The sequence below is a fragment of the Purpureocillium lilacinum genome (assembly GCF_023168085.1).
Source record: "Purpureocillium lilacinum CBS 284.36 DNA, scaffold_1, whole genome shotgun sequence".
Classification (NCBI taxonomy): Eukaryota; Fungi; Ascomycota; class Sordariomycetes; order Hypocreales; family Ophiocordycipitaceae; genus Purpureocillium; species Purpureocillium lilacinum.
The window spans coordinates 196,698-268,035 of NW_027072111.1; the positions used below are offsets into that span (position 1 = coordinate 196,698).

General features: G+C 54.1%; 6 protein-coding genes across 6 annotated transcripts; all 6 read left to right on the top strand.

The window, feature by feature from the left end:
- Positions 1–781: 781 nt before the first annotated feature.
- Positions 782–941, top strand: PLICBS_000027 (uncharacterized protein; the record flags this gene model as incomplete). The annotated part of the gene is made up of 1 exon (XM_018328627.2): positions 782–941. A coding segment is annotated over one exon (160 nt), but the record flags the coding sequence as incomplete, so codon positions are not given.
- A 207-nt stretch (positions 942–1,148) lies between these two features.
- Positions 1,149–1,381, top strand: PLICBS_000028 (uncharacterized protein; the record flags this gene model as incomplete). Its single annotated transcript, XM_065599467.1, has 1 exon — positions 1,149–1,381. A coding segment is annotated over one exon (233 nt), but the record flags the coding sequence as incomplete, so codon positions are not given.
- A 10,297-nt stretch (positions 1,382–11,678) lies between these two features.
- PLICBS_000029 (uncharacterized protein) lies at positions 11,679–12,652 on the top strand (the record flags this gene model as incomplete). The annotated part of the gene is made up of 2 exons (XM_065599468.1): positions 11,679–12,281; positions 12,647–12,652. 2 exons carry the CDS (start codon positions 11,679–11,681, stop codon positions 12,650–12,652), a joined length of 609 nt encoding a protein of 202 aa, XP_065455540.1.
- A 9,424-nt stretch (positions 12,653–22,076) lies between these two features.
- Positions 22,077–22,890, top strand: PLICBS_000030 (uncharacterized protein; the record flags this gene model as incomplete). Its single annotated transcript, XM_065599469.1, has 2 exons — positions 22,077–22,085; positions 22,330–22,890. The coding sequence occupies 2 exons, from the start codon at positions 22,077–22,079 to the stop codon at positions 22,888–22,890; spliced, it is 570 nt and encodes a 189-aa protein (XP_065455541.1).
- A 41,695-nt stretch (positions 22,891–64,585) lies between these two features.
- PLICBS_000031 (uncharacterized protein) lies at positions 64,586–66,750 on the top strand (the record flags this gene model as incomplete). Its single annotated transcript, XM_065599470.1, has 3 exons — positions 64,586–64,794; positions 64,872–66,029; positions 66,087–66,750. 3 exons carry the CDS (start codon positions 64,586–64,588, stop codon positions 66,748–66,750), a joined length of 2,031 nt encoding a protein of 676 aa, XP_065455542.1.
- Positions 66,751–70,280: 3,530 nt separating this feature from the next.
- On the top strand, positions 70,281–71,115 carry PLICBS_000032 (uncharacterized protein; the record flags this gene model as incomplete). The annotated part of the gene is made up of 2 exons (XM_065599471.1): positions 70,281–70,994; positions 71,062–71,115. The coding sequence occupies 2 exons, from the start codon at positions 70,281–70,283 to the stop codon at positions 71,113–71,115; spliced, it is 768 nt and encodes a 255-aa protein (XP_065455543.1).
- Between the last annotated feature and the right edge of the window lie 223 nt (positions 71,116–71,338).

Here is a 71,338-nt window from a genome sequence, read left to right on the forward strand (position 1 = left end):
ACAGATGGTACGGTGTCGCAAAAAGCAACGAGGGCTTGGACCATGAAATCTACGGCGAGGTGCATGTACATTACACACCTGCTGCCCTCATGCCACGCCCCAGCCCGATGTCGTAGCCTCAATGCAACGCGGCCACCAGGGCGGCAGTACCTGTTCACCGTTCATTGGTCAATTCTGTGACGGTTTTCTTGTGCCACCTTGTCCGCGGCTTATATTACCACCAACCTCGCTGGTATCCACTCTCTCCGCTCACCTCTGTATTTCGTCCCCGGCGCCTCAAACATCCGGTGGCGCCAGCACTTCACCACCACCTCTTCAGTTCCTTGATTCCGCGTCCATCTCGCCGGTGACATTTATCTTCTAAAGACCTCACCGTCACGTGAGGTCAGACGCTTCGCTCAAGCCCCGAGTAGTCTCCCTTCGGCGCAACATGTCTGTTGACTTGGTTGAGAGGATTGGCCGTGACTTGGACAAGATTGCAGGAGAACTTTGGAACTTTGACGGCCCAGACAACGTTATTAACGAGGTGGCGCGGAAGCTCTCGTTGATGAAGTCCCAAATCGACATCCAGAAATCGTTGCAGGCTACTGCGAATTTGTTACGACAGCAGCCAAATGACAAAGCTCTGCCTAGGCAACAAGCTACGAAAGTGAAGCATTTGGTTCGCTTCATATTTCGGAAAGAGAGTCGTGGAGGAGGCAGGCACAAGCGACTGCGTGACTTGGATTGCAATGCTTTGAAGTTTTTTGGACTCTCTTACACGGCCGAAGAAATCGTCAAAATGGAAGACGATACATTCAAGATCCTTCTGGAACGTGGAGTGGAGTTCTTCCAGCGTCGCGAGCTTTCTCGCTTCCTGCATCGGCCTGATGTAGACAAAGCAGTTGATGCCAAGTTTGAGGACCCCGATGACGACGGGCGATACGAGAAATTTATTCAAGGTATTCAATATGATATATTAACTCGGAGTGTGGCTGACCGTGCTAGATCACACTAAATTCCGGTTACGGATGCGCAAACGGAAACATGACGAGATCGAGAGTAGCGACATGTCTGCGAACATTCAAGTCACAGGGTGCGACGAGGCAGAGCCAGGTCGGCGTGCGTTGCGCCTCTTCACTAAATGGCAGCGAGCTGACCTAGACAAGCATCGGCAAACGGAAATACAAACGCGGAACCCGTAAAATACGGAGACGTCTTCACTCTTGGTATTGAAGACGCGCGATACGCTCTGTCCTCTGGCGAAAATGTCACCGAGATATTCCTCACGAATCCTTGGCCCGCAAACCAGCTTGGAAGAAAGCCCTCATTTCTGACGGCTTGGCTCTCAAAGGACCTGGGCGAATTGTTAAGCAAGCGGGGCCGACCGATAGATTACTGATATCATCTTCAAGACGCAAGCAGACATCAAAGTTCTCATCAAACATCCTTTAAGTACTGGATAACTTAACGTAAATCCTCTGTCAAATATTCACGCCAAGCTATAGAATGCCAGCTTCTGCAAGTGCATACTTGAGATCCTGAAACGTTTCTAGCCTTGGGTGAGCGTCTCCTTTATTGTAAACCTCATGCCCTGTGCGTGTCTGACCGTGGGTCTCGTTGGCCTGACATACGCGTGGCTGACCGTTCTTTGTCTCAAACTTCCAGCCAGTCTGCCTAGTTGAGACACATCCATTCAGATCGGAAGCTTCTAACATGACGGTTCCCTGGGGAAGGACGAGCTCCAACATTCGTGAGGGATGTGGGTCGATGACTTGCAGCCCTACAAGCATCGCCAGATTGTTGTTGTGTAGAAACTGCGCGAGCTCTGGAAGGAAGGTGCTGTCTACTTGAGACAGATCGGGTACAGGACCTGTTTGATACTCGTATGGATGGAAACCATGGTCGGTCAGAACGAATATATGTCCGTGCACGTTGCTAAGATCCATTGTTTGAGTCGTCGTGGCCGTTGCCCAGCGGCATCGAGGTATATCGTGGTTGATTCCGAGTAAGACAGTGCTTTCAGGAATTGTGAAGTGAGCATGGACCAAGTGGATTCCCAAAACTCCTTGAGCGTGATTTCGAACGAAGAGTGCCGCAAGATCGTTTATATGAGACTCGAGGAGTTCGGGTTGTCGTGAATCATCCGGTAATCGGTTATAACTGTATGAGTTAGTTACTGCTGCTACAACTGGAGACCCAGAAATGGTACATTTTTCGGCTTTCCACCAAGTCCTCCTCCTCTAGGCCTTTGTTGAGGCCGGGAACAGCCATTCCAACAGCCATGGGTAGTTTGTGAAATAGTTTGTAGGGGGGGATGGAATGATGAACACGGCTGGTGCAGGTCGCTTTAGATTGCTTCTTCCAGTGAATGATTACCAAGCGGTGGTTGATCACATGATTTGCATTTGGCCTGTTGGGACTGATATGGTTGTCTGTCACCAGTACGGGCGGTCTGACCTCCGCATTTCGGTTTCAGAACATGATGGATTGCTGGGTATTTGAGGGGATTTAAATGGAGAAGGCCGAAGTGGGGTCCGGCAGGGACATGTGATGCCAAACTTCACCAAACTAGCCAATCGAAGCTAGGCAACGATCCCCCGTACCGCTTGCGCGTATCCGTGCCCCAGTGCTGGGACGTTGCCGACCCGTAAAGGTCCATCACATGACACACAACAAGCCGCCCAGAGCCAAGTAACCGTTAAATGGGCATGATTAAGCTGCCAGCCACGTGATAGGATGCCTAAGGCAAAGTGTCTCCTAGGCGGATTCAGTCTCCAACTGGGCTGTACTGAATCGCGTGCGCTTAGTGCGAGAACAACTTGGCGACAAATGAATCTCTCAACTCAGGAGGTACTCGGTAGATCAGCTGCAAAGTTGCTTGAAGCGATGGACCAGACGCCCATTAACGCCCTGCCGAGATGAAAAAACTTACATCGGCGGCGGCTGGTGGCGACCCGTGCGACCATTCCCCGCACGAGGTCACCAATGGCCTGCGCATTGTGGCCTGTGGCGCTGGGGTTCGTGCCGGGCAAGGTGGAGAGAGCGGGAGCGGCGCGGGAAGGGGGAAGGAACCATGCAAGCCATGATTGCCATCCTGAGTGGCTTGTCAGTTTTGGCTAGCCCCGTCCCGCTTGTGTGGCAGAACGTAGCCAGTGGCGGTTGGGCTACAGTTTCACATTACGTGCGCGTCCACCTTGCTTAACCCTTGTTTTTTTTTTCCCGCTCAATTTCTCTACACCACCTGATAGCGTGCCCTGCATTCCCGCCAACCTCGCCGGTGACGCCGATTAGGCACTCCTTTATCAGCGCCTTGATTTCCTATCCACCGCGCCAGTGACAACAGAATTACTAGCGTAGCAACTATGCGCGGGCCAGCTGTTTCGATGTCGCGGATGAGAGCGGCGACCATGTTCACTGCCGACCTTTACGGAGTGTGCCGATCTGCTGAGGGTGCAGAACAAAGACATTGGTCGCCACGCATGAGTCCGTGAGTGATGTTGTTTGCTCCGGGATTACCACATAGCTATGAAGTCTTGGTTACACCAAGGGGCTCTTCGAGGCTGCCGCTGAGATTTTTCTACAGAGTGATGCCCGGACAGAGCAGACCATCGCCGCCTGGGGATGACAGCCCGATACGAAATCAGAGGTCCAGCTGGGACGGTGTCCGCTTTCAGGATGCCTGATGGCTTGTCCCTGCAGAGCAAGCCCTGTATCGTTCACTAGTGGTCGGTCTCCTTACCGGCGTCTCATATTGCCGCCCACCTCGCTGGTGACCCTTTTTCGGTCACTCAATGTTCCCGCCACCTCGCCAGCGGCCTGCAACCCCCGGTCACCTCGCCAGTGACATCTAATTCTCAGTCACTCAGAACAGAGACAACCCCAACTGTAGCAAATCTCGCTTACACGGGCTGCCATTGAACGCCTCAGTCATTGGCAGTGCACGGATGTCTTTTGGCGTTGATCTACCTGGGTTGACGGCTGTGCATGGAGGGGCAACACGTCTCTAACATTACTCACGACTTATCAGCCTGGGAAAAGAGTCTATATATATACCCCCTTCACCCTGCCGCCTTCTCTCTAGCTTGAACTCACCACCGTGACCAGTCTCTTGACAGACACGAGACGGTAAAATCCAGCCGTCGGCTCGCACCATCCTGAGACATGGATTCAAACGAGTCAAATATGTATCCTCGCATGGCTTCGTCAAATCCACCGGAAACGATTCCCAACGGTCGCCCTGGATCGTCTGACAGGTAAGCTCCGGCGAGTTACGCGGTGATAAGGAGTGCACCGGGGCAACGAGACCAAACAGTACCAATTGAGCCCCGGCTAAAGATGAGATAGATTTACTCCTGTGCCGCTTCACGGATATGACCGTCGCTCGAACGCTACCCTGACATCTGTGCCATTTGGCGCAAACGAAACTGCCAACTTGTCGGCGCCGCAACCCGGTGATGGCAATACTCCGGCCGAGGCAACTGCTGGTACTTCCGCAATTTTAAACGGCGACTGCTCTGAGACGCAAAGCAATACAGGCAACGAATTCGCCCAGAGGGACGCCACTTTCCTCTCCGATATTCCAGCGAGCGATTTCAGTACAGAATACCTCAGAAATTTGCTCGTGCATGATCCAGTCTTGCCGACGTCCACCAATACCTCAACCTCACAGACCCAAAGACAGTGGCCGACCAGAGCCCGTGTTCACAACTATGCGATGGGAGCTGTCCGTGATCTGGCCAGATCAGCACCCATTGAAACGTCATCCTCAGGCGACCAAGTACAATCGCCGGCTGAAGTATCTGTTAACAGCTATGAGTTTGGGGCGGTCGGAACTCCAGACCCAGATGCTCAACACAAGTTCAATGAGCTGCTTGCCAGACTTCAAGATGCTGGGGCATCATTGGCTGCAGATACTTCCAATGCTGTCATGTCGGAGCAGGTGCGTTCTACAATTTCCATTCAAGGTCGTGAACGGTCTCCAGGTCCGCCACTGGGCGCTCAAGATGCCGCCGCAGCAGCCAGCTTGCTGCCGCTTAGTGGGAATGAGTTAAGCAACGGAGAAGTCTACATCTCAGGGCACCAAACAAGCTGCGAAGAAGGCGAAGAATATCTCCGAGAACATCTGGAAGACTCAACCAAGTACTGCCAAGTTGCCAACGAGCACTCCGGTAACAGTCATGGCCATGCCACCTATATGGATCAGATACCGGTGGACGAGGATCTAACGAAACGCTTCCGGGAATTTTTTCAGGATGCTCAGGCCACTTCGGCTCAGCTGCCTCCGTATTGACGCACTTCCATAATGCGGCCGAGCGCAATCGCCAATCATGTTTGATGATTCTTACGGGCGCGCTTGTCGAGCCAGACTGTACCGAGGCGGCTCGGATGGGAAGATTATCGATGCCCTTGTGGTCGCGGACCGAACTCTTGGGGCCAGAGGAGAACGGCCCGCCGCCGCCGCAAGGCAGGATAGGATCATGGGTGGGAAGAGAAGGCAGACCATCATTCGCCATGTGACCCTAGGCCCAATCGCCTTCTCCGCAGTGTTGAAAGCTGTCCTTGAAGTCCGTGTCATCCATTTCTTATGAGCAGGACGTGGCTGGCCCCGATCGGGAGTGGACGACCGCTGCAGATACACATGGTTAAAAGAGGTTGGCTCGATGAGTGATATAATCCTCAACGCGTCTAGGTACTGCTCTCCTGTCTACCATTTATGCCATTATGACCTCTCGTACCACATCGAAGACACTATCTGGCGCCTCAACTAGCCCGATGCGCACCAGGAACTCAGTCGATGAGGTTTAGACGCCACCGCTTGCCCAGTAACGCTGACCAGGCGGCCGTCACTCAGTTGACACGGAAGAAATCGAGATGATCAAGAGTCAATTGCCACAGCCGCAACTAACTATTTCGACCTCCACCTATCGTCGCGGACGGTGACCAACGAACTGTCCTGGCCACGTGTTCGTCGGGGCGTCATCATGGATTCGAAGGACCATTTAGAGGTTTTTGGCCGTAGACCGTATAGCTGAGATAAATTAACGTCCGCTAAACCTGAGCATTGCACGGATTGAGATGCCCTGCAAAACTCACAAGGGCCAGTAGGCATGTATACCCAAGTTGCGTATATCTCGCCTTAAGTCCGCCAGAAAGACGGTGATCTTCTCCTCCGACCAGCCAAGACCTTTTTGAAAAAGCCTCATCACCATGCCCTCTAGGTTGTTGAGCAGATTGTGCTGTTCCCAGGCCCCAATGACTTTCAAGCGCCTGTCTTTCGGCCAGGGGCTACACGGCATTTTGAACACTTGCTCCGTAACCCCTGTAAAGCCACGCGATTCGAACCACTCCTTCCAATGCGTTGGATCATCCACCGGTGTGCCAAAAGCTGCGCAGGCAACTTTGAGTGTATTCGAAAACTGGCGGAATGCGCTATTTGCTGGTATTGTGTCATCATCCGACATCAGCACGCCGGTCACACAATGGAATTCCAGCCAGCCGCCGGGCTTGAGATGCCTAGATAACTGTTAGGTCAAGGGCAATCAACTTGAAGAACATGGCAAGGCAACTAGCTTGTAGCACTGGCCAATGAGCGCCGGAAAGTCCCGAATGGATAAGATGAGGTCGCGGGAGAAGATGAAGTCAGCGGTCTCGTCCCGCCAGGTCCATGTCTGCTCTATATCATCCAGTTCAAAACTGCAATTTGGCGGGACCCTGTGTTGCTCCTTAGTATCCGTTGGTGGTGATAGCAAAGAGTCGGCCACAATACCATAGGGGCTGAGTTGGGGCTTTGTCGACTCCGACAACCTGGGCGAGAGTGAGCGTTAATTCCGCAAGTGGGACGCGGTTCTGCGAACCTCTGCACTTGGGTAAAGATCTGCTACGTCAATGCACCAAATGCCTGGCGCAAAGTCAATCATTGGTCAATCAGATGCACCAGGGAGCAAAGGCTCAATACCCGTTCCGCAGCCCAAGTCCAGAATACGTTGAGGATGCGGCCCAACCGGTGACAAAAAATGGCGCTTGTCTAGAAGAGCGGAGTACTTGGTGTGGCAAATGTCCATACGCTCCAGCTCCTGATCGTCCATTGGGAAGCCATACTCTACGTGCAGGATATTTCAGCTTCGCGGTCGAGGATTTGGGATAGCGTTCGCCCACCTTCTTTGCCGTACACCGCGTATGTCCGGCGTCCCTCACCAACTTCTCCCTGCAGAATGTCTGTGGCGATCGACGTCAATGAGGACGCGATACTACCGAGGTCGCTCGGCAGTGCCTGGCTGGCCTATCAGCGGCTAGCAGAGGCGACTGAGTCGCGTTTCAGGTACCTCATCCTGCTTATTCTGTTAGCCATCCGAAAGTTATATAGATATAGCCACAGCCGAGTCAGAGACGGGTTACCTCATCCGGCGTAATTGTCGCATTGTTGGCGTCGCTCATGATCGATGCTTCAGCAGAAGCTCGGCTGGGAGGGGACAACAGCCGAGGAAAGATGCGCTAATGATACAAGGGCCGCTGTGCTTTTGTAGGGGTGCCACTAGGCGGCTAGTAGCCACTGATTGGCCGTCGAGCTTGTGGAGAAAATTGACTTCAATTCGGCGAATCGGATATCAGGTTTCCCGCCCGCGGTACAATATGATCTATCACATCTGAATTCTTGACGGTTGAACGGCCACATGTCTCGAGCGAACAGGCATCTTTAGGAGCCATCCGGTTTCCCCTCTTTCCTTCGGTCCTGCACGTCTCGGGCAGAATCTCTCCAAGGGCAATTCAAGCAAGCATTCACGACTAATGGACGAGAACGCCGTCGCCAAGGCTCTTACTGAAGCGAGAGCTCTGGTAGCATGCCTCGAGGACATACAACAGCGTGGAGAGAAATCCGTCGAATCTTCAAAGCATCTCGTGCTACTGGAGCATGTCCATAAATGCCGCGCAGCCCTAGAGGAGCCCTACGACATCGGAACACGATGGTTGGAAAACATGAGCGAAGCATCTGCGCTCTTCCTCCTTCTCCGAATAGGTGCCTTTGAACGTGTACCGACGGAGAGAAGCATCGCCGCCACAAGCCTCGCCTCGACATGTAATGTCGATGTATCTGTCATCACGAGAGCCATGCGCATCCTTGTTGCCCGAGGTATATTCACAGAAACTAATGATGATGAGTACAAACACAGCTCCACGTCCCGCGCATTCGCGCCTGAAGAGCTTGGGGGCTTTGTCTGCGTTTCCATCGGCATTATGAAGTCATGGATTGCGATGCCAGACTACGTCAAAACTCACAAGCCTGACGAACTTTTCGACCCGAGAAAAAGCCCGTTCGCGTTTGCCGAGGGGCACGAAGGCAAGACGTATTACGAGGTGCTGGACTTGGACCCGAGAGAGAGGCAGCTTTGGAACCGTACACTCCAGAACATGAGCAAGAACTTTCCTGTCTTGGGGATGTTTCCTTTTCGAGAAATGGGAGACAAAGTGCGAGCGGAACCCGAGCGGCCGTTTATTGTTGACATCGGCGGTGGTCGAGGGCAAGCTCTCCTCCAAATACGAACAGAATGCGACGGCGACGGGTTTGGCGGAAGGCTGGTACTCCAGGATCTGCCACTCGTCATAGAGTCGCTACAGCCGGACGATGTTCCTGGCGTCGAGACCATGAGCCACGACATTTTCACACAACAACCTATCAAGAGTGAGTTTTGTCGCCTCTCGTTCGGCAAAGGAATACAGGTGCTGACCGACCGCGTCAAAGATGCCCACATTTACTACATGCGGCGCCTTCTGCACGACTTTTACGACCCCAAAGTCATTGACATCTTGCGAAACACTGCTTCCGCCATGGGACCAAGCTCCCGGCTCGTTATATGCGACATGCTTGTGCCCGATAGGGTCCAAGTTGGAGGGCCGATGACGTTATACTGGCTAGACTTTGCGCTAATGGCCATTGGGGGCAAAGAAAGGTCCTTGAATGACTTTCGAAGGGTGCTGAGCGAGGCGGGCTTGGAGCTCGTCAAAGTTTATAACGCGCCCGGAAGCAACGTAGCCAACTTAGAGACCTGTCTATTGCGTTAATCAGTCGATACTGGCAAGCTAGGAGGCACACTTTACAACCGCCGAAACATTTGCGACTGAACATGTTATCCGGCTACCGTGTCATCGGCTCTGAGGAGGCCGCTTGGCAAGGCGTTCACAGTTCAGCTACGCATGACTCTAATCTACTGGCATCGTTTCATAACGTCTCATAGCCTTCATTCAGCGCCACTGTGCCGACCGCACCGAAGTTTGAACGCGTCCGACACGGCACTTCCGGTACTTTTGGGGCACGGGTAGCTCGTTATTGCAGTCTTCCCGTCTTGTAAGCTGTAGAAATGGTTGCCAGGTGTTGACGCCAAGGCTCGGCTGTCGTGAAAAGTATACTCTCATAATGGGATTCGGCCCAGGCTGTGAGGTGGGTAACCCAGGCGCCAGGGAAACAGAGCAAGTGTGATGAAACCCAGGGCATGGACTGCGAAAATGGAAAACACTGCTGCCTGCCAGGGAGGGCCACCGTAACCCCACATGCCCCGTTGCGCCCCCAACCGTCAGGGACAGGGCCTTCGGAGGTGTGGTTCCACTGGCTGGGCGAGGCAGATTGCATGACCTTTTAACTTAAAGTGCGGCACACTACCCCTCCCGCTGGGCAAGCGCTGCAACCCTGCTCCCACTAAGCTTTCCCCTCAGGCCCCTGCCACCTCCAGGTACTCCTGTCACCTTCAACAGCCCCTCCGTCCGTCCCGCATGCCCCGGGATTTGCGGACTCAGCCGGCCGCACCGATGCTGCAGAACAGCCAGAGCTAACTGCTCGGCAGGGATTTAGCCACCGGAGAGGTATCTGTTCACTCTTCCCGCTGTGTGGACCCGCTGGTGAGAGAGAAGAAGTGGCGCGCGTGCTTGAGTGATAGCTCAGCTAGCTCTTGGACTGTCCAGCCTGCCTGTGCCGTCCTGTGGGCCAAAATGGCACGAGCAATACAACCTAATGCAACCTGCCTCGTTTGGATTACTAGTGCAGCCCAGTCTGGCGCCGTTGGCGCGTCCTCTGAGCGCGATGCCCAGACCGGGAGTACTTCCTCTCGGTGTTGTGGGTGCCTCCGTCCTGACGTTGGCTTTCAGGGACATTGCACGAGAATGCGGGGAGACGGCAAAGACCTTTCCGCCTCAGACCAGCACGAGAGGCAAAATGCTGTTCCGCCTGAGCGAACCTGGCGCATCTCTCCTGCCAATAACAAAGAATGATTAACATCTGCTGCTGGGCATGTCATGTCGTTTCACCTCGTCGCCGCTTACGAAACAAAAGCCAATTCGGATGGGAACAGGGGACCCTGTTGAGTCTGTCGATTGAACGGAGCATGGATTTGGGTGCCTCATGATGTGCTCTCACAAGGGCGCTAACAAGCGCATGTTGATTGGACGGCGGAGTGGGCCTTATGTGACAAGCCACACTCAGGCACCAATCCTTCTGACGATTGGTGCCGCCGCGACCCGCCCTGGACCCACAAAGCTGAGGCTTGCCGCCTCGTTGAAGTTCGCGGAGAATGGCAAGGCGGCCCGTACCGCAGGCCCATGCGGGGCAAGTTCGCTCAGCGACTCATCGCCGTCGCAGCTAAGCTGGGGCAAAATGCCGATCATGTCCCTTGTGGCTATTTTCAGGCCCTTTTCACCCATCGCGGGGAAAGGCCGATGCGCTCAAGATTGCCTGGCTCCCTAGGCTTAAGCCCGCAACTTGGCGTGGCGAGGGGGCTGTCCCCAAGCACAGAGGATTTGTCTCATGTTGGAAGCTCTTAGTTATTCCTCACCCGGCAGCATCTGATACTTACCCCGGGCTGCCAGGTCGCCTGACCAGTCACCTGATGGCAACTTTTCGAGGGGTTAAAACTCCTGCGCCGCAGTTTTGTGGCCTTACGAACGTCTTGCCTCATACACCCTTTGCAAGTCACTGCTGCACTTATCTCTGTCGTCATACATGCAGACTTACTAGCGGCAAGAGCCCCTGGAGAGATTCCTCGCGTTCGTCGGAGACCGACAACCCTGCTCTGCTAGTCACTCGGTAATTCTAACAACACTCTCTTGGTCAAGCTCCAAATTGGCACTGACTATGTTACCACGCCTGTTACCATACAGAGAGACTAGTTCCCATGGATGAGCAATTCCCGCCGGCGGCGAGCTCGTTGCCCAACTGTCCTCAGCCGCACAAAGTTGGCCCTTCGGACGACCCGACTCCCAAACGCCCACGAACGGATGACCATACGCTGGCCGGATACGCTCCTTCCAGCAACATGAGTGCACAGGAGCAGAACCCCCCACCTACTCGAATCCACGAGGGGGTGATGAAAATAGACGGACGGGATCTAAAGGTGAAGCTGGTTTTTATCCTCCACACGGAAGATACGTTTCGGGAGGAGGTGTGTGATCAGAGCCAGGCAGTGCTACCTATGCATCGAACCTTTCCGAGAGACAGCGTCCCTTTCAAACACCTTCGGAATTTGGGTCGTGGCCGCAGCAGCGTCGTCTCTGAGTCTATGGCTACCGGCGGACAATTCTACCTTCCCGGAAAAGCGTATGCACACAAGACGGTCACTCTTGAGACTCGTCAGTGGGTTCGGTTCGCTGCAAATGAACTTGCGTTGCTCGACAAGGCTCGATCACTCCATCACCCACATCTACAGCGAGTTGTCATGACGTACGAGGAGGAAATCAGTTCCCATGCCCTGAAATACGGCATCGTTATGCATCCCGTGGCCAAGTACACACTCTCGTTGTTTTATGAGTCCCTAGACTCCGCAGAAGATTCGCGGCACACGCTAGTGGACTCCATCGAGAAGTGGGTTGGCTGTCTTGGGAGCGCGCTGAGCTACGTGCATGCCCACGGCTTGCTTCACCGCAACATCAAGGCTTCTGGGATTCTACTCCACAAGGAACAGGTGTTTTTCACCGAGTTCGCTGTCTCCAATTACCACCGGGACACCGGCATGCTTGTGGAAACCGAGCCCACTTCGGAGCCCACCGTGATCGACATTTACACAGCCCCGGAAGTCTGCATGCAGCAGCCATTCGGACCCAAGGCCGACATATTTTCCCTAGGCTACATATACTTGGAGATGCTAGCCATGGCCGCAGGTATCCCCTACGAATCTTTCGCTCTACTTTTCAAAGAGGAGGGTCTGCTCTCCCATACTCAGCGCCTAGCGACATTTCAATCTCTCCTTGCCGAGATTAGCACGCCGGGTCGCTTGCCGTCGAAGTCTCTTCAAGACTTGATTAAGTGCTGCCAGAGCATGGTATCTCTAGAACCTGACGTCCGTCCGTCCGCATTTCGCGTCACAGAAGGCATATACAATTCAATGTTGCGGCACAAGCCTCCATCGTCGGACGACAAAGGGCGACCTGCGGTCCCCTGTGAATGTTGGGAACCATGGATGGGCAATCAGGAAGAGGGTTGCCAGATGCTTCTGTAATTGTGACCCTCACCGCAAACAGCCTGCAAGTTCTGACTATGATGGTTTTCAGCTCGGTGCCCAGACCCGAGAACGAATCCGTGTTACATACCCGAGGCCCAGGACGATTTTTAGTGCCATTGTATGGTCGACCCAGTGTCCCTGCGTCCGCGCCTCGTTCGGGAATTTAATTACTGACTAGAGAGCAGATCTAGCATTCCCAACGGCAACAACAAGACGTGTCCGCATTGTTCCAAACCATTCCAGGGGTTTACGGACTTTCTTTTCCACATGGTGGAGTCTCACCCCGATGTATCGCCCAAAGACACAAATCTGTCATGCACCCAATCATCTTGTACTCATCTCCCTCCGTTTCGAAACATGGAAGAACGCCTGAGTCACGAACGGGTGGCCCATGGCATGGGTTTCTAGCCTAGTTCAAGTGCAAATATCTCTTGGGAAATGGAAGTGTTTCCTTCGCCTTCCGTAGCTGCGCAGCATCAATGTCCCAACGCGGCAGGATGCAAAACGATATGTCGAGCAATGTAGCTTCCGTTTGCGGGGATGCTCCCGTTCCGCGTTCGCTGTCACCTAGTTTTCCCGGCCTGTGGGATGGCATTGACATCGCCAAGTACACAAGCGCAATATGCGTCTCTGGAGTGCCGGCCAAGTGTGCATCGCGGCGTTGTGCAATTGCTCGTCCTCGACTGCGCCTCTTTATCTCTCCCTGTCCAATATCCTAACCCTAACTCTCCCTGTCCAATATCCCCGTACGCTTCAGCATCTTGTCCGACGAGCATCATAGTGTGCGAAGAGTTGTTTTCATCAGTCACGTAATAGGGCGTGAACTTTGAACTTTGATCTGGAACTTTGCCACACGCGCCGCTACCCAAAGATGGGTGCGGGCTGCAGCGAATCTTGTCCACTGGGATAGTAGAACCACACCGGGTAAAGCTGGTGCCTGAGAGTACAGCTAGCACGTTTGTGGCCCTTTTTAGAGTCCAATGAGCCAGCGAACTCTTCTTTATGTGGTCAACGACGTGCCGTAGCTCATAACTGGTCGGATAGAAATGGAGTTGCTACACGAGCTGGTGGCAAGGTTGCGGGGGGGCTTCTCTCGGTGCTCTTCGGACGTCGTCGTCGCTCGGTGGTTCAATCGTGACCGGCCGTCCACAATCTTGATGGCAAGCTCGTGAGGGTATCTGGAGACTGCGGATGGTGCTTTCCCTAGCTAAGTACGAACCGTCAGTGCTTACGTTGAAAGTCATGGCGAATGGCAAGCTTAACACTTCAATCGGCAGCTTGGTCGGTATTCTGCCTGCAATATTGCGCCGGGCTTTAAAGAATTGATGAAGGGTACAATTCGGACGGCGCTTTGTTCAGAATATGACGGTACCAGACAGATCGCAATGTCTTGATGCAAGACGATACGAACAACGAGTGTTGGTGGTAGATGCTCTCGTGACTGGCCAATTACTTACTGTTCAACGTTGCTTCTTCGCAGACTGAGAGCGAAGTACAGTGGAGGTGTGCGACGGGAGAAGGTGAGAGAACAGACTGACAGAGAGGGTCTGGGGCGTCGGTCCTAGACCCTTCCGTGGCCGTCTCTACCTAATTCTCACGTGAGGCAAGATTCGGCTCCTCAACACACTGCAGCGGTTTCTACGATGGAAGAGTGGACGGCCAAGATGCGGATTGACTCCCGCCGACTCAGAAAAGCCATTGTCGGCGCTCAGACGAGGGTGTCAGCGTTGTAGCAAGCGTCAACATGGATGTCCGGTGCGATGGTGTGGAGAACCGGGGGGTGAAGGTTGATGGTGTGAAGCAAAGTAGCGGGTGGTGGGCTGAATGACAGGGGACACGGATCCTTGTCTGCACCCATGTGCCCACCTTTGTTTTACCCTTGGTCCTGGGCAATGTGTAACAAGTCGGCGTTCACGGCGATCCAGAAGCGGCTGCAATCCTTCTTTGCCTCCTTCGCATTCCTCTGCCCCCATTCGCATCCCGTGCTTCACACCACACAGCCTGTGAGCTTCACACCACTCGACCTGTAAGCCGATTTTGTTTCACACCACTCGTCCTGCAAGCGTACATGCTTCACACCACTCGTTCCACGAGCTTCACACCACACATCCTGCAAGCCTGCAGGCTTCACACCACACGTCCTGAGAGCTTCACACCACACATCCTGCAAGCCTGCAGGCTTCACTCCACACGTCCTGTAAGCCGAATTTGCTTCACACCACATGTCCTGCAAGTCCACAAGCTTCACACCACTTGTCCTGCGAGATTCACACCACACGTCCTGCTAGCCGATTTTGCTTCACACCACTCGTCCTGCGAGCTTCACACCACACATCCTGCAAGCCTGCAGGCTTCACACCACACGTCCTGTAATCCCACAAGCTTAACACCACACATCCTGCGAACTTCACACCACACGGCTGGGAGCTTCACACCACACTTCCCGGACGCCGATTTTGCTTCACACCACATGTCCTGCAAGCCCACAAGCTTCACACCACATGTCCTGCGAGCCTGCATGCTTCACACCACGCGTCCTGTGAGCTTCACACCACATATTCTGGAAGCCGATTTAGCTTCACACCACGCGTCATGCAAGCCTGCATGCTTCACACCACTCATCCTGCGAGCTTCACACCACATGTCCTGAAGCCGATTTCGCTTCACACCACTCATCCTGCGAGCTTCACACCACATGTCCTGAAGCCGATTTCGCTTCACACCACTCGTGCTGCGAGCTTCACACCACACATCCTGCAAGCCTACATGCTTCACACCACTCGTCCTGCGAGCTTCACACCACACATCCTGCAAGCCTACATGCCGCACACCACACGTCCTGTGAGCTTCACACCACACGTCCTGGAAGCCGATTTTGCTTCACACCACTCGTCCTCCAAGCCTGCATGCTTCACACCACACGTCCTGCGAGCTTCACACCACACATCCTGCAAGCCTACATGCTTCACACCACTCGTCCTGCGAGCTTCACACCACTCGTTCTGGAAGCCGATTTCGCTTCACACCACACTTCCTGAAAGCCTGCATGCTTCACACCACACGTCCTGCGAGCTTCACACCACATATTTGCGAGCCTGCATGCTTCACACCACACGTCCTGCAAGCTTCACACCACTCGTTCTGGAAGATGATTTTGCTTCACACCACTCGTCCTGGAAGCCTGCAGGCGTTACACCACACGTCCTGCGAGCTTCACACCACACATCCTGCAAGCCTACATGCTTCACACCACACGTCCTGTGAGCTTCACACCACACGTCCTGGAAGCCGATTTTGCTTCACACCACTCGTTCTCCAAGCCTGCATGCTTCACACCACACGTCCTGCGAGCTTCACACCACACAATCTGTAAGCCTGCATGCTTCACACCACACTTCCTGCAAGCCGAGTTCCTTCACACCACTCATCCTGTGAGCTTCACACCACATGTCCTGGAAGCCGATTTTGCTTCACACCACATGCCCTGGAAGCTGTACACCACCCGTCCTGCAAGCCCACATGCTTCACACCATACATCCTGCGAGCTTCACACCACACATTCTGGAAGCCGATTTTGCTTCACACCAGACGTCCTGTGAGCTGTACACCACCCATCCTGCAAGCCCACATGCTTCACACCATACATCCTGCGAGCTTCACACCACACATTCTGGAAGCCGATTTTGCTTCACACCACACGTTCTGGCAGCATACATGCTTCACACCACTCATCCTGTGAGACTTAGACCACACGACTTGCAAGCCCACTGGCTTCACACCACACATCCTGCAGCCTGGCCAGTGGACGAGAAGAGGGTGTCGTTCAGTTACTGATCGCCACGCCAATACACAAGAGAGTGATCCAGAAATGGCTTCAGTGCTCTGCAGTCGCTGCCCAATTCCTCCAGGCCCTCTCTGGACGCCTTGTTGCTCCAGTTCCGGGCCACAGGGGTACCCGGTAGCCCGGCGTCATAGCATCGACGACGTCTCAGCCCGGGCGGAGACTCCTCCCACTGCGACAAAGGTTTCCATCTAGGCCAGCATCTGCAACTGCTAGTGCCCACTAATCAGACATCTTCAACTTCACTACATCCGCTACGACCGGCACCAATGGTGAAGCACTTTGCACAATGTGATGCGAGGGAAAACATCGCGCCATCTCGAGGTGCCGGAGCCGCGAGAGCTCGTCCGTGCGACGCAGTTTGGTTTGGTTTGGTTTTGTATTTTGCGTCCAGCGACCTTTAGGTCGCTCAGGTCCCCGAGACGGGGCACAGGACGTGCTGAGCTGCTGGGAGCCTACTATCGGCTTATCGATACAGGCGAGTGGGGCGGCCCACACAACGCGAAACGAAATGAGCGCCAACCCGCGTCATCTGCCCCTTCCACCAAACGTAAACAATCCACCATCCAGCATTTCATCGGCTCAAAGGCGCTCCTTTGCTCATCAACTTGTTGCCCGTCAGCGGGACGTCCAAGTATGTCGGTGCCGTCTTTCAATGTGCCTCATGGGCCACGAGAATGAGATACAGCGCTGCGAAGCAGCAAGATTGACCCGGGCGGGCAAAGGGTGTTGCAGCACCCTCCGCCTGGCTGAGTCGAGAGAGAGTACACACAAAGGAAAAGAGAAGGAGGGAAGAGGGTGCAGCCGCCTAATGGCGCGGGCAGATCGTCCCGAAGAACGAGCTTGCCTTCGCCATCTTGACGAACTGGTCGAAATCTTTGCCAATTGCTCGGTTGACCGACGCGCTCGGTGAGGGGGCCATCCTCATCCGATGTCGCGGTGGGACCTTCCGGCAATAGAAGAGATGCTTCGGTTCTTTTCGTCGGCCACACGAGCACGTCAACCGTGCATCGTCGTGGTTGAGCCTTTCGTGGTAGTCAGCAAAATCCCCATGATGGGTCCTCGCTGCGAGCAGGTGGTGGAGAAGAGGTCGGTTGATAGTAAGTTCTGGTGGGCAACCAGTTGTGGCGTCGAGCTTGAGGTCTCTATACTGTTTAGGTGCAGACACTTCCCACCAGGCTTTAAACGCGTCTTTTGGTCGCCGCCGAGCGACCCTACGCAGATATGCCAGCGTCGGGAGAGCGTCTACAGGTTCGGGTTGAGAGGTACCGGCCTTTGCTAAGGCGTCGGCCTGCTCGTTGCCTGGGATGTTGGTGTGTCCGGGGACCCAACGGATCTCGGTGGCACCGTGTGCTGCAGCTAGGGCCTGGAATTCCAGGAACTCACGCTGAGAGGAGTCTGCAGGCATGCCTCGAAGACACGTCGCGACTGCGAGGTTATCGAGGCACACGACTATTCGCGCCGGTGATGGGAGGCAAAGAGCGGCACGCAACCCTTCGAGAGCGCCTTTGGCTTCAGCATCGAAGACTTCAGCGGGCCCGAGGCGCCCATTCCCGCTCAGGACGGTGAGTCCATCCATATGTATGACATACCCGTACCCCGCAGCTCCTTCCGCGGAGAGGGACCCGTCAGAGTAGACGACGGCTGTCTGAGGAGCGACTGACTGCAGCCAGTCGCAGAACTCTGATGCAGTTTCATCTTTCGAAGCAGTTTGCAGGGGCGTGCGCTGGGTGCTAAATCTCCGAGGGAGCAGATCTGGCCTCGCGCATCCCGGCAGAAGCTCGTCGGTGCGACGTAGCCTGGTCCGGAAAGGCTGGCGATGCAGCTGATACTTGAGCTTGATGGCCCTGTTGATGGCGGGAGCCCGAAAGGGCTTCGTGCGCGTCACGAGTGGATGTCTTTCGTCAAGAGATTTGAGGCGCGCTGCAAAGCGCGTTCGACAAGCCTCGAGCAGCTGGGAAACCGGCGGGATGCCCGCCTCCCTGTGTCTGGCAGCCAGCGGCGTTGTCTTCCACACCGGGAGGACGGCCCGCATGGCCGTATGGAGGGACTTGTCCATTCGTCGGATGAGATGCCGTATCCTTGACGGCCCTTCTTTTGTCGGCTGGTGCCATCGCGGACAGGTCATGCCGGGGTACCATGCTTCTGTTCCAAAGAACAGTTGGGGTCGTGCACCAGTGCGGCGACGAGATCGATGGCGGATCGTTTCGGCAATGCCCCAGCTTGTTGAGAGTGCAAAATGCCGTAGTGAACTGAGGCCCACGCTAAGCGGCGTGCAATGAGCCGCTCGAGGCCTTTGCCGAGGCAGGAGAGAAGCGAGATGGGACGCCATGCACGGGGTTCAGACAAGTTCCGTCGCCCTGGCTTGGTGATCATTACCACTTCCGCTTCTCTGAAAGGTTTGGGATGGTGGCCGATGTCCAGACAGCCCTGATACAGCCTATGGACAAGGCCCCCAATGGCGTGCCAGACAGCTCGGAGCATCTTGACCGTAATGTTGTCTGACCCTGGAGAGGTGTTGCCGGTGCGCAAGGTTGCATCACGAACCTCTTCAGGAGAAATGTGCTGAGCAAAAGGAATTGATTTCGTTGGATCCACGGGGGCCCACGGGTCCGTTATGTCGTCCTGCGACGTGCGACGTTCCAGAGTTGCACGTCGGAGGGCATTGGCCTTGTCCATTTGGGTTTCATAGACTGTGTCGCCCACTTGCAGAGGCGGTGGTTGGAAGGGACCGGGTGATCGCAGCCAACGGACCGCCTTGAAGACTGACGCACTGTCTTTGAAGCTGTCAATCAGGTCACGCCAGTAGCGGCGCTTGACCCGACGCAGGACCCTCTGGAGAGCTCGTTTGGCGAGCTGCACTTCTTTGCTGTGACCGAGGGGGTGGATTCTCCTCATCGCACGGTACTCCACCGCGGCCAAGGCACATTCCTCCGTCCACCACGGTGCGCTGCGCGCGCCTTTGCGGGCCGGCCTGCCTGCGGCGTTGGCGGCGGACTGAAGTAGGCCAGTCAGTGTTGAGGCAAGTGCATCTAAGTCTTGAGGGGAGTCGGTTGCCGGCTGGATGGCCGCGGCACCCGTTTCCACCATCTCGACAAAGCGCTTCATTTCCTCTTCGGAGGTGAGCCGGATCTTTCCGGCGGGTGGAGGTGCCGCAATCAGCTCAGGCAGGCTGATGCTGAGCGTGAAATGATCGGAGCTGGTGGCGAGATGATCTTCCACTACGGCGTCGGCTAGGGCGATATTGGAGAAAGCAAGGTCAATCGTGTTGCCGTGGGGGTTCGTCGGGACGTCGGCCTGGTTGAGCAGGCTTAGACCATTGGCTGATGCCCACTCGGCTACGGCTTCGCCGCGGCCGTCCATGCGGCCGGATTGCCAGCTGTGGTGTTTAGCGTTGAAGTCGCCGGCTACCAGACACTTGTCCGGGGCCGGCCATTGGAATAGTATATCGAGTGCCGCGTCGTAGAACGGTTGGCGGTAAACATTGACGATAGTTATGTTGTTGATCGTGAGCCAGAGGATGTCCCGGGTTGTTGCAGGCCTATTCTGGTCTACCATCAGTCTAGAGCTGCGGCGAACGTAGGTCATGACTCTAGGTCGGGTGCTATTATCTTCCCAGCTGTCGACCGGGGAGAAGGTGTCGTAGGCAGGATGCGTCTTGGTAAGGCATCGGTCGCCCTCTGTCGTTGTCCATGGCTCCTGGAGGAGGACCACGTCGTATTTTTCAGAATCGGCGAGGGCAAGAGCGCAGTCGTGTGCGGGCGGTATCTTGCCCACATTCGCCTGGAAGACTCGCAGGGTCTTAGTGCCGGGTTGAGTTGTGCGGTGGTACCTCGTCATGCAGACGGGGAATCCAGAGCAAGGCGACGCTTCTTCGCAGGAGAAGCAGATCTGAGTCGGTGGCCTATGGCTTGGGGATTGGGGGGCGGCGCCATGGCGAATGGCGGCGGGGTGACAGTTCTGGTGGGACTGAGGGTCGAGGTAATGCTGCCACGACGTGGCGTGCTGTCCTGGACCCGGCCGGGCCGGTCCCCGCTTGAGGGTGCTCGCACGCTCGTGGGCCGGCTTGCGTCTGTTTCAAGGTGGCGTACGTTGCTCTGTTCGGGTGTCGCGGCCGCTTCGTTGGCACCCGCTGTTGAAGAGCCTGTCTGCGTTCCGGGTTGATCTGACCGTTCTACGCTCTCGTACTGTGCTTTTCGCTGCGCAGAGAGCTGCGCGCCTAGCTCTCGGACACGGGATCTCTCCTCTCTCGTCAGTCGACGAAGGGTGCCGTGCGATCGCCTGGGACGCGCAGGGCATTTTGCGAAATCTGCGGCGTGCGGCCCGAGGCAGTTCGCGCACTGCTCAAGGGCCACGCAGGTCTCGGCGGCATGACCGCGCCGGCCGCATCGCTTACAAGACGATTGTCTATCGCATGTGTGCCGGGAGTGAAAGTCCCAGCACTTGTCGCACTGATTAGGCGTGCTAGATCTTTCAATGTACCGGGCAAGACGACTGGTTCCGAAGAGCCTCCAGGGCCTCTGCGTCGGCTCGAGAAACGACACAATCAACGTCCCAGTGCGAGGTGCGTCTGGGATTTTCTTAACGTGTCGCACACTTACGGGCGTAAGACCAGTCTGGAAGACGATCTCGTCCTTGATGGCGGCCTCACTGTCCACTTCGCGCCCTTGCAGGTCGGTGAGAATGACAGGACACAACGCCACGAGGTACGTGTACCACCTCTGGCTGATCTCTACATTTGTCGCACCTAGGTCCTCGGACCATTCCGACTGTCGTTGGACGATTAGGTCTCGGATGGTTGCGTTGGTCGGACGGATGGCCCATCCGGAGTTCACTTTGAAGGCGGCAGGTATTTGGTGGAGGTCAACGCGGACTTTGGCGGCGATGTGGGCCCGAATGGCGTAGCTATTCTGGTCCCTCGCCGGCGCTTCGGCGGGAAGTCGGACGAAGACCCGGAGGTCTTCTTTTGGTGGGGCGGGGCCAGGTCGTCCCTGGAAACGGGAAATTGGCTGTTGTGATTCTTGTTGTGGCGGGGTCGCGGCAGCCGTGGGAGCGTGCCCCCCAAGCTGCACTCGTGCGGTACCGCCAGCAACGACGCTGCTATACGTCGGCGTAGATGCGGGTTCGAGGCCGGAGAGTGTCGCCGTCCAGAAGTCGAGGAACCTGTTAGAAAAGTATTGCGCAAACTTGTGTTCAAGTCCAGATGTGAATTGCTTCGCAGTCTGCTCGAAGGATTCGCCGAATGCTCGAAACACCGCCATCTTGGCCTGGTGAGAATCTCTTTCCTCCGCGACGAATCTATTGACAGCTGCCATGACGGATGCCGGTGGTAGCGTCTCAGACTCGGCGGTGCCGGACCGGTTCGAGATGGGTCCGCGCCGCCCCTCCTCCGTAGCGGCGGCGTTGGAGAGCCTGACTAGAGGCGACGACGGCGTTGCCGCCGGTCGCCGGGGGGTTGATGTGAGGCCAATCGGCCGGGTCACAATAGAAGAGCATCCTTGGAGCTGAGTTGCACGAGCCAAGCGAGCAAGGTTAGGCGGAGTGTGAACACCCAGATCAAAGGGATCTGAGCTGGCATGCGAGCTCGTGGCAGATGCCATGGCCGCAGCCGGAGCCAGCGCAGAGCGCTGCTGCGAAATTGACGTGCAAATGTTAAGCGAATATGTTAGAATAGCGCCACTTTCTTAACAGCTGCATGCCAAGAAAGTGTGATGACAGAGGAAGAGGTCCCTGCGACGCAGTCACAATGTGAATATAGGCTGCAGGGTGGTGGAATGGTCAAGGTCATACTGTTTAGGCTATAGAGCAATTTTTCCGAAGTGTTTTCAAGTATTGCGATCGAGCTGGCCAAACGAGGAGCCAAGGTAGAATGCTAGCACCTATACCACATCTGAGCCTAAGTCCAAGCTCATGCGAGATAGGTCGTCGCGACGTACGTGTCGCCGAGTAGCAAAGTTGCGGTGCAGGGTCTTGTTGAACAAGTCAAGAGGATGGGAGGGTCGTCAGACTGTTGCGGTGTGCGCGCAGACCTTGGCGACTCATCAGGTGCGAAGACAATCGTCGACGAAACAGGCGTTGCGTTTCGGACCACACATCGACATTGTCGTCAACAATGCGGGCATTGAGGTAGTGAAGCTGCTGTCTGAGATTGAGGTTTCAGACTTCAACTATGTCTACTACGTCAACGTTCTCGCCCCGATCCTGCTCATGCGGCAGGTCAAGCCACGACTGAGGAGGCCGGGTCGAATCATCAACATCGGATTCGTCGGCGCGCGGTCCGGGTTCAAAGATCTGTCTCTGTACTGCTCTTCCAAAGCAGCACTGGGAGGCTTGACGCGCTGCTGGGCAGCAGAGCTCGGATCAGATGGGCATAGCGTCAACGTCGTAAACCCGGCGCCCGTGCAAAGCAACATGCTAGACAACATTCCACAGGACATCATTTCGATGCAAGAGGCTACGACACCGTTGCAGAATCGCCTAAGGGCGTTTGACGACGTCGCGCAAATTGTCGCGTGGCTGGCAAGTGAAGAAAGTCGGTGGGTAACGGGGCAAGCCATCTCGGCGAGCGGCGGATGGGCCATGTACTAACGTTAGAAACCCGAATTGCCAACTCGCGTACGCACCGCATTGACTGCCGCGCGCCGGGCCATCCGCCATCCACAATAGTTGCATGCGATGCATGCTGACATGCATGGCGCTGGATATGAAGTCTACCCAGGAGTTGCCTGTGCTGGGCAGAGGGCCGTCTCGGCTCCTTGTATTCCTTGAAGCGGAAGCAAAGTTACTCTGAGACGGCACAACGGTTCAGTGCTGGTAGTGTTTGGGGTTAATTGACCAGAGAGGCACGCACGCTTTGGGGGGTGAAACCCGGTCGTGCTCGGGTGCTGAGGAACACGTGCGAAGTACATTTTACAAAGAGTTCAACAAGACGAGCTGTCCAGTTGAAAGCCAGGCTGTAGATCGTGAATTCGACGGATAGTGGCGATGGACAGCGGCAACTGAAACGCCTTCGCCTCGCACAAGAGGCCGGCAACGCCTCCGGCCGATGCAGCAAGACATCGGCTGGGTGGAGCTGACAATAGTTGCTCGTCCCCGACTGCGGCTGTTGCCTCTGCTTCAGCATGCGGTTCGAGTCGGTCAACAGTTGCTGCTCCTTTTCTGTTGCCCAACGAATACGCTGCAGTGCTCTAACATGAACCCGCCTGACGAGCATCATGGTGTACTAAGACAAGTTTTCGAGAGTCACGTGATATGGTCTGGAACTTTGAACTCTGATCTAAACTTTGACTCCAGTGTCGCCGCCCAGAGATGAGATGAGTGCAGGCCGCAGCAACGAATCCAGTCCACCAGGATACTGAAGTAGAGCTTCAAAGGCCAAATACGGTGCTATTGAATTGGTGCAGTGCGGCTAGGAAGTTCGGGTTCTTCGTCCTAGTTCAAAGGACCAACGTACTGTTCTTTGTACCGGCAGCGGCGAGCCGCAGCATACAGCACGTCGCGTGGAGGTGTAGTAGCTTCGCGAGTCGAAGGCAAGGTTGCGGCAAGCCCTCCCTGGGTAGCCTTTGTATGTCATCGTCGCTCGGTGGTTCAATCGTGACCGGCCGTCCACGATCTTGGTGGCAAGCTCGTGAGGGTATCTGGGGACTGCGTCCTTTCCCTAGCTAAGTACGAACCGTCAGTGCTTCGGCTAAATGCCATACGTTGAGAGTCATGGCGAATGGCAACCTTAACACTTCAATAGGCAGCTTGGTCGGCATTCTGCATGCAATACTGCGCCAGGATTTAAGAATTGATGGAGGGCACAACTCGGACGGCGCTTTGTTCAGAATGTGACGATACCGGACAGATCGCACTGTCTTGATGCAGGACGATGCGAACAGCGAATGTTGGTGGTAGATGCTGTCTTGCCTGGCCTATTAATTACTGCTCAACGTTGCTTCTTCGCAGACCGAGAGTGAAGTACCGTGTAGGTGGGCGACGGGAGAAGATGAGAGAAGGACTGGACATAGAGGGTCTGGGGCGTCGGTCCTAGACCCTTCCGTAGCCGTTTCTACCTAATTCTCATGTGACGCAAGTTTCGGCTCCTCGATACACTGCAGCGCCTTCTACTGTACGATGGAGGATGGAGGGCCAAGTTGCGGATTGACTCTCCCGCCGACTCCAGGACCTCCCGACCTCCCCCAGAATGAGCCATTGTCGGCGCTCAGATGAGGCTCCCAGCGTTGCAGGGAAGCGTGAACAGGGGTGTCAAGTGCGATGGTGTGGAGAATCGCGAGGTGAAGGTTGATGGTGTGAAGCAAAGACGCTGGTGGTGGGCTGAATGACAGGGGACACGGATCCCTGTCGGCACCCCTGTACTACCCTTGTCTTACCCCCTGTCCTGGGCAATGTGCCACAAATCGCCGTTATAGCGATCCAGAAACGGCTGCAATCCTTCTTTGCCTCCTGCCGCAGTCCATTCCAGGGCGGAAGGGGAAGCCAGGATGAGGCCCGCCGACGATCACTGCAACTCACCACATTTCCTGCAAGCCGATTTTGCTACCACTCGTCCTGCGAGCTTCACACCACACATCCTGCAAGCCTGCAGGCTTCACACCACACTTTCCGGACGCCGATTTTGCTTCACACCACATGTCCTGCGAGCTTCACACCACACATCCGACTTTGCTCCACACCACTTGTCCTGGAAGCCGATTTCTCTTCAAACCACAAGTCCTGCAAGCCTGCAAGCCTCACACCACACGTTCTGCGAGCTTCACACCACATGCCCTGCAAGGTCAGCATAGAGGGCGAGAGTCAGTTCTGGATATCTTGTCACATGGTAAGGTGTCCTCGCGCCACGGTGCATTACACGACCATCTGCCAACACCCTCTACCGTCCCCTGCCGAAACCACTTTTTGATGACGGCGCCCTCCTTTGAGGCACTGGCAACACCCAACTTTTTTGACAACACCCTCTTCTCATTCCCTGCAGACACAACCTTTCGAGCAACACTCGCGTCCAGGCTGCAGACGACACCGCCTTCTCCTGGTGACACCACCTTGTGATGGCACCGTCTTTGCGTCCCTTGGCGACACCATCTTTCACAACACCCTCTTCTGGTCCTTGGAGACACTACCCTTTCCCTTTCCCTGGCGACACCTCTGGTGACACCCACTTCTGGCGACACCTTCTTCTCGCCGCCTCCCGACACACTTCGATGTCCCCTGTTGACACATACTCCTGGCGACACCCTCTTTTGTCCCCTGGCGACACCACCTCTCGACAACACCACCTTCTCGGACCCTGGCAACACCCTCTTCCCACGACACCCTCTTCCCACGACACCCTCTTCCCACGACACCCTCTTCCCACGACACCCTCTTCCCACTACACCCTCGTCGCACAAGTTGCACACCACTTTGCTGAGCACACCACTTCGCTGCACACCACTTCGCTGCACACCACTTCGCTGCACACCACTTCGCTGCACACCAATTTGGTCAGCCTCCACGCGCTGCTTGCACAGCCAAATCCAGCATCGCGACGGATTTGACACCAGGCCCCGGAGAGTGTGATGGCCTTCTACTTCGATGGCGCCCCGCGGCAAAGCCGTAGCCACTGTTTAGACCCGCCTCACCTTGCGTGGCACAAAGCCAGAGTCTGACGAACTATAGCACTGTCGCTGGCCTTCCGTTGAGGCGTCGTGGCGCGGCCACATCCATTGGAGGCCCTCGGCCCCGTCTGGCGGGCAGTTTCGCCAGGATCCGGCACTCGGCATCGCTCAGTGGCACTGCCCTCGGCACGAAGGTGAAAGATAGAGAACTACTGTACTCTACCAACCGAGCATCACGAAACGGCTCACAATCTGCCTAGCAGTTGGAAAAGCGGCCGAAGTGCCCGCTTTGATTGGCACGCTGCAGAATTCGATGATTGTCGACGAATTTTTTTTTCACTCTCGAGCGGTCCTGGTCATACGGCACAAGACAGACTAGCCGCCTCGTCCCCCAACCTGCTGTAATGTTAGTGTTATGTACAGTACGCCTGATCAAGGTTTAACATGTCATTGTCTCGACAAAGCAATGAAGATCGCCGGCGTCTACGGGACGAATGTCGTGTGGAGTTAGCCAAACACATACGTGAGGCCTTATAGCCAAAGATTTCGAACCGACAACTAACGAACTCAGGAGATAAATTGGGCTTCGAAGTGCAGCCAACGGAAGTACGACTGAACCCCAGACCGAAAGACCCATATTTTTGGAAAGTCCTTCCTGGAAATGAAGGACTCTATGCATCTATCCTTTCAAAAAATTTGAGCGAGCATTCTATTGGGACATATCGCCTTCTTTCCAGCGAGGTAGGAAAGGGTTTTGAAGCTGTGGCAAGGGAACCCCCCAATCAGCCCAGCGCCCCGGTCTCGGTACGTACCGCCTGGTGTGTCAATAGCAAGCCTCTTAACGCGATGCAGCTATCTAGTGCGAATGAGAACTTCAACGCTATAATTCAGCAACTTCGAGAGGAGAATGAATGCCTGTCGATTCAACTTAATCAGACAAGAGACGCCTTGCATGCACAGTCGCAACGTGTGCAGTTTCTCGAAGCTGAAAACGAGCGTTTGAGCAGCGCCCAAGTATTGTTGGAGGAGAAGGTCAAAGATCATTCAAATGCGGTGAGATACTATGAAGACGTTGTTCGTAAGTGCCTCGCCGAACTAGACAGATCCTTGCCGGCATTGGAAGCCATCCGCACCTTGGTAGCGACCAGATCGTAACGAATGCTATGCAATTGTACAAGGCTCGGTGGTTCATTTTAATGCGACCATGCGCCACGTGCCGTATGCTCTGCAGCTACGAACTTGGCCACTCCCTCCCCTTCTGCACATGCTTGTTGACTGGTGACACATTATCGCACGGGTACTCAGCGGTGAGTCTACCACTATTGCTTCGGAGGACGCAGCTTTTCCAGAAAAGTGTGCCTGTACTAAGCCCGAAGTGTGTCAGGTTGGTACTCGTATCGTAAACACTGGACATCGGTGAAGCCGCCCTGACGTGGGTTCTCGCGGCCTAGAGAGCCAGACCAATCAGCGCCTAACATACGTATGCAGGAGGTTCATAGGCCGGAACGTACATGACTGATAATTTTGTATCATGATGTAAGTACAATTTGCCTCAGGTCCTTCAGGAGTTTCGTCCTGTTGAGCCTTTTGAGCTCTTCTCAAGGTGCAGTTTGGTATCCAACTGATGGTGTACCGGTAAAATCTGTTATATCCGCTCCAATAGGATATTTGTACACTATCCGTTTCATTATCCAGTTGTTGATGCTCGTGCTGTTTACAGAAGCGGACGGCATATGCCTCTTGCGCGTTCTTTTCGGTGGGCAGGGAACCTGTCCGGCGACATTTCAATCCTTGAAAGGGTTTTGCACCTGCCGAAGGTACGGGGCATGCTTGTGCCCCCTGGTACGTTTCACTCGATAAACCGGTCTGAAACGAGGCTTGAATTGTCGTGTTTGACGCCAAAGTCGAATTTGGGATGTGATATGGGAAGTTTGGCGCATATGAGCCAGAGCGAGGCCCCGAAGGTGTTGGATCACGCCGGAGGGTCTCGTCCATAGAAGAGACGATCGCTTCTGTACTTGTCACGGAGTCATAATTGGTGACGTGAGCAGGGGTTGTAGCCTGTTTCGTCAAGTATCCTCGCAGCTCAAGAATGGGAGTGCAACCGCTCGACGAAGTCCAAGCTGCCGGGGACTTAGCAGGAACATTGGGTACTGTGTAAAGATCCCCGGCTGTCACGTCACTTGGCGACTCAAGGGCCGGATTTCGTTCCACAAGTTTCCCAATTGGTAGGTCTAGGGCGCCCGCCACAAGTTCGAGACACTCTCCTTCTGCTACCTTCCAAAGACCAATGCTAGGATTCCAATCACAAGCATCCGCTAGGAGTGCAAATGTCAAGATGTAACGAGCCGACATTTTTGACTATAATCTGCAGACGCCTTGTACGAATATGAAACCATGATGTACGAAAATTATCCCGTGCGAGATGAATGATGGAGCAATTCGAGAACTTCAGCCAAATACCGCCTCTTATGTGTTGGTGCCAGCACCGCAGCAGTAAACCGGCAGCACGTTACCACTGTACAACACTACGCGCAGATGGAAACGGTATAGTACAATATCGTATCATAACGGATATGTCCAAATTTAAATAGTCGGTCAACAAATACCACAGCATGCGCGACATACTCTTCAATCCTCAGCGGCAAACATGCAGACCAGCGTGGCAAGTATATGGCTACCAGTCGCACTACTCAGTAGCCTCGCGACAGCTTCCATGAACAACATCCGCAATGGCGGCGGTTATGTTAACGCGGTCTACTTTGTAAACTGGTTGGTCAGTCCAAGGTTGCACTGTTTTTGTTGGTTAACAGGCGCAGGGGCATTTACCAACGGCAATTTCAACCTCTTTCGCTTCCTGCCTCCAAGATAACCCATGTCTACTACGCTTTTCTGAACCTGAATGCTAATGGAACGGTGTAAGGCAAAAGCGAACAAGAGCTGAAAGCAAATCTGACTTATGCCAAGATTTTCCGGAGATACCTACGCCGATCTAGAGAAGCATTATCCTGACGATAGTGAGTGTCTCTTCGCCCGAATTTGATCGAGTATAAACCTCAACACATGCCTAGGTTGGAATGATGCCGGACACAACGCATATGGCTGTGTCAAGCAGCTTTTCAAACTGAAGAAACGAAATCGCCATATGAAAGTATTGCTGTCAATCGGCGGCTACACGTGGTCAACAAATTTTCCGTCCGTCGCAAGGTCCACCACAGCCCGAAGCACCTTTGCGAAGAGTGCCGTCGGACTGTTAAAGGATTGGGGGTTTGACGGGATTGACGTCGACTGGGAATACCCAGCAGATGCGGTACAAGCGGCAGACATGATACTGCTCCTTCAAGAACTTCGGAGGGAACTAGACACCTATGCCGCTGCGCACGCCGACGGTCGCCACTTTTTGCTAACGATTGCCGCTCCAGCCGGCCCGGAAAACTTCAACAAGCTGCGCTTAGCAGAAATTGGTAGTATTGTCGACTATGTCAATTTGATGGCTTATGATTACTCTGGAAGTTGGAGTCGCGTGAGCGGCCATGCCTCGAACCTTTTTTCCAGCAGTGAGCATCCTGCTGCCGCTCCATTCAACACAAATGACGCTATTAAAGCATATACCAGAAGTATTCCACCAGGGAAGATGGTTCTCGGCATTCCGGTGTATGGGCGCTCGTTTGCAAAAACTGCTGGTATAGGGCAATCATTTTCCGGAGTGGGATCCGGAAGCTGGGAGCCAGGGGCCTTGGACTACAAGGCCTTGCCCAAACTCGGGGCCACGGTGCAAACTGACGACACTGCAAACGCGTCGTTCAGTTACGATATGGCTACGCAGGAGCTTGTCTCCTACGATACTCCGGAGATTGTGCGCACCAAGGCTGCATATGTCAAGCGGTTGGCCTTAGGTGGGAGCATGTTCTGGGAAGCCTCTGCGGATAAGAACGGAACAGATTCCCTAATTGGCACCAGCTTTCAGTCATTGGGTTCCCTGGATTCGTCTCAAAATTATCTGCATTACCCAGACTCGCAGTACGATAATATCAGAAAAGGCTTGCCCTGAGGAGCAGTAGACCCCTTCTAGGAAGGGGTGACAAGGAATCTTGGATGTCAATCCCGCTACAGTTCAACTCTTTCAACACACACTCTAGTTTTGAACGGATACGGAACATTTCTGCTTACATGGGCAAAACCGAGATGGTTTCATGGTCTAAGAAGTTATTACACGGATTATCCTCTTCTGTGCTACCATAGTATTTGTTGGACACACGTACTCTTGTGTTGCTTACGGCGTTCCCTTTGCTTATCCAACGCGCGGCGCGTCTGTCACGTCTCAGGAGGGCTTAGTATGGTCGAATATTGAGTACTGCATTACTACTGTATCCTGGCTATTCAGTTGTACTCTCGTAGCTTTAGTTCTTTGGCGGCTGAGTGCATCAGCTCTACGATAGAGCAACAGCTGTACGAGGTTTTGCTTTTCTTGATTCTTAAACTATAAAGAAGCTCTGAGGAGTCTGGCAACTATTATTTCACCTCCACCACCCCACAGCACCGATGCAAGCACCCTGGACCCCAAGCCCATCCAGCCGAGTGGAAGCCGAGGATATTGTATTGGCAGTGTGACACGTGAGGCTTTGGGACTGCGCGTATGCCTACACATACGTGGCGGGGAAATGTGAGAGAGTCAGTGAAGCGTGAGAATATTACAGCATTACGTCGACCGTTACTCGTTCATTATACCGCGCGTAGCATCGACATCGCGGCCACGGTGCTGCCGAAGATGTTTGTTCTTCTTGGCTTGTCCGTCTTGCTCCAATGATGGCAAGTCACAGTAGCGATGTCTTTGGGTCGAAGTATCCACGCTATGCCGTCCTGTACGTACAGTACGATACATTGGAGGCAGGAGAGGCGATTGAGCGAGCAGGATACGAGGCTGGAGCCTTTTTTTGATCATCTTCTCAGGTATCAGACCTCGCGACACCATCTTCCCGCGACACCATCTCGCGACACCATCTTCTCACCACACCATCTTCTCATGACACCATCTTCTCGCGACACCACCATTTTGAGTACACCATCTTCTCGCCACACCATCTTCTCGCCACACCATCTTCTCGCCACACCATCTTCTCGCCACACTACCCTTTCTGAATACACCATCTTCTCACGACACCACTTTCTCATGACAACATCTCTCTCACGACACCATCTTCTTGCCACACCATCTTCTCGCGACGCCATCTTCTCACGATACCATCTTCTCACGACACCATCTTCTCACGACACCATCTTCTCGCCACACCACCATTTTGAGTACACCATCTTCTCGCCACACCATCTTCTCGCCACACCACCCTTTCTGAATACACCATCTTCTCACGACACCACTTTCTCATGACACCATCTCTCTCACGACACCATCTTCTTGCCACACCATCTTCTCGCGACGCCATCTTCTCACGACATCATCTTCTCACGACACCATCTTCTTGCCACACCATCCTCTCACGGCACCATCTTCTCACGACACCATCTTTGCTTCGCTTCCACAGGCCATCCATGGAGCCAGATGCAGCTTCCCTGCAGATGCTGCCTCGCCCCCAAACAGCGCGATTCTCGTCTTATCGCCATTATGTTACAGAAGAACATTGCTCTGTGCAGCCACTTGGAGCCATCAGCTAGATCCACGTACGAGGACATGTTGCAGTTCACATGGCCGGAAGCCAAAATCTGACACAGGATAGTGTGATGTTGCATAACGGCATCAGCGTTCCACGTTCACCCCCACTCCGCCGCATTATGCTGCTCCACTTTGCGTCGTAAAGCAGCAAAGTCGCCACCACACTTGCATTGGCATTATCGTTCTATCCGCCATAGCATGGAGAGCTTCTCGCACAGGGGCCGCCTGCAGAACGTAGCTGGCACTAGTGTATGTATGGCAAGACACTAGAAACGCACCTCTTTAGCAGTCTCGAAAGGAAGGCAGTGCAATTGCCTCCTAAGGCCTAAGTCCGCCCGTGCTATATAGTGTGAGTGGTGGCCTCGCCAGCGTAACCTGTAAAGGCCGCGAGAAGCTCCCAAGAGCCAAAATGGCCAGGTCGATGAAAGGCCAGCGTCAGCCCTCGTCAACTCACACCAAAGCTCGCTCCCGACGCAAGCTGGGTCACGTTGGTCAATTCGCCGTGTCTGACAGAATCAGTACACCAGGTAGGGGCAACGCACGAGCCCTTGCCAAGAATGAGTAAGACCGTCGGTTGCACCATCATTCGTGCAATTAACTGGTTTCAAGGTACATAGTTGAAGCAATTACGAATCACGAAATCGCGGGCAATGCACGTCCAGATGTCTTAAGCTTTCCATCTGAATTTTGCTGACGATATCAAGGGTTCTTTGATGTTTCACGTCAAATGGAAGGGCTTTGAAAAGCAGTCGGATATGACCTGGGAGCCTGAGAAACATTTACAGTATGACGCCATCACGACACAATAACCATGGACTAACCCACCACTACAGGACCTGTGTTCTCTTACGGCAGTACTTCGACAGACTTGGTGGCCGCGATAGATTAGTCCAGGACTTGGAGGATGCAGGGCGCAAGGTCTCAGGCAAATTAGCCCGTCACGAAGCTTTGACGCTGACAGAAACCCGACAACGGGCCCATATGTCTTCAACGGTGACATCGGTTCGTCCTACAGCTTCATGGGAGAAGGATATTTCATCTATCGATGGTTGCGAAGACAAGGGCGGTGGGAACCTAGTAGTATACGTGTCCTGGAAGAACGGGTCCAAGACGAGACATAGTACGTCCGCCATGTACGAACACTGCCCGCAAATGGTGAGTCAGTCACAATTTTTAAGAGTCACACCAGGAGGATCCTAACTACGTCAGATGCTCCGATTTTACGAACATCACGTGAAGCTCACGTAGCGATGGTGGGTGGCGGCAGAGGAGCGGCTGTGAGGGCTTGGCCCAGCAATCGTAATTACTGTAATTTTATCTTTGTATGTCCAATTCAGTTACTTTTGATGGCCAAGATACTGAAGCTATTGAATGTATGCTGACCAATACTCTGGCAGCGACCCGGGGACATCAAAATAACGTTGATTTTGATGGACTGTTGCCGACAATGTTTGGGCCCACCATCTATGACTAGGCTGAGAGTACGCCCTGGGCGCTCCTGTGCTCAGCCTTGTTGACAAGCATTTAACGCTCCGCAAACCGTTGTCACTGTGGTCCGTTTGCTAACGGTCGGACTGCCTGGTGACGCCTTTTACAATATCTGTCCAAGGTTCAGTAACCGGCATCAATTAACCAAGGCGAATATGAAATTCGTCTAGCGATATGGCAATGCAAACTGAAATTGGCCTATGTCGCGCTGTACGACGGCAGGTGAGAGTACAGAGTGAAATCCGCAAACTTTGAACTTTGATTTTGAACTTTGACTCTGAACTTTTGAATCTGAACTTGGAAGTGCCGAGACTACTGTACTGTATCCCTAAATTGCCATACCTTGCCTCTGTTCGTTCTCCCCAGTCGATACTCACTGTTCTGAGGTCTGCATGTCAGTAAATAGATTTTGGGCACTTATCTGCGAGGAATGTGGTTGTTTCCCCTCCACTTTCAGCTATTTCCAGACAAGGGCAACAAAGCCCGTTCTGTCTCTTTCCGGAGCCTCACATTCGCCACTCTTGCTCAATGAGATTTATTATACAATGATTTCATTGGAGCCAACCGCGACAGCATTTTTTTCATGCAGAAATATTTTTTTTCCATGATGCGCCTGTTCATTGCATTGCTTCTTGCGGTACTCGAGGCGCATGCCTCCGTTGTCGGGCCACGAGCTCCACCCGAACCCACTCCCAGCTTTGATTCATCCCCAGCACTCGAGGAAGGCACTAGAAACAACACGATAACACCACAATAATGGGACTCAGCCAGCGGTGTTCATATGGCTAGACAACTCTGAGCTCGGATTTTTCCGACGGAGATCACCTCGCCAGGAAAGTGTACAAGTGTTGGAATGGCGAGGGCGGGGACGTCTGGATATGTCTTTCGACAGTTCAGAGATGAACATAATATAATAAATGACCATTGCGGCGTAAAATATCACCCCTGTGACTTGAAATATTAAGAACGATGGCATGTCTTCGCGTCTATTCCGCTAGCCCTCAATACTCTATCATTCAGCGGCGCCACTAACGGTGAAGTAATTCAGTAGCTGCCTTCATGCAAACTTGGCCAATCTGCTATCGTGGCGTTCCTTCTGCTTCAAGCTGCACAATGAAAGACGCTATTGTACTTAGACCAAGCAGAATTACCACAACTTTACGTGGGATGAAGAGTACTTTGGGATTTTTTCACCCTTTCAATATAACTCTATGTATTCCCAGCTCGCCACACCCACTCACCCGCTCTACCAACAACTGCAAGCGTGACTGGTGTGACTAATATCTGACTTTCAGATAGAAGTCAAGTCGCAGTTGACGCCATGACTGGCATCAGATGGTGTCTTCGAAAGAGAATACACAATTTGCTTGCCCCGTCAAATTCCCGTAAGCAACCTGACCAGTGTGACATGAACAACACCCTGTGTCCTACACTAGGCGATGCCTCTTGAACAACGGCAACCGCTTCAGCTCATGCACTAGCTCATAAAACGAGATCCTCAGTCGTGCTCTTGTGAATGACACTGGAAAGGTCGAGCCTGTCGGCCAAATTAGTTGTTTCTCTCAGGAAACAATCTCACCGTGGAGAGTCGGGTAGCTTGTAATTGGCTCTTCAACCTCTTTTTGGTTCATCATAGCGTCAGCGGAAGTGTCAGCCCTTGTAGATGTGTGCATAAATATGTGAACTGATCTGAGATGTGAAGATGCTGAGGGTTTAAACAAAGCCAAAACCTGTTGGGTTTCTGGGGGATAATTTGTGGCGTCCTAAAACACGTCTTCCCCTAGCGGCGAAGGGCCATGTAACGCATAGGATATAATGACGGCAGAAGATGCTTTCGAATTCGCGCAATTACTCGCTTGATGGTCACCCACTGCTGGGGATACGTCGCACGGGCGCTGAAGACGACCTGCTGGAGCCCGATGTTGATTGCATTGCGCGAAACTGTTCTGCCGGTCATTTTCAGATACCATGTCTGGGACCATGAAGAGCGGAGAAAGACCAGGCCGCGCAATCATCATCCAGCGCGCTACTAATGTCCGGCCACAGAACGCAGCCAAATGCTACCCCGATGTATCGCTCAGTACCAGCCGCTTCAGGACCTATTGTAATCTCAAGCAGGTTAAGCCCCCGATTTAAATACTGGACGGTTTATAAGACGGAACTTTGTCGCAGATTGTACTGTACTCTAGCAGCTTCCCCTAAATACCTAGCCTGTGTCGCTGGACCCGCCAGACAACAAAGTTCCCAACTACAATGGACATGTTTCAGAAGCCATACAAGGACCTAACTGACTGGGAGATGCCTTTTACGCGCGTCTTTAAGAATGGCGAGTGGCTAGAATGGGTGTCACAAAAGGGGCTCTTCCCTATTCTTCTCGGCAGCGACATGACCTGGCGTGAAGCAATAGAGGAAGATTTCAAGAGAGACCCTCAAGGGGGAGAAGGCTGGCAGTTTGGTCTTGTTCTTGGGCAAAACAAAGGGGTTTCCGGAAGCATTCAACAAATATTAGGCGCTGAACACTATAAGAAGTTTCTCCAGTCGCTTCATGACGATTATCAGTCCTGCCCTTCCGAGATCAATGGGAAACTGGTCTATGATACCATTACAATTAAAAGTACACATACGAGACTATACACGGCACTCAGAGAACACCGTCTGTCCGTGGAGTCTATAGAGGGCATGGAAGAAGCTCTTGTGTCGGGGATGGACAACAACAGCTCGGCGTGCGTTTTCTACAAGGATCTAGACCGAAAAGTGCGAGTTGTATCTGTCATGGAGACACCCAGTCGTACGATACTTCGATTTCCAAAAATCGCCGGGAACAACCGTTCCGTCTGGATATTTGACCGACAAAGCGGCAAACAAGATACTGCCACAGAGGGGGAAGACACAAATTCAGACGGAGTAGCAGACAAATGATAGCTTCGGTCGTCTGGGGTAAGGTGCCCCATGCTGGTCGAATAGAAAGACTTATCGTAGGCTTAAAACCTCTTCCTGCGTTTCTGCAACTCAATTTATTTCTCTCTGCTTGACAAGAAGAAGAATTCTAGTTACGGTACTGATTCTAGCAACTAGGGTTTGAACCATGGTGATTGTCAAAAGAGTGATGTAACACGCCACGAGAAACAAATTATTGGAGAGAACATATCTGTAGTGCCAGCATAAATGGTGCAGGGCCAGCTTTGAACCCAACCCATTTTCCCGTACAGTCCCCGTTTTCCATGGCTGACAGATCCATCAATCACCTAGGCCTAGAAAAGGAGTCCAAGGAGAAGTCGACCGGACGCTCCGACTACTGCTAGAGTTGCATGTCGAAAATGACACTGAGAAGGCAGGTACTCTTCAGGCAAAGGACAAATGCGATTTCCGTCCTTCAAAACCCATCCAGTGTCGAAGTCACAGCCCCATCCACTAAGGGCAACATCGTCAAAAAATACGTCGGTTGACTGAGCGTCAAGCAAGAACTGCGGGTCAACGTTCAGAACTCCAAGATTGGTGTCGAGGCTATGAGCAGCGGAAGGGTTGAAGGCGAGAAACGTTGGCTGGGTTCTGGTATAGAACGCTCGCGTTAATACGGCACCTGCTTCCAAGTCCCATACCTTGATTGATTTGTCGCAAGAACTCGTTGCAAGTCGCCGTCCATCGGCAGACAAGGCGATGGCCAAGACGGAGTCATGGTGACCCTCAAAAGTTCGCAGACAAATGCCTTGTACCAGATCCCAAATCTTAAGTTCTCCATGCAACATCGAACCAGATATGAGCCTCATCTTGCTCGCTGAAAGAGCTAATGCGCTGATCCCAGTCCTGTGGCCTTCCAGCGAATGAAGAGGGAATCCAGACACGGCATCCCAAAGCTTGATGGTCTTATCGTAGGACCCAGTGGCGATGTATCGATCATCTTCGGAGAACGAGACAGTGGAGATCGATTCGGCATGGCCTCCGAGGGAATGTATGCAAACACAATGTACCACGTTCCAAACTTTGACTATGCGATCGTACGACCAGGAAGCAAGCATTTGGCCATGTGTCGAAAATTGTGTTGATAGAACCATATTAGCATGCCCTTTGAATCTCCAGATGCATGTTCCGGCGGTTGTCCATATTTCGATAAATCCACTCGACATTGATCCGGTTGCAATAAGCCGACCGTCATTGGAGATAGAAATGGAACTTATGGCATTATCGGGGATCGTGCCATCGTCTTGAGGCTGGGCGCAAACTCTGCTCAGGCAGACCCAACGGGCAACATGCGAAGTGTAGGGGGACTGAGAAATTGCTGCGTATGAACTAGCAGTCAGACCAAGCCAAGCAAACCTCTCCGGAGGTCGGTGAAATCCGGCAGACACACCTGAGGCAGTGAGCTTTTCCATGGCCACATCTTCTCCATGGCAACATTTTAGCGGTTTGTGAAACGATGGAGGCAGGTGCCGGACCTAAATTGATCGTTCACCCTGGTTGGGGTAACACTGGTTGGCTTCAACCGTGGCATGAAGTTCGGTCAGGGTGAGTGAGCCAAGACTAGCGATCGAGGAAGTATAGAACAGTACATAGCTAGGGCACAATAGTAAATGCCCATGCCAGTTTTTGCCCCGCGGCAGCATTATGCTCTTGATGATTTGCGCTCCAGGACCTTCTGCCGGACAAATCCTCGTTGCATTAGAAGATCCCAACACGACGCCGACTCATCACTGGACATAAAACAGCCATAGAGTCACAAGTGGCTGCGCCCTTGTGGCACCTTCATGCACTGCAAGCATGAAGCGCAGGCGTCCAGCTGCGCTGCGCAGCACGGTACTGTATTCTCGTCTATGCATATACTGGACAGTCCTCATCGAACGGCTGTTTACAGCAGTAGCGCTGCGCTACACGACACTTCGGACTCGCCATGCTGTTACCATGCATGCCTACGGAACACTTTGTGGCAGCTCTACTGCTAGCACAACGCGCCATTTCGGCTTGTAACATCCACGTTGCAGACTTCCGCGGTTTCGGCCGTCAAGGCTGCTACGACGAGAACCTAGGTATTTGGACTATTATTGACACGGACTTTGAAGCAAACGAATGCAAGTCGTTGATTGAGGAAAATGTGCATTCTTTGACACTCGTGGACATTCGGCGCGAATGCCAGCGTACGTATGCCACACGACTAGGAATGGATGGAGCTGCTGAATCAGTACCAGTGCACGTATTTTCGGATCGAAGCTGTACACAAGGACGGCGAGTCGTCCAGCCGAATCATTGCGTCAATTCGCCAGAGGGCTTACGAAGCTGGTCCATGGAGTGCATTTGGAGCTGATAGCCTGAGTCGCATCCCTGTGGGCCAGGCATGGCTACGTGAAAGACAGTGCTGTTTCCGTTCGAGTACGAGTAGGTAGATACAGTACTACCACGCGTATATTGTTGCAGTCTCGGCTGCGACTTTACAGGGGCACATTGCTAGTCTCGACTCTGCGCCTATCGTTCACAGTGGCAGTCTTCTGCGGTGTGAAAACCCGCGATCGCACAGCTCTAACAGACCCACCGTCTCATTAACCTTGTCGCCTGAATCACTATGGGGCGGATATCATCCATAGCAGCACGTCCTGTTGAAGGGCCATCGCAGGCTGGCGGGCGTCTGACGGACAAGGCGTGAGTTTACTCGGCAAGGCGTGAGTTTACTCGGCAAGGCGTGAGTTTAATCGGCAAGGCGTGAGTTTATTCGGCAAGGCGTGAGTTTACTCGGCAAGGCGTGTATTTAATCGGGACACTTGCGTGGAGGAGAATTTAGCGCGTGCAAGCGGGAAAAGGGTGGACCGGACCAGAGTGATCATCGGCCCGGCTCGTTCCGCAGCAAACCTACCCCGCTCGCACCATGCACCGCCCGCACGCAAACCACGTCTCACCCAACCGCCCTAGCAGCTAACACAATGACCATGGCAAACGTCAACATTCGAGATGTTTTATCTCGGCTCAGCGATGAGAAGAGGCGCGGCTGGTTACTACGAGGTGTCCCGGCCGCCGAGTGCGAGAGCGTTGCTGAGCACTCCAGCTCGATGGCGCTCATTTGCGAAACTTATGCTCCCTCTGTAGGTGACTCTATCAATCGGGGGCGGCCAAGCTAACACTTGACAGGAGTTCAAAGCTGCCGCCGTTGAACTCGCTGCCGCCCACGATGTTGCCGAAGCTGTCACAGGAGATATTGTGCCTGCAGACAATATCTCCAAGGAAGAGAAGTTATCTCGGGAACAGCTTGCCTACTGTTTCTTCGAGTCGGTAGATCCGAAGGTCGGCCTTAGGCTCAAAGAGCTTTGGCAAGAATATGAAAGTAATCAGACGGAGTCTGCCAACCTTGTGCATGACGTCGACAAACTTCAACGACTGGATCAAGCATTTAGATACGCCCGCCGTTACCCTCGTCTTGACTTCTCCGACTTCAAAAAGGATGCTGGGGCAATCAGAAACAAACAGATGTTTGACGATGCCCAGGGGGTGCTTCAGAGGTGGAACGCATGGGAGTGCTCCTCTCGGAAGCACAAATTCATATTTGTGATAGGTATGGAATCATCGACGCGCAAGGGCATATTTCTAAGTTGCAATAGGTGGCCCAGGCGTGGGTAAAGGCACTCAGTGTGCCCGTGCAGCAAGTGCATTGGAAGCCACGCACATATCTGCAGGCGAACTATTGCGAGCGGAGCAAGCTCGACCCAACTCTCGGTTCCAGGCTTTCCTCGCCAAAAGTTTCGCGCTTTCTATTCCGGTCCCACCGCTGCTGTTGATGGAGATTCTGCGGAGTGCCATTCAGGATCAACCCCACGACGTCGTCTTCCTGGACGGGTTTCCGCTGACCGAACAACAGTTGGAGGAGTTCGAAAAAGAGGTATCGTCCTGCACCCAATCGACACGTGTTCTCTCTGACACTGACAGATATCGACAAACTACGGAACTATTTCGTTGGATGCCAGTAACTCAACTTTGACGAGAAGATTACAGGAGCGCGCTAAATACTCGGGACGGATAGATGACGACTCACTCAAAATTCAGAGGCGAGTAGAGGCTTTCTCTACCAGGGCTGGAGAAATGGTTCGCCTCTTGCAAGAGCGCAAGAATCCATTTCACAGGATTGACAGCGAGGGTAGTGTGGATGAGATACAGCACGACTTCCTGCAGCGTGCGATGAGCACTATCCGATCCATGGATAGTTGTATTGAGCATTGAAAGTTAGGCGTTCGAGTCCCAATCGATGGTAGCAAATCTGACTTCCTCAAATGCCAGTCTGACGAAACAACCGTCCAAACTACGGTCGTCGCGCTCATTGTACCGCATGTTGTCCCGCGAACTGAGCGAAGTAGGTGGCAGTAACTCTCTCGGCACCGTCATGGCGATTCGCAGCGTTGCAATTATGCGGTTAACGCAAGCAATGTTTCGCTCAATCAATGTCTCTGGGCTGTCCGGATGCCGCCATTTGTGAGCCTGTGGATGTTAACTAATTGTGAGAAATATACTTGGTCGGAGAACATTACCTCTCCCCTGTGATGTAGCCAGTACATCAATCTCCAAGTGTCCTTCTCAATGATCTGCATGAAGATAACAGCCGCAGCGAACGCGTTCCGCCGCTGCTCTGTACGGCGTTGTTGCAGGGTCCTTTGAAGCAAATCGAGAAACTTGATTTCGGTGTTGACGATGTAACTCTCAAGTACCCTATCAAGCTGACTTTGCAATACCTTTGGGGCCGGAGATGTGTAAATGTACGGGTCCAAATGATCCATAATCAAATCTCCGCCCTTGACCTGCCAACCTTTGATCAGTAGGATAGTGGCGGCCCAAAGATGACGCGCCAAGCTAAGCAACTCGCTGTCGCCAACATTTTTGATCTGGTCAGTCATCCAACTACCAGCGTCGGCTTCGCAAAATGGGACGCATGTATCTATGTACTGATCGAGATTGACAGGCCCGACAAGACACTTCGGTTCTGTTGTTGTGAATCGCCACCCAGCGCACGTTTTCGCCCAAAGCCTCACTTGATCCGGGTCGGTGGGTTCAAAGGCAGTGCATATGACATTGACAGTGGGACCGTTGTGGAAATGATGTAGCTCGACGAATGATGGGTCTTGTGCGTCCGGCGTATCTGTCCATACACTGTTCAGGTATGTCTTGCTCTCCCCTATCGACAGTTAGCTGCGATGGAGGCTATCAGGCGGGCTGAGCTTACACTTTTTGAAGACAGCCTCCTCCGAGAACACAATCTGAACGCAAATGGAAGCAGGAATACCTATGCAATTGGAGCATTGGCCGTCTTTCATGTAGTGGCACTGTGATAAAATTAGGCCCATAGTATTGCAAACGTTCCCTCAGCTACCTCCCCAACCTTTAGTTTCTGCAGGCGGCACTTGAAGCACGGGGTTGCCTTGCGCATAGCCGCGCCTAGGTCTACTTTGTTGCCCGCTGACAGAGATGGCCAATTCCGCTTGGGTAACTCTGCAGTGTTTGATGTATCCGCGGAGCCAGTGTTGCCAAAGACAGGGGCAACGTTTGGTTTGTAATCTGGATCGGGACATAGCTGTGCTGCAGAGAAATGCTGCCACGTATCGGTCGGCAGGAATGGTGTCTGCTGCAGCCATTTCCCATCAAGAATACTCGAGTCGATACAACTGCTGGTGAGGCTTGTCGTAGATTCGTTTGACGCATCCCCCATCACTGGCATAGCTAGCTGGTGCTGGCAAGACAACGTGTTCCACAGCGTGAAGTCGAACTGACCAGAGACGATGGTTAGCAGTTCGGTGAAGCACTCATCAGAGACGTTGTGGCGCTGACGCCAATAGTCGAGTTTTTCAGAGAGCTCATCGGAGGCAAGTATCTTCATGTTATTTCCAACAAAAAAAGAGTGAGGTTTCGAAGATGATGGGTCGGACTCCGCCTTGATCCTATCTCTGCTCGAGACAGGTCCAAGGGGAGGTCACAAGTCGATGGCTCTTCGGAGGGGGGAGCCCTCCGTCGTCCGGCGATCACGTCGGGGCTGGCCTTGACGCGGGGCCGCCTGTGACACGGCTCGCAATCACACCTCAGGCACACGCTAGCTACGCCGTGGGTCCAATCGGAACCTCCGCTACCCTTGTCGAGCTGAGTGTGATCACATCCCTTGTTTACTGTTGTGCGCCAATCCTGATGCCCCTGCTGCCCCACATGACCAATACCCAACGCTTGTCGAGCTGCGCCCATGTGTTCGTCGATTTCGCTGGCTGTATGTATCAGGTTCGTGGTTCGCGACACATGCCATGGCCGCTCGCCGAGAGGAAGTGTTGGGGCAAGAAATTCAAAGACCTGTTCCCACGTTCGACAAAAGTAGCAGGCGCGTGTGCACTCTATGCTACTACCCCCGGACGTGGGACGTGCCCTATATCAAGCCACCCTACGGTGTGAAGTCTTGGGAGCGAGACGCGCGATACCTGCACGTCGCCTCCGCCTGCACCTACCGCGAGCCCAGTGTGAAGTAAAGCCAAAGTCGCGATGCGCCCGGTCTATGGGATTGGGTGGCGCACGGCATGTGTTGAGGCCGTGATGGTATATGAGGCGCATCTTTTCCCTCCGAGAGGAAGCCGGACAACGACCTACTGGCTGCACGTGCTCACTATGAGGCCGAATGATCCGTTATGTGCAGGCGCTGGCAACGAATCTATGGCCCATTCGCCTGCATCACAGCTGGCGCCAGCGTGAGTCGCGGTAGAAGCCCATGGCGGAATGACGCTCACCAGACCAGGCCCACCACGCCCCAAAAGCAGGCACCTGTCGGACGTATCAAGACGCGAGGCGATGCGTCAGCGGATACATCCTTGGGGAATCAACTTCGTGGCAGCAACATCGCACAAGCCATGTAAGTCCACTGAAAGACATCATTCGCGTCGCCTGGCGCGGCAAGCCAGACATACGTCAAATGCTGGGCACATCCTGCGCACACCGTCCAGAGGCGCCACTGATGTTGGCGACGGCCAGCAATCATTTTTCGAGGAGAAAAAGGCCTCTGTGACTACCGCGCATTGGGTTGGAGACAGTGCGCAACATACGAACCCAAATGGCGAGCGTGGACGGGGGCCCGAAAGCGCCTCGCATGATGCTGCGCATCGGTCTTTTGGGGGCAGGGTCGCATGCCTTGGCGATGTGCCAGCGAGTGGGCCAACGCGGACCTTTGAATAACTACGCCGTTCATGAGCACTTCTCCTGCATTGCAACCAATCGCAAGCCATAAAAGGCCGCGATCGCATAAAGCACGTAGAGACATCCAGGACTGACGTTGGTGTATCGGTGTGTCGTCGAATGATTTCCTGTTTCCTTACGATGGCAGCGACGTGGCAGCGGTTAACCTGCGGGGTCAGATGACTTCGGCGAAAGCCGTGACTTTTGGCACAAAGCGGGGTCACGATCCACCCTTTCCTCGAACGACTCGATCATATTTCCTTCTACTTAAAAGGTTCCATCAAGTCTCACAAACGCCGTCAAAGTTTGACCAACGCCTCCTGTCTTATTGCCACCATGGATTTGAGCACACTCCCTACTACAGCGCCACTTGCCAAACTCGATTCTCCGGCCTTTTCCCATACCAGGCTGCAAGAGCTGGCCAATCAGTCTGACGCATCCGCACCATGGGAAGAAATGGATGAGCTCCTGCGGTACCGCAAGGCAGGAAAAGCGGACGACGATATCGTCGCCATGGTCTTGAAACATTTTGTATGCCCGAATTGCCAGTCTGGCAAATAGAAGCTAATATGTCATAGCGGCCCAACCTGCGGGGTTGGGCTGAAAAGCAAAATCTGAAACTCGAACGTACTACTATTACCGCTCGCAACCCGGTTTGGGCGAAGCAAGGAGCAAGAGTCGCCCCTGCGACCGGTACCTCCTGTGTGATAATTCCTTACCCTGACGCCGTCACCTCGACTGCGATACCCCAGGTATACTTCGAACCGATACGAGACGAAACCCAGCTTGTGCTTGTCGATTGGCAGGCCCCGAAGCTTCTCCCTGATGGCTCGTCATTGATTGTCAAAAAAGGGGAAATCAAATTTTTGCCTGTCGAGCTTCGCCCACTGGATCCCACGGCCGCGACTAATGAGCCAGCCGTAGAAGAAGTTAGAGAGGGGTCGTGAGGTTGGAAGCAAGGATCTCTTCCCATCCTTGGGTCCCGTTGTCAGGTATGCCACTGAGGAACCTTGGAGGTACTATCTCCGCGTCACCGCCCGTTTGGAATATTCCAAGTGGTTCCAGTCCCGGGGTGGGAGGGTCCAGCAGCATGGCATCGGTCGCAGCATTGGGTGCGAATGCGCTGTCAAATTCGGCAGCTCGTACGAGAACTTGATGGAACCACCAGTTAGCCACGAAACAGACGCCTTATTCGAACATATTCTTTACCATCCAACGAGTTTCGAGGTGCTTGGTGACTTTCTGTCTTGTCATTAGTTCAGTTAAGAGAGCCGATCGATACGAGGCGATTACCATAAGTTCGCGTGAAGTCGGGGGTCAATCGAGCTGCCCCGGTGCTGTCCAATGTTCGTGTTTTCGGATGCCATGAAAGACTCTCTTCATCCGGGCCGAGCCCAGAATGGGGGGAGGTCAACAAGAGCGAGCTGCCCAATACGGGGGATGATGGACACTCTCGGGACAAGCCTGTTGCATTCCCCTGAATGTCAGGCTGGTCACTGGGTGTCGATGGAGTACAACTGTGGGTAACGGCGACGGCGGTAGATGCAAGGGCTTCATGCACTGGAGACAGATTAGCGACGTGCGGCAGAACATACCCAGGTTGCGTGGCGCATCCGTGCAAGGAGCCTGGGACAGCGAATTGGACCCCCTCATCCCGATTGAACTGTTGAGGACAGAACGCAGCGTAAGGGGTTCAACGGGGAGCTCACCGCCTGCACATTCATGTTGAATCGTGGTTGGTATCGCGCTCTGGCTCCTGTCTATACCGGCCTGCCGGGGCCCAAGTCCTTGTGGAGAACGCGCAGTGCATTCGTGCCCACAGGCAGCAGCCGCCACGTCTGCTGAAGACCTAACGTCACGGAGCAGCTCGTTGGCCGCTGGGCTGTGTGATTCGTGGGCTGCACTGGGTTGAGTAAGCAGTGCGAGCTTTCCGAGGATGGCATTTTCCACCTCCAGCAGAGGGACATCCATCCATATCTTTTCGGGCAATGCACTGAAGCCAGGTAAATTAAGTTGCTCGCAAATCAGGGCATAGCTGCAAAACGTCAGCGTCAAGGGTTGAAAACGGAGTCGCGGCTGACCTCTCCTCACATATCCAGGCCGCGAATGCCACAGGATTCAGAAGTGGAACCATCTTGCCATCGCCTGATTGCTTTGAGGCTGTCGAGACACGTTCTCTCAACTTTTCGGCCATATCCATCGACAGTTTCCCCAACAGGAAGGGAATTTGAGGGATTGGCTCTCTCCCCAAGATTGCCAGACGATGGTCACTCACTCGACGAATGTTAGTGTGCCCGTGACAATGATTCGGAGGAGTACGCACAAGCAATTGATGTGAAGATAGTCAAGGATGCTACGCCGACTGTCTCAGTGAGGGTGGAAGCCAGCCTGACGGTTCGAAAAATTGACTGTAGCGAACGGTCATACTCTTTCGATACAGATTCCCCCTTGTAGGTACTCGCGTAGTATGTTGCAAATCCCGTCAAAAAGTCTGCGACCCATTTGCGAACTTTCGCCTCCCCAACACAAAGTTTGCCGTGGTTGATAGTGGCCTGATGAATATTGAAGAGGGTTTCGCCCGAACGCTTCATTTGTTCCAACACGGCCAGAAGCGTGCCAGGGCACACGTCGGGCCCGTCGGTCGCAGTGAAGCAACGCCTTATTTGTTCAAGGCCGTTGTCAGACTGGGGGCTGAATATGATAGCCAGCTTCCGATCGATGATATTACAGATGGTTTCTCTCGTGTTGTTTCTTGCATAGGCTGTTTCTGTCGGCATGGGTTGGAATGGCGCCTCCGTGGGAGATCGTGATTCTCTTACGGAATCTTCCATCTCTGGAGATGTGCAAGTAGATGCTTGCGTGGAATTTGAAACGACTCGCCTCACCTCTATGTCGACCGTTCTGCGGACAGGTCAGCATCGAGAAAGACCATGTGGGCACAGTTGGATACTCACCGGCTTCTGGCCATCCATCGGCTCACAGTAGCAACATCGTAACTGCCCTCGGGAAGCTCTTCATGCGGGACGAAGTTGACTTGCAAGCGTTGCTGTGCTTTTTGACCCTTGGACGTTTGATAAAGGACTAGAGTCCAATAGGCCTCCTCTGACGCCGACATTTTGGTGTTGTTCTGGCAGTCGATAGCAACAATATCATGTGCCGTGACCTTGCAGGTCAAAGAATGACGAATGGTGGAGTCTGAGAGCTTGGGCAAAGGCTGTGGGCGGAGGCGAGTGCCTGTCAGAATGGGTTGGACAAGGCGGACAATTTTGCGTGCTGCCTCTCGACTACCTAGTCCTTGCTCGGAGGCGGCATCTTCCACGGTACCTCGACTACTGTTCGGGGCGAGGGGGCGTGTGAGTTTTCGCCAAAACCAGGGTTTTGGCGAAAAACCACACGCCCCCCCCCCCCCCCCCCCCCCCCCCCCCCGGGACAACAAGCCCTCCCCCTTCGAATTTGATGATGCGGCGCTCGCCTGTCACATTCAAAAGTCGTAGCATGCAAACTGATTTTTGTTATACTGTACCCGATGCGATAAAATACTGTACTGTTCGGCCTGATCAGTGCTCGCTTGGCAGCACTGTACCATAGCCCGAGGCTGAGGCTCGCCGTCTCCACCCTTCCTTGCGCCCCAACGCTCCTAGCACAGTCACATATTTAGGATCCAATGCAGCCCGGTCGACAACGCGCAGAATGCATGATTCTACGCCCCAACTTGTATCTGGGCTCACGACCTTCACCGCCTGTTACGATGCAGCGAGTCATAACACAGCCACAAATCATTGAAGCAAGCGTCACTGCGCCAGTCGTCATCTGCTTTTTGCTGGCCTATTGTTTTGTCTTCAAACTCGAGCACAGCCCATGCCAGTGGCGTCTCGCTTGGATAGGAGTGGCCTCTCTTCTACTTAGCGTCGCCGTTCTGATTATTTTGTTTTTTGGCCTAACCGACAACGCCAAATTTGCCACCTTAGCCGGATGCAAAGGAGGAGTTGCAATGGCTATGGCCATTGTCGAGGTACGATCTTGTCCCGAGTGCCATGTGCCAGGCCTAATGATTCAGTTCTCCTCGTTTGCGCCTCCAATGATATCACATCATCCGCGGGTAGCAAAGGGTCTTTACTGCATCTGGACTCTTGCATTGCTTCTTTTTGTGGCATTCGCGTGCTGGTGGCTGGTTAAAGATGGGACGGAGGCACTGTGGGCAGCACCGCTGCTGTCACACGCTGTCTTTCTCTGCCTTTCGATGTACTTGTGGCGTAAGCCTCAAGAAAGCATGACGGGCCCCCGACGGGATAAGGTTCTACTCCCGTTGATCACCCTAGCCGGTTTAGTCTGCACATGCTCGCTTGCGTTGCTTATCGGTAGTATCCATGGCTGGCCCGAATTTCAGTTTGGATTGCAGAGTATCTTATGGTTATGCCTCATGGCTTATATTATGGCACGAAGGGTACTGAAAATGTTCTCAGTTCGAAAGTCACGGGCAACAGTTGAGGCCGGAACTTCTCTTGACAGTCTTGTACCACAGACTGCTCGGTCACGACAGTCTCAGACCAGAGAGGGAGAGGTGCAGCGATAAGGCGGAAGGATGGAAGCAAACTCAAGCCCGAGCGTTTGCTTACGTATGCCTGTCGCTTGTTGGTTACCATAGCGCAGGCTGGGCCCTTAGAGCATCGAATATTACGCCCTGTCTGATCTAGGCATTGACGCGAGATTTGCTGCCGCAGTTCAAAGTAGTTGACGAGTCATTTTGGGAAATTATGCGGGAAATTATTTTCTTTCGATGGAGAACCGTTTGTGGCCACAATACTTAAGCAATGTGCGTATATGGCCCTGGCTTGCCAGAACATTGTGCCCTGCAGAGGTACCGACCTCACCGTTCGTTACAAGTCTGTCCGTCGTCATTCGTAGTAATGCCAGACAGAAAAGATTCACTTGGGCCCTTGTCACGAACGCATCTCGCACCATCGACGATGAAGAACGTCCGGAACGGCCAGATACGCCAACGTTACCGAAAAAAGCCCCAGCGGAAGGCATGGTGAGTGCGGCGCTCACTGGCTGAATTTCGAAGTAACAACGCTCAGTGCCCTCTGCGTCAAACGCAAGTTAAAATGCTGGGGCGGCTATCCATGCGAGAATTGCAGCAGAGGCGTTCGTTCCTGTAAGCTAGCCGGCTTTAAGTGTCCATCTTGGGGAATTGGCCATCGAAGTTAACAGGTCACACAACACGCAAGGTTCCGATTGCGACGGCCTCAAGGGAACACAGAGCGCCCCAGAACCTTTGCAGACTGCAAGACGCAGCAGAGAAACATCAAACGATCTGGGTCGTGCTTGGACTTGGTGAGTCAGGATCGCACTGCGTAGGCTATGGACTGACTTTATCCAGCATTCGATGCCAGACTCTTGGAACAAGATGCCTGGGCGGTGACTCTTGCGACGGCTGCAGGAATGAAGACACCATCTGTGACATCAGGAACGCGAACGACTCCAGTCCCGCGCTAGATGAGATCATCGTGGCGGTCGGTCTGCCGAGCCCAGCCCTTGTCACCCCGACCGCCCCCGCCGACGATGCAAACCTCCCTGTTAGGGTCGTGCAGCATTCGACAACTTCTCTGGAGGCCGAACGGTACCCGCCACTATCGGCCATCCAGTCCGATGGTGGACGGCAAGACCAAATGTCTCGGGCCTTCGACAGCAGGAACGCAGGGACGGGGAGCACACTACCTGGTACCAATTCAGGTCCTATGCGGGATTCTTACTTCCCATTTGATAACGGTGGTTTTGGTTCTTGGACCACAGGAGAGGGCCGGTACAATTACGCCACCCTGGCGGGCATGTACATCCAGTTTGTTCTCCCCAAGAGTCAAGTCATATCACATGAAAAGCTACAGGCTATGATGGCGGCCCACGCGGCCGGCAAAGGCATTAGCCTGGAGCTTACAAGCATTTACGGTATCGGCAAACTGCTGTGGCATCTACGTCTGCACCAGTCGAATAGCGCAGCGCTGTGGCCGATACAGAGCATTCCTGGTCTTTACGAACAGGAGACGGTCAAGTCCAATCTGGACCCTAACGATCATTTGTCCAAGGCACGTTGCTACTTATTACGGTCTGTATACTTCCTCCTACTGGGTGGACTTACGGAGTCGATGACGGACTGTGCCGTAGCAGGCCTGGCTTTGTCGCGGTCATTCGACTGGGACGTGGAGGAGCGCCAAAGACTGGTAAAAAGTTACGCAAAGCTGTACATGTGAGTATCGGATTCAATGATTAAAGGTCGAGCTAAAACCGCCAGGCTGCTCGACTGCGATTCATGGAGTATACCCTACTTTACATCCATGGATCTCATGGAGATCGTTCCAGTCCACCCGCGGTATGACACAACTGTGGGCAACAGAGAGCCACACACTACGTCGTACTTGGCCATCGCCTATCAGTTCTGGAATTCTCCATCTCGCATCGGCCAGAGCTTCATCTCCATCGCGTCGCAGGTCCAAGAGTGGACAGAGGCTTGGAAAGAACAATGCAAGTTATGGGATCATGCGGCTTTTCTGCGCGAGGAAGAAAAGGCAGAACCCTACCTGTCTGCAGCAGTCCTTTGGCTCCCGCTCCTAACAATCGCTGCTAAACCTAGCCTCGATGGGTTCCAAGGGTTGTTGGAAACTGCGGGTAGGACGCTGCTGCAAACCATAGGATATCTTCAAACCCGCCCGGTCGAAGATCGCGTGTGGTATATTCAGCAGTCAGTATATGTCACCCCCCCCGCACGAAGTGATATCTAACCTTTCATAGAGAATGCCGCCTCCTGCATGGTGTCGTCCGACTGGGGTATAGACTCCAGCGCACGGGACAGCAGATCATGTGGCCAACCGAAGTCTTGGTCCGCTCTGCAGAGGAATTTATCCGCTCTAGGCCGCCTTCAACCGACGGCCAAGTGCAGCTTGAACAGCTCCGGATACTTACATCGACAACCTCGCACCCGAATGCGATGGAGTTCCGAGGTGCGTTCTCGGGGATGCCGTGGTAGAAAGTGGGGACGTGATGTTTCCACTACAAATTTCTTCAAGCTGTCGCACATCATCGTTGGCCCGCAAGGATTTTAGAGTAGACAAGACTGGGATGGATCATTGTTACGCCCAACGCTTAAGCGCCTCTATTCGTTAACGTGAAGTACGTGTGTGATGCATTCCGCCCTGAACTGCGCTGAGGATACGGTTGCGTTTGATTGCAGCATGTTTGCGCTTCTATGCCCAGGGGCGGCACGTTCCTGTTGGCCACCGTGGAGCGCGACCGAGCTAGTTGAGCTGACGAGACGTAAAAGGGTACAAGCCCCGGGGTGTTCTCCGCCCCCAACCTTCCGGTCATTCGCGGGCAATCAAGAGTGCATCAGAAGTCTCCTCCGGTACATCGCATTGCAGGGATCGAGTGTGAGGCAGACTGAGCCAGCTTTGGCGGTTGGTGGCTTAAAGAAACGCCAGGCACCAGTGTAGCATCGTCTTGACTCCTGCATATGGCCAACCCAACTGGCTCCCGTACTACAGCACCGCGCACAAGGCCTGGAATGGACCTTCATGTCATTACGCGCTCCATCCCACGCTATCTAAAAGGACACAGCCCAAGCCCCAACCTTCTGAGGCCGCCGTTACTGTTATCCTGGCACAGCGGTGATCATAAGCCGGTCGGGCGAGTGTTCAACGAGGGCGCCAGTAAGTTTTCGCTGAATGACGATGGCAAACTCGGACCGGAGACGAGCACACGGGCTACCGCAGCACATTGCCATGCTGCCAAGGTATAGTATTTCAAATCATTGTTACTGCCAGAATCTCACCGGCGCGGTGGTTGGTGGCATGGCGTTTGGTGTCTCAACTAACAGCATGTAGATCCAGCCGCAGAAGGGGCAGGGGCATCGGCTGCGGTGCGCAGAGACTGATGCGAGCGGCTGAGGATGCACGTCGTACCAGGTCCTGGTGAGCCTCGCGCACAATTGGCTTAAGCTCCTTGCTAACGAATTCCAGCGGGGCTTGCCGCCAGCGCAAGAAAAAATGCGCAGGGGGTCCCCCATGCAAGCGATGCATAGGACACGGCATCCCTTGTGACTTGGCGCACTCGGGCAATTCCTGTCCAAGGTCTCAGGCACTAGTCACCGAAGGACGGCCCATCTCGCACGGCGGATGCTCGACCCGCGGCATCCGGAGCTCACCACCGGTCGGGGAGAGGAGAGCAAATCGCTCAACAAGCCCGATTGCACATCCACCTAAAGACTCCGACGGTTATAGAAAGCTTATACAGAAACTCATCAGCTCATCACTGGGGTCCCAGGTCGCGTATAGTGATCGGGGAACTCAAACAGTTAACGATGAAGGTCAAGACACAAGACACGCGTCACTTGCTGTTGGCCCTGAAGCAAAAAGGACCTCCGGCCGAGCCCCTGAAAGCGGAGACCATGCGCCTCAGCCCGCGGCACAGGACCCTAAGCCAGAAACAGCAAACGACCGCGATGATCTGATCGATGTGTTCATCCGCTTTGTGTTGCCTAAGTATCCGATCGTGGAGCTCTGGGCACTGCAGTCTATGAAGCTGGCAGCCTCGGAGAGCGCAGAGCTTGTGTCAATTGTTGGTATCGGCAAGTTGCTGTCGTACATTGACGTGGCGCATCCAGATGGGAACGAGACAGGAATTACTCCCGGACTTGCCGAGCAGCAAACAGCGTTCCACATGCTCGAGGCAAAACCTTGGTCAAGGGTCCGCTGCTTGTTACTGAGATCGGTGTATTTCCTGTTTCTCGGTGAAACCCCCGAGTCGAAGCTCTCTTGCGATGGAGCAGGTGCGATACTTCGCAGACTCGAAACACCGCAGTCATCAGAGCACCAAAGGTTGAAGAGGATTTTTGTCAAGATATCCTTGTAAGTGTACGTCAACACAATCCAAGGGCTTGGCTAAAACGCGCAGGGAGCTATATTGCGGCCCAACCGTGGTTGTGGGCCCTCGGCCGACGAAGAGAGCGACGATCATTTATGGTTATTCACCAGCGGTCCTCCATGAGGTTTTGGATTGCCCGGGAGTACCGTCCTCCATTAAAACCGCCTATCTGTTTTGGTATTCGTGGTTTAGCCGAGGGTTTCGTGCCGATGCAGCTATACGACGCCAAGCTTGGAACGGGGTAAGTGAAGTGGAAAGGAAACTGCTCGATGCCGCTGCAAGCCAAGACGAAGAAGCACAAACCGACACGTATGTGGCTGCAGCTGTGCTCTTTCTGCCTTTCAGACCCGAAGCTCAGGCCATATTGTCAGACACCGCAACCCAGCCGAAAGAAGTCGTTGAGACTTCCAGGACTCAGTTGGAGACGATTGGCTGCTGGTTGGGCTTCGTCATCAGGCATATTCAGGGTCGGTCGGTTATACACCGTGCAGCGTATTTTCATATGTAAGGACTAGCCCGTTGCCCTTTTTTGGTGCAAAAGCTTATCCGTTCAGTGAGTGTTGGTTCATTCGCCTTTACGCGTGTCTTCAGAGTTGCGGGGAAAAGGTTGCCAATGCGCGGTATCTAGCGTTTTCCGTTGACAAAGCGGCCATCTTCATGAAACAGAGGCTGCCATCAGTGCCAGGTGACCTGCCGTTCATGGCAGTTATGCAATTGAAAAAAGGGCTATCATGACATAGAGGACAAGGTTGAAGGGGCTTTTGTCAGAATTCCCAGGCGGTTGGCCACGACATGGCAGAGCAGCGCGGCCGCACTTGGGGCGAGTCAATTTCCTTGGTAATGCACCTAGCATCGTACAATCATTCCCCTGGGATCTACCAGGGTCTGCAGCCTTACTGGATACAGCAAGATTGTCGAGTTTAAAACCGTCCCCCACCACCTAAAGCGACAGGCTGCCTTCTCTTCCACGCAACAGCAGCACGGGTGACCACAACATGACCACCGCCTGGGTACCAAATGAGGCTATGGCCGCCTGGACATCGGTCGTGGATTGCCTTGTCGACGGGCTTGAACGACGACAGAACAAAGAAGGACATGCCAAGGAAAGCCTCGGCGTCACTGCAGAGAGCCAAGTAAGTTCCATGGGCTCTCGACTGCTCGATGAATCACCGTCAGCACAAAGAGCGCTAGGGCTAATCCATGCGAAGGCGAAGAACGTCCATGGCGATGTTTGGGCGTGGACGGTACTCAGTGAACTGAGAGTATATGCTTGCAGAGTCGATCAACGGTTGCGCCAGTCTAAGCGGCCAATCCGTCAGGAGCAACAAACGAGGGCGATGCCCGTCGCCGATTCTGCGACGTCCCTCTCAGATGTCGAAATTGAGGTTGACAGCGATTGTGACGATGGCGCGGAATCGAATCTGACGCCTTTGGCTTTTTGGAGCACCACGCGAAACATGCTGGTGACCCTAGACAAGCTACAGAGAAGCGTCTCAAGAGGCTCGAGTGCGGATGCAACAGGACTCGAGAAGACGGCGGGTCCCTTTGCTGTCGTGTCAAAGCTCTGTGGAGACGCACTTGAAGCCTTGATGCGAACGGGCACATGCCGCGAAGAGATTGCGGCCCTGCAACTCGCCTGGGACAAGGCTTGTATCGATGTGCGGGCGGGTGGATGGGAAGGATATATGGATGAAGCTAACTCGGAACAAGTGGCGCAGAAGCTGGTGGAGATGAAAGACCTGCACGACGCGGGCACCATGAGGCTGGCGAACAGACTTCAAGTGGGAGACGTCAACTATACCGTTGGTAAAATGCTCGGTGTAGGGACATTTGGCGTGGTCTACCAATGCAAGTCCATACCCAACGACAAAGTGGTAGCCATCAAGATTGTGAGTCATCTAGTCGCTCTTGAAACTGACAGTGGATACCAACGTTTGCTGCCACAGCAGCGGAGAAGCGAAGTTCCGTTGCGCGATGAGTACCGTGCCTACAATTCCCTGGCCAAATGTTGTATGTGCTGCCGCCCAGAATACGGCTCGCAGTGCTGATGTGTGGCAAAGGGGCGACACCAAACGTTCACGCCTTCGAGAAAAGAATCTTCCTGCACAGCGCCTTGGTTGTCGACTGTCTGGGGCCATCGCTACACGTCCTCTTCGAGAAAAGCGGACGGGTTTTTTCCGCAAGAACTCTCGCGGTTTTGTTCATTCACTTGGTACGACCCACAGCTATCTCTCACGATTTGGCTAATAGTTCCACAGCTCCATTTGATACAGCTGCTACATGACCACGGCTACACTCACCAGGATCTCAAACCAGAGAATATTCTCAGCGACGGCTGGAACGACGCGATCGTATCCAGGTTTTATCTAATAGACCTTGCTTCCGCGACGCTTTATCGAGACCCAAAGACAGGATCGCACATCCAACACACGACTGCCCACGGTATCGTCGGCACACGGCGGTACATGAGTATCGATGCACATAGAGGGACGGCACAGTCGCGTCGAAGTGACATGCAGTCGTTGTTTTACATGTTCATATATCTTGCCAAGGGGGGATTGCCGTGGCAGGGCATACAAGGCAGCGAGCGCGAACGGTTGACTTGTAACGCAAAGGAGCAGGTACAAGCAGAGGGCCTGGTCCGCGATATAGACGAACAGTTGGCAGGGGCACTTTTGGTCTTCGCACAACATGCTTTTGCACTCCGGTTCGACGAACGGCCAGATTATGAGGGCCTGAGGCAGCGTTTCGGGGCCGCCCTCGAGATGATGACGGAAACGGACGAGCGGTGTCTTTGGCCGGACGGGCTACTCACGCCGGAAGGATGTCTACGATGATGCGGAGAAAAAAAAGAAATTTCATTGTGTCGGTATAAACTGCTTGTCGGTCTCCGCATAGTACGAAATACGCGCAGATGGCTAAGCTTGGCTTAACTTGGCTCGACGGGTGTTCAATCGCTCCATTCCCCTGTGTTTTCATGCGGTTACGTGGCGTCTCACCTCAGGCCGGCAGAGGCTAGCCGACAATGCCCTGATGCAATGCAAGGCACGACGCTCAATGATGATTCGGACAAAGCCCAGATCCTCTGCAGTTGCCACACTGCGTCTCGCGTGCCTTGCTTCATGAGGACCGATCAGCAAGCACGCCAGACCGGGCGCCAACGCAGCAAACTATCACACGCCGCTATGCAAGTGACGATATGACTCGCATTAGTGATGCACCTGGCTTGAGAGTTACGCATGACGGGCGTGCACCGTGTCTCAGGCGAACGCACTGCATCGGTCTCATTGATGCCCAGGAATCCCGACATAGGTTAAAAGGGCGCCCAGACCTTTGTCCAGGGCTTTCACCGCCTCTTCAACAATGAAGGATGAGTCACCACGATGCCGTTAGTCGATGAACAAGTGCCATTGCTGGGTCGCCAACGGCTTGCGCGCAAAAGCTGTTGGTACTTGCTGCCTTACGGTCTGCTGCTGGCTGCCTGCTTCCTTTGCAACTTTATACCACTTATTTCTCCGGCAATCCTTGAGAACCTGTCCGTACCCCCTGTCACGGCTCAGTTCCTTCTCTTCGTGGTACCGGACTTTGTACAGGACCTTCTCTGGTTACCTCTGGGTCCTGTGCTTGACCACGCAGCCTTTGAGGTCTTGCACAATGCAGGATCTCACGAGCGCAAACATATGCGAAAAGCAGACGCCTTAAACTCAACTTTAAAAGCCCTCCTCCTAAAAGTCACCTCAAACGTCATTACCATCTACGTGGCATTGACTCGTCAAGGTGTGGCCGCCTGGCTTTCGACATGCATAGCGGCCGCTTTCTCGGTGTTCATGTGCGGCGCAAAACTCCTACAGGGCCTTGAGAGTGAGTCGCATTTGTCGTCTCTCAAGAGTGCAAGGAATGACGATGTGTAATACATACCCGCCGAGGCACACGCACGTTCATGCTGACGAGTACAGGGAGAGACAAAGCGATGCCATGTTCCAGACGCAGCAACGATACGTAGCCGACTCAAAGCTGCGATCGCGCGTGCTGTCCGTGTGGAAGCTATTCTTGCTCTGCTTCGTCGCTGCATTTGCCCACTTCATGTTATCTACTGACGGCCAAAGCGCGCCGATGATTGTCCGTCTAGGCCACCAGATTCATTCGACTGACACTACCTACGACAAAGTCGTGGGGGGAATTCCGAAAGCGTGGAGAATTATCTTTGCTATGCGAAAGTCTGCCGGCATATTCTGCTACCTTCAGGTGGCCTGTGAGGACGTCTGGGGTGCGAGGTCCGCCCCTTGGAGCCATATTCCCGAGAATACAAAGGCTCTGGCCTTCGGAACTTGGTTATGGGTAAACTGTGGGACCCTAGTACACAGGCTATCGTCACGCGCGCCTGATCCAGACCAGAATGCTGAAGCTAAGGGGGACAAGGCATCAGAGAAGGGCTTTCAATGATGAAAAGGTTCAGGACACTGTAGTCGAGTCAAGCACTACGCAATGGCGGACACAGTTCTATTCTCGTAATGTTTCCGGCAGTGGTATCCCTCCTGTCCCACTCGGGTACAGCCCAGCCTCGTCGTGTTGTAGTAAGACATCTCCACACGAAAGTCCTATACAGGGTGCAGCGATGTGCGCCTGATTCAAACAGACAAGGATGGCAAGGAGGAATACTCTATGTGGCTCCTTCCCGGGGGGGGGGGGGGGGGGGGGGGGGGGGGTTGGGCTGGGCTTGGAGGGGGAATTGACAGAAGAGGGGTGGTCGCAATTTTGGACTTAGATTTGCCCCGTATCAAAGGCTGCTTCGCGCTCACTTGGCAGACAACGCGCTTGTTCCTTAGCGCTTGTGAGTTCCACGGAGTTGCGCGGAGCTAGTAAGCCTCGTATGCATCTCCAGTGGATACGAGAAAATTCCCGTCCCTGCACTCATTTCGAAGGAGTGTCTGGGAACGAGCGTGTGTCTATCCCTAGGCAGCCGACGTGCAGGGCGAACCGGTGAAGAGTCCTGCCGCTCCGTTCATTCAAGCCAGGGCTATCGTTCTCCGCCGTGCGGCTGGCTCTGCGTCAATCAAGGCCACGGAGCTACTAAGCAAGGCTCAAAGTAACGAGGCTCCGGTCTATAAATTCGCAACGGCTGGCGACTGCCCACGGCTCCTTCAATAACCGGACATTTAGGCTGTACCATCGAAATACACGTTTCTGCCGCAACGATGTCAATATCTCCGCAGCGCCTGGAATTCTTTGCCAAGGTTTTCGGTATCGCGCCGCCGTATACGCGATGGAAACCTGGTCACGACTGGCTTGGCCAAGCACATACTATCGTCTTGAATGCCGAAGCCGAGGAGGGCTGGATTGGAAATGTGGAAGAGCCATCGGAAGAGGGCCTCGGCTGGAGAGCTCATATCCTTGAGCAGACGCAAGCCGCCAGGATCGATGAACCCTCTTCGACAATGCCTATACCCCTGCGTCTACCTGAATTATCACCTGTCAGGAACGATGAGAAGACGATCAAGGTCCTGCTCAAATGCCTACAGGCAATCCCCGGGTCAATCATCCCCAACTACGAGCTCGACCGAATTGATCACAGGCCGGGAGACATACTCTTGATGGGGCTTCTAACGGCTGTATCACTTTGTCGACATTTCAATATCGAGTTACCGTGTGTCAAGGAGCACGCGGTGGACAGCATGTTGGGTGCCTTGCTTGATCACTACAGAAAAGTCGAGGTCGCCCGCTCGCCACCTGCTCCGAGTCCCGCACGGCTGCACTTGGCCCCTCCACCAGCACCCGTTCATCCGGCAAGAATCTCGGCTGGTGGCATTGGATATGGTGCCGTTCGAGGTGCTCACGTGAAGAGACCGATTCCGCTTCCTGTCGCGCCTCCGCCGCAAAAGGAATTCACTTATTCCTCGGTGTCCAGGGATGGCGAGCACAGCCCGGACAATCAATGGGTATCTGTCCGTAGTTTTGATCTACAGTAAGTTGAATGACCTATATCAAGAGTCTACTGTTCACTCGCTCACAATGCTACCAGTACCTCCACCGTTAAAGGATGTTGCAAGATGTGTGACGCATGACTCGGTCATCACGGGCTCGAGGATTTGATGATTGCTGAGAAGCCTGGTCGTGGAAACGTAGGGCAGCCGCAAAGCAGCAGAGATAGTTTGGCGGGTGGTAGCTCTTAGACTTTAGCTAGAAAGTGAATGTGTTTCTGGTTACCAGCCAATGCCACCAGACAATCTTGCTGAATGGACCGTCCACATAAGTTTGAATGCATGACCTTCGACTGGCAGCTTGCCGCCGGAGCACCATCCCATACTGCAATCATGGACGCGCCTGCCCCTCACCCCGTCATCTATACAAGCCGGAACGAGGACACGGCGATGGCGACGACGGGGACCATTATGGCAGTGGCGGTGGACCCAGTAATTGTTCCAGTTCTAGCGAGAGGCATTTTTGGAAAATGGTGTTACATCGTGGCTGTACGTGGCCACTGGAACATTCAATGAAGACCACCAGCGAGTTGTGCCGGCTCGTATCGCAACCCTGCGCCGCCCGTCACATACAGAGGACACGTCCATTGCCCATGATCCACCATACGTCCCCCCATCTCTGCCCATGAGATGCATACCAAGGCCCAACAACTTTTTCCTGCGTCGGCTCTGGTCAGGAATACCTGTTGGCCGCTCCGCCACAGGAAGCAGTGCCGATAGCTCACTCGCCTACCGTACCAGCCTCAAGCTTTTCTGCTTTGCCTGTCTTTTTTTTGGTGGTCAACGGTGACTCAGGTAGTAGGCATCGGCGTGTAATACTACTCCAAGGGCGTCGTTCAGCCGGGTGGCTTACGGTCTTGTGCTAGAAGTGGTTCGCTCATGTGATGGTCTCCTGTAGTGGCCCAAGTCTAGCCGCAGCAATAGTGCCGCCTGCATCGGGACTCACCGTGTGCGACCAATCCTTAAACCTTCCCCTTGCCACGGCTGCCATCGCCAGCTGCATGAAGGCTGCACAAAAACCTAAACATCTTGCGCACGACTCTCTTTCCTCGACCTTCCTGACTCTGTTCTTACTGGACCTTGCACCTACTCGAATACTACGGAGCCAACACAGGCCAGACGCAGGCAAGAACGAAATGTCCATCATGGCAAACGCACAGATTCCGCAAGCAAGCTCTGCGCAAGATACGACTGAACAGGATGGCAGCCTTACTGTCATCGAACTTCTACACTGCCCGGAGAACACGGCCCTCAGTGACGTCCCCATTCCGCAACAGGCGGGGCGTTGTCTTTGTTCGGCCATAGAGGCCCTCAATGGAGGGACCGCTGATGACGCAGTCGATCAAGTTCTTCACGTCAGTTGTGATGAGGCGCGAGCGTTTTTGGACGCTCAGACACTCGGCCGAAACACCGTCATGCTCACAGCTATCACCGCCGCCCTGCCATCCAAGTGTGTCTTTCAGATACAAGGCGGCCGCATCATGTTTGAGAGAGACGTATCGGCCTGGTCATCTTCGTCTGATATTTACCTTCATGTCGGATCGACGGGGCCCTTTTGGCTAGGGACGGACGGCCAGTACCTTGTGATTCGCAGCTTCGACTGCTGGACAGATGTTCGACCAATCGTCGGGTCGGCGACAGACCAACATATTCGGGTCGGCGGGCATCTCTTGCGGCTCGCAGAGTATCATGGTCTCGAGATCTGGGACGCGACACGAATGACCTGGATTTCGATGCTTCCTCACCATGGCATTAAGGGCTTTGCACCGACACGATACCCAGGTGTCCTGGTAACTCACTCCGGCGTCACAACTCTCATATGGCGCCTGGACAACGAATGTGCAGCGGAACCTCTGATCGGACAGTATACCATACCACCCGGTGATGATGAGATTTTGAGCGTTCGCGAAATCGGAGGCATTCTAGCCATCGAGATTGCCAGGCGCGCTGACTGGGATGGCGAGGAAATGCCGATGTTTCAGAGATTCGAATACCGTGATCTCCATGGCGAAGCTGTGGAGCTTCCGTTTGCGCCAGCACTCCGTGATCACAAATACTGGGCAACAATGGACCACTCCAAAGGCACCCGGTGGTGTGCTTTTTCGGACGGCACTCATGTTGTTGGTGTGGACGGCAAGTTTACCATTTTTGGGCGCGAAGGACAGGCTCAGGGCTCATTTGAACTGGGCAGTTGTCATGTCGACACATACTTGGATCGGTTCATCATTGCGGTGACGCACAAGAAGCTCATTATTCTATCACAGGAGGCCAAGGTGTTGTTGAGTCGTCCCAGGGAGCAACCCGATGTCGACTTTGACTGCATTGTAGACATTAGGGGTCGGGTTTTATTGCTCTACCCCGACGGTGGACCGCCGCTGGAAACGTTCAGTTTTCTCAGCCGAACATGCGGTGAACCCTCAGCGGAAGAATTTACGACCTAAGCCACTGCTATATCAGTATACACTGAGAGGGCCAAAGAAGCTGAGAATCGATCAGGGTCAGAAGGGTGCTTCTCTCAACGCTACACCATTGTGCATAGGCGCTATATAGTCAACTGAACATTAATTGCACCATCTCTGACGCCAAATGAGTTGAGAGGGAAGACCAGTCCCAAGTGAGGCAATCAGCCTTTGATGGCACAAAGGACAGTGAGGCCAGTGGGTTCGCCACGGGGACAGCCCACTCTGAGCCACCGGCTCCACGTCTCATCGGCGGTGCGATCCTATCAGGGATTTTGGTGAAGGTTGACAATGGCGAACAGTTAGCTCTGGTACCCTGCCACACGACACGGGACTTCCCCCTTACTTCGAATGCCCCGTACCCTCTCGGTGCACGGGGGCTCACAGCGTAACGGTGCGTCACAATTGCTGGCAAGGCGTCCCTCTCGTAATCCCACGTCTACGCGAGAGTGTGGAGCCTATCGTGGGCGCGATGCTTGACCACGAGAGTCCCGAAGACTCCGGTGTGCCCTGTTGCCTCGTAGCATTGGTCTCAGCTCTCGATGTGACACGGCAGGTGGGGAGGCTAGGTTAATCTCTGCTCTGGGTCGAGGGCCGTGTTCGAGACAGGCCTACCGGATGTGAACAAGTCAAGCACTGACATTTTGGTCGCCGACTTTGCGGGGCAGTGTTCCTTCGATCATCCTCGGAATGGCGGTGTCAGGGGGAGGTTCTCCCCCCCCCCCGACTCCGTGAGGCGGTCGATGGTGGGAGTGGAACCAGCCCAAATACACATCCTGAGATACTGGAGATGGAAAATTACCGGGGTGACCATGGTCAGTCGCCGATGCCCAAGGGTGTCCGAGTTTAGCAGCCTGCGGCGGAGCATTCAGCCCCAACCGCTGGAAGGAGGGGAGTCTCATCACATACAGAAGAGAGACACACAGATGGGTGGGCGTCCTGATGGAGGGGGTGTCAAGATAGAAAGCGGTGAGGCTTGACGGCACGGGCCCTTCTGGTGCATCTTCTCACCCCTACCCCTGACGCAGGAAGCTGGCGGCGAATGACCGAACGAGGTATGAAGTGGCGGCAATGGCGAACACGATATGCTCACTGAGTGACCTTGACGCCCTGAACGACGCGATTCCTGTTGCAGCATGGGCAGTGACGATCTCTTGCGAGGCAACCGAGACTCTTGTCTCTTTCCCCTTCCGTCTTTCCCGTTACGCCGCAGGCCGCAACATGCTGACAAGGCAGTGTCGGTTGGCAACCTAGACTGGGAGTCGGTATGGAGCGCCCGACCTGCTTGGGTGACGACCTGATCCCTCCTGAAACGGCCGCCGGCAAGCGCTGTGTTGTCTTGCATAGGCAGATTCATGAGGCATCGACCAGAGCTCCATCAATCAAGTCTTTTTCGGGGCGAGTGAAACTGGGCCTGCGATATCCGACAGTCAGAATGGCATCCCATTCGATTGCCAATGTTTTGCACTGTGCTATCAACCCGACATTCAATGATGGAACAATTAGCAACCCCCAGATTGTACTGGAGTCCCTACTTTCCACCATCAAGGCTGTGGAAAACGGCAACGGAAGGGACCCTCCGGCAAGGCGCGAAGAGACTTACTCAAGCATTGGGGACCTCTTAGGAGGCAGGTATCTCGACTCAATCACGATTGTTTTTGCCGCAATTACGGACGGACGGGTCTCGAAGTGTGTCTTCCGGGCAAACGGATGTTGTACTTTGTTGCCAGACGTCGCGACGTGCCACAGCTCACCGGGCCACTACATGGGAACGCCCGGTCCGCTTTGGTTCGGCGAGCAGGACGGAGTACTCGTGAGCCGCGCATTTGATGCGTGGTCTGACACACAATTGATTGCCGCTCCAGTCGAGTGCGCTTGGCTCCGCATCGATCCGTACGTCTTGGGCCTATGCCATGAAGACGTCATCGAAGTCCGGGACAACAGAGGTGTTGCCTGCATCGCCACCCTCTCTCACCCGGGTGTCGCGGGCTTCTCTCCGACAAGAGCTGCCGGCACTTGGGTATCTTACTCGTCCGAGACGGTAAAGATATGGAAGCAGGGCAACCTCCCCCCAAGCCGGCTGTGGCTTTGGTCGTCGTACCAGACTCCACCAGGACTCATCAGGATTCTCTCTGTTCGCGTCATGGGTGACGTTTTGGTACTCGAGCGCGGGTGGTTCGGTGAAGTCCATGAAGACAAACTGAACAGGAAATTTGATACGTTTACGTTTCTCAACCTCGACGGGAGCAATGCAGACGACCGTATGGGTTTTGCTCGAGAAAAGCTACTCTCTCACAAGCACTGGGGGACCATGTCTCAAGCTCGCGGAAGCCGGTGGTGTACCTTTTCGAACGGTACACACGTCATTGGGGTGGACAGCAGCTTTACTATATACAATCCGTCTGGCTCAGAGCGAGGAAGCTTCCACATGACGACCATTTACGTCGACATCTATCTGGATAGATTCATCTTAGCCGTTACGGCAACAGACGTCGTCCTTGTTTCAGATACTGGGAAAAGATTAGCACGATGGGCTCGACAAGAACATGGGGCTTTGCTACATTGCGTAGTGCACATCACTGGTATGGTCATACTCCTGTCCGCCTCAGGACAGCTGGAAGTGATCAATTTCGGTTGTGCAACGACGGGAATTTTGAAGTAGGGAGCGCGGTGTCAACCTGATGTGCGGTGCGAAGAAATGTGAGCAGTCTCATGAACTCGAGCGAGACGCCGCTACTGGTTGAGGAGTGGCCTCCAGTCACAATAGTACGAACTGCCCGTTGAGTCAAGCCCAAGCGCTGTGCATCGTTGCTAGTCAGAACGTCAAGTCACCTCTGCACGACAACCGTGATGTCACACGGAGATGTATGCCGTCGGCATGTGAAGAAACTCTGAGGGGGTTCACTGAGGTCGGCGATCACTAGCATCAAGCTTGAGTCTCTATCTGCGAGACCCCGGGTACGGATGAGTGTCTGCTGCTTCTTATGCGAAAACGAGATCAACAAGGCTGTTTCGGCGATCGAAAGAGGAAAACCGAGCCCGTCGCTGACAACACAGAATGCACAATCCAGGCTTACCGACGACGTCGCAGCGGGCGTAAGCGTGATGTGGTCGTCCGCTCCGTCAGAAGGGTCTGAAGAGAAAATTGCTGTGTCAAATGGCCCGGAGACCAATCAATGGTCGAACTGCACAGCAAAAGACGTGTCTAGGCTCAGCGAGATCCGCCTTCTAGGCAAGGAATGTTAGAAGTGGCCAACTACCTCGATCATTAATGCCCATGCAGTTCAATGATGCTCTAGATACGGGTGATGGTGAAAGGTTCAAACGAACGAGTATGGCAATGATATACTGTGAAGAGAGCTAGGAGGGTAGGCGTCGCGAGCAGACCGTTTGGCGAGACGTTGTGATGTCGTTATCTCCAGAGTCAAGCGTCAAGTGTGAATCAGCAATAGTAGAGGAATACATTACCAAGCTCCGCAGGTCGCTAGCGTGCCGGTGTACTTTGGCAATTGGCAATGTGCTCCTGCTCAGGCTCGCGCGATGGACTGGGGTGGAGACCAGCCGTTTGTCACCGTATGCTACTGTACGGCTTGTCTCTTTTTCGTCACTCGTTCGAGTCGAATTGTACAGCGGTGACCCAACTTCAGCTACCTGAGGTTGAAAGCACGCTAACTTTCCGTAGCGTTCAGGCGTGTGAGAGCATTGTAGGTTGGTAGTCACATGAGTCACGCAAGACGCCGCGACGGCCATCCTCAACAGACCAGGGCTCGGTTCATCACACCTCAACAGATACCCCTGCAATGCAAATGGTTCGCCAGTCGCCTCACTGCTGCCTCGTGGTTGTTTGGCCACAGTCATCTCTGTGGCACGCTTCGTTTTTATCCCTCAGCCTCTATAAAACTGAGGCTTTCCATGGCAATGCTGCTGTCGAAAACACGAAAGGTCAAGTTCCTCAGTCGCTCTTACAGTCAAGTTCTAGCACACCGAAAATACCCAGACTACCATAGCCTTGCCATGGAACGACTGACAAAGGGTTGGATTACTCATCTGCGCAAGACGGCCCGCCAGGAGGCAGTTGCCCGGAGCGGATGCCCCTTCTGCCAGGCTGAGATCCAGCCCGACCTCGACTCCTTCAAAGTCCACGTCCGCGAGGAGCATCCCACCCTGTCCGATGACGCCGACATCGAGGAGGCCTTTATGAATGTCATGATACAAAGTCCCCAGTAAGCGCCCACGCCCCCGACGTGCTGTGCTTTTTTCATGTCGAAGTGTTCCCGTGGTGTTGACTGGGCATGTGCAGATCACATCCTACCGCCCGGTCCCCAGGGGCCACCGGCCCCGGCAGAGTAACAAGGAAGCGACCCGTCCCCGGTGCTCCGGTCACCGTGGACCGCTCCGACGGCCTGGACCGGCACGGGGATCCCGAGTCTCAATCCGTGGGCTACCAGCGTCGCAGTAACAAGAAGCTTTGCTCTCCGCCCGCCTCGGTGGCCCAGATCCGCGACTCCTCCCCACCCACCTCAGGCCACAGCTGCGCGAGTCCCAGTGACTCGAGTGACCGAGATTACGACTCACCAGAGCCTACTTCGCCGACTGACATGATAAGACAGCCAGAGGCAAGGCTCATCACACCCGAGGAGATAGTCGCCGAGATTAAGGGCATCTACGCGGGCCTGGTCATGATTGAGTCAAAGTGCATCGAGTATGACAGCACACAGGAAACGAAGGAACTCAGCCAAGAACAATATCAGGCTCTGAGCAAACTACATACGTCGTTGCTCCGCGAACACCACGACTTCTTCCTGGCGAGCAAACACCCGTCTGCTAGCGCTGCCGTGCATCGTCTTCCTTCGAAATACGCCATGCCCGCGAGAATGTGGCGTCACGGCATCCATTCCTTCTTGGAACTTCTTCGGCATAAGCTCCCGGAGTCGCTGGAGCACATGCTGAACTTTATTGACACCGCCTACAGCATGATGGCACTGTTGTACGAGATAGTGCCGGCATTTGAAGACACGTGGATAGAATGCCTCGGCGACCTTGGTAGGTATCGAATGGCGATCGAGGATGATGATATTCGAGATAGGGAGAGGTGGACAGGCGTTTCGAGATACTGGTACAGCAAAGCCTCTGACAAATCACCAAACACCGGCCGTCTCTACCATCACCTTGCGATTCTGGCGCGGCCGAATGCGCTGCAGCAGTTGTACTTCTATGCCAAGTCGCTTTGCGTGCCTATCCCGTTCCCCAGCGCGCGCGAAAGCATCATGACGCTCTTTGATCCTCTTTTGAACGGCTCGCCCCAGCAGCTTGGCCCCGTAGATGCCGCTTTCGTGCGCGTGCATGGCATCTTCTTCTCAGGAAAATCGAAAGAGCAGCTAGAAGGCTCAATGAACGAGTTCTTAAGCCTCCTTGACGGCCGGATCGACAACGAACGATCGGATTGGCTTGAAGCGGGGTGAGATGAGTCGCATCTGGTACAAGTTCGCGCCGTGATGCACTAACAGGCGGTTAGGTACTATGTGGGCATCTCTCTTTGCTGCCTGTTATTGGGTTTCGGTGCAAGATCAAACGTCCTGATGAGGGCGCTCCTGGAGCAGCAAAACGAAGCGGAAGCGGACTATGATTTTGTGACCGAACATGAGTGGGAGTCCGTTGACGAAAACTTCGAGCAAGCGTTGTCTTTTGCTGCCCGGACACAAGAAATTGTCCTGCGGAGATGGAGTGACGAGAACACCCTAAGCTGCATTCACACCACGCTGGTCTTCATGTTGCGCATGTCGCGGCTCTCAGCCGCCATGTCGCATCTCGAGGACCGATTTCCGTGGAAGCTTACTTCCGTCATGCTCAACTACTTACTGAAGACGATAAAGACGGAGCTCCGGATCGATGCAGATAAACTACCGGGCCCGGAGAAGGGCGAGGAGCCGATTCCCCTGCCAGAGGACTACGCGCTGCGCGGGCTCCTCTTCGCCGAGGACTTTTTCCCCAATGGCTGGTTCGACAACGAGAGACTCGACGAGACGGACAGGTACCTGAAGATGCGCTCCAATGCCGTGAAGAGACAAGAACGTATCCTTTGGATCGGGCGCAAGATCGCCAACGCGGGCAAGTGGTTGACGTGGGACGCTGAGACTCGCCAGTTTGGCGTGACGTCGAAGTATGATATTGAGCTATAGGGTCTGCCTGACGAGACGCGGGGCGCAGCCCGCCTCATCGCTGTCGACCCGGGACCCGCGCCGGTGGAAATGGAGGTCGACGACGGAAGAAGCGTCTGACAACGGTGATTCTCTTTCGTCGTCGCCGGCGACGAGCCTCCGGCTCTTGTCTTTCTCACGGCGAGACGAGGGCTGGAGACGGCTACCCCGACGTAAGTATCGAAATGCCGGACCTGGTGGCAATCCCAGTCGGCCCAAGCACCAGCTGGGCCACTGCATGGACAGTACGATGCTTCACCAGAGTCGCTCTCAGCTCGTGAGCGCCTTCTGCGGCGCGGTGGCAGCGTCACAAGCAGGAGGAATCTACGTTCGTGGAGGCCATTAGAATACGGTTTAATGGCGAGAGAGCGGAAGACAGCAGCATACAATCAAGAAAGCCACTGGCTGCTGTCTGCGACTGGAGCTACGTTATCACTGCCAGACGGCCCGGCTGTCACCGTCTCGTATTGTCGTGTTTCCCCGGGCGCCGGTGAACCGTCTGCCGATGCTGCCAAGTATCAAGAATGACGAGTTAGAGAATTACCTTTGTCCAGCGTGTGTTCCTTTGAGGGAGAGAGGGGGACATCAACTGTGAGCAACGAGAAGGGCCCGGGTGTGTCGTCCAGGCCGCGTCGGAGCTGAGCCGAGTTTTTGCTAGTAACTCGCTTTGCTTTTGGACACAAATCGCTTGGTGCTCGCAATGCAGCCGACAGGCTGAATGGTGGTTCTGTTCCCAGTTAGAGGCGTAGTCATTCACACCTGGCTTCAGACAACACAGGCGCAGCCTATGACATGTTGCGGGGTTGAGCCTTGAGGCCAATATCAGCGCTGTGTAGAATTAATTGTGTATTAGCGACGACTGAGGTAGGCGAAATGGCCCTGCTATAGGCTCAAGAAGTGGCGCATGATGGATACTGCCTCGCAGTCTCCAAGAGGCTAGCCAGTGACCTGCCTCAATGACCTGTCTCCCAGGCACATGACGTTGGTAGAAGCGACTGAACACGTGGTGTATTTATACACGCTGACCGCATCAACTCGCCGTGAGATATATTTGCAAGCACTACACGAAGGTGATCAATCCCTGAAGCTGCTGACATGAATCGATCGACTCCCTTCTGGCTCCATGCTGCTAGCAACGCCCAAGCCGGCCTGACTCGACTGCAGCGTTCAGGCCGCCACTAGCCTGGCCAGGACCCTGGTAAGAATGTACGGCTCATTATCGACGGAAACCCGTTCGTCAGCGGAGACATGCATCATTCCCCAAAATGGCTCGCTCCATCGACGGCTGTACTGTATGCCTTGGTACGTCTTCTTCTCTTGGTTGATGACGCCGGGGGTGGAACGCGAGGTAATTTCCTCCCGGGCTTGGGGCAGTGAGCACTCACTATTTGGTGATGCAGCGTTAGGACGAACCACCTCCGTCGGTCCGCGAGGAGGGCATTCCGGAGCAGACCAAGCAGTGCGTCGGAACAGAGACCACGCTTTCGCTGTCGGCCTGTGTACCACGGGAGCCGGTGGAACATCGTTCGCCGTTGGTGGTTTGGGATCCCACGAGTACAGCAGACAACCCGATCTCTGACTTCTGTGGCGTGTCTTACTACCGATAGTACCTGTCCAGCCACAGGAGCATGCTGATTCTTGTTCTTGCGTGTACCGCCTTTCGACAACATGGTAGTGCGTACCACTTGGCCTCTTGGGGCATTGAAGTCGGCCAGTTTCATCTCGCGCGATAAAGCCTCGTTCGATGCCAAAGTCAACGAAGGCCGTCCCGTTCAGCCGTCCGGGTTCGCGCGAGAAAACGTCGTGGCATTTTGCGTCCATGGTATGCCCAAGCCAATGCTCCAACAGATCTGTGTACCATCTCCATCCAGAGAAGGATTCTTTGCAACCTTCGACAAAGCACGGTAAACTTGACGGCGCTTCGGCCCGAAGAACTTCGTACTTGGCCTTGCCGCCGTGTTGCTTACTCGTGTGCTCCATGAGTGTGTCGTGACGTGGCCAGTTTCGGCGAGCTGTACCTGTAGCACAACTACCCTCGGCGCACCGGAAGATAAGATGGCGCAAATGTTTGGTGGATACGTGGCGCTTCCATTCGTTTGTGTTGCCACATGGCGTCTGGCAGCCTGCAAACTGAAGCGGGCAGGGAAACAGGGATCCTTGGTTTGGCAAGTCTGACGGCTTGTCCTCAATCATTTGGGCGGTCAATCTGGCACTGATCCGTGTGATTTTGTGAGCTGTTTGCGGTGCCGACTCGATCTGTTGATGCAGCAGCATGGGTTATACTTTGACGCAGCTCGAATTAAGCTGGGGCATGTTGCGCAATTTAAAGCTAACTTGGACGGCAGAGGAGCTGTAGCTGTGTCCGATCCCTGCCATTCAGTACTACCATCAGCCACTCGACGAGTGCTTTATGCCGAACACGTCACGTGTAGCCATGTCCAGAGAAGCAGATAAACGTGCCTCGTGGCGTTGGCTGCTCGGTCACATCCTTTCAACACTGCTGAGCCAAGTCTAGACTTAATATTGGAAATATCAAGTTCGGAATGCCGCCCTTCGTCTACACTTCGCGCTCCGAAAGCCCAAAGCGGAAGCTCGCAACGCACTAGTACAGTAGCTTGACACGAGCCGGGCGGCGCGATTCGTCGTAGTTGGCATTGTCCGCCATGGCAACGGTACGTAGCCTCAGCGAATGACGCATCGGGGTTGTACAGCGCCGTCCTGGCCCGTGGCGTGAAGCAGCTGAGACCGAAGGTGCCGCTTGTGAACGCGGGGTGGGTGGCGTTGAAACGTCCGGAGTGGTGTGATCAGGGGTACAGTACTGTAGGCTTGAGTCATTTTTGGTCATGACCGGGCAACAGAGTACAGTACTATAGGTGCTGGGACGAGCAGACTTGGGTCATGTTGTCCAAGGACAAGAGCCAGGAAGGGGGCGAGCTTAACGGGTGCCTGGCTGGAAAGCTAACGAACGAGGGGCGTGAATGTAAAGACCGGCTCATGAACCAAGCCATTTTTCACCAGGGTCCGTCCCCTGTAGCACGACGTCGCCACTGCATCAATGGTGATTTGGGAGGGGGGAGGGGGCTAGAATCGGCCACACGCCCTGAGTGCAGGCATGTGTGGCTGCCCCCAACACCGTCTTGGATCCGCCATACAATGGACCCGGGAGGTAGAAGCGCAAAGGAGCTGCAGCACGGTTCGGAAGACTCCAGGCTCCAGCCAGTCACATCTCGCGAACAGCGCAGCACAGCGGACGCAGACATGCCATTCATTGGTCCGACATTCCAGCCCAAGTCTAAACACTAAAGGCTAACCCTTGGTCTCACTACCTTCCGTGATTCTGCTCGCTTGCCAGTCGTTTGACATTGAGCAGTGTCAGGAGACTCGCTTCTTCCAGACCAGCCACCAGGACAACTCCTCCTGTCTCAACCACACGCGGCCGCCTCGCCGGCATATGATCGCCGACCTTTCAAGACTATCTTTAGTCATAGACATCAGGCTCCCCAGGCCTCACAATGTCGCACACCACTCCGCTCACGACGAGTTGGCAGGGCTACATTGCATCGACACTCGACGCTCTGCTGCTTTTCGAATGGGCATTAAGCGGCCGTATCAGCCAAGTTTCTCGTCGCCCAAACGACAGAGAACGAGAGGAGCTCATTAAAAGCGGCAGCATCTTTATCTATCAGGAGCGCGCGTCTGGGATCAAGCGCTGGACTGATGGCAAGTCTTGGAGCCCAAGCAGAATCCTGGGTAACTTTCTCATCTATCGCGAAATGAATAAGCCTTTTCCACCAGGCCAGAAGAAGCGTGCCAAGAAACGATTTGCCTTGGGCTCGCTTGACGGTTTGACGAAGTCCAAGGGCACATCGCCTTCGGACAATGACGACTTTCCCTCCCATGCGTCAGAACATGCGAGGCACCTTCGCCTGTTTATTGGCTCACTAGTCGACTCATTTTCTTTTAAGGAGAACGGCCTTGTCAAGAAAACGATCAGTATCAAGTATCGCAACGTCTCGCACCGCATTATTAGCTACTACAGTGTTGAGGACGTCACTCAAGGGAAGCTCCCTACGCCATCTCGGGACCAGGCATCTCGAGATCTTATCCCCCGTGCCGAGCTCACGACCTCTCAAAAGTTTCGAGCCTCCTCCGACAGGGTCGAGCGCAGTTCGAAAGAGTTACTGGCTACCGATACAAACCTGGGCGAGTTTGTGGGCTACAGCAACGTTTGTCCGGGAATCAATCGTTATCCATTGCAACTCACGTCCGCCACATCTTACAATTCTCCTCAAGGAGCACCCCCTGCCTTTTACCACAGCCGCGAGCCACTTCATGACGGTCAACTGACCCAGGCCATCTCAGTAGCCTCACCGACACTGCAGCCACTGCCGTCGTCAACGTTACTTCCGGTCCCGGCATCCATGCATGTGCCAAGTTCAGCGGGCGTATTCTTCGCTCCGCAACTTCAGGGTAATTACGCGCACATCCTTCACAATTTAGAAACTCGGGGCGGATCGGAACTAGGCTATCGAGGTGATTATTCTCCGGAAATATACCCACCACAATTGCA